We start from the raw sequence: 72,089 nt of genomic DNA, 5'->3' as shown, positions 1-72,089 counted from the left end.
TAAACTGGGACGGCAGAATGGCGGGATGTGCGTCAATGACGTCTGTAAACGATGTGCGCGGCCTGGTAATAGGAAGACTGGCAAGATGGTGAGAGGGAACCCGGGAAATGTGCCGGAAATGTGCCCTCAGTGCGTCAACTGTTAAGTAGGTAGGGATTGGATGCTCCTGGGCGATAAGTACAGATGCGGCCGTAGAGGCACATTTTGGCAATCCTAGGCAAGTCCGGAGAGCTTGAGCTTGAGCGCTCTGCAGACTTCGTATGTTTGTTTTTCGAATATTTCCAAGTACAGGGAGGCTGTAGCGAAGAAATCCCATGAATAAGGCGTTGTAGAGCTGCATCATCGACCGCACCGACGCTCCCCACGACTTTCCCCCAAGAAAGGCGAGAACGTGAGAAATCGCTGTCAGTCTCTTTTTCATGTATGAGATATGAGGGGTCCATGATAGATTTCGGTCGATGATTACTCCCAGAAACCGATGGCTCTTTACGTAGGGTATTGCTGTGCCGTTTATGCATACGGTATAAGGAGACATGTTCTTTCGTGTAAAGGCAACCAGCGAGCACTTTTCGGTTGAAATCTGTAGGCCTTGCTGGCGAAGGTAGGCAGCAAGAATACTTGACGCCTTTTGAAGTCTCGCTCGAACTTGTGGGCGCGTAACTCCAGATGCCCAGATACAGATGTCATCCGCATATATTGAGAGTTGCGCCGACTGTGGTAGTATATCGACAAGCCCGACAAGTGTAAGGTTGAACAGCGTTGGGCTGAGCACTCCACCCTGCGGGACTCCACGGGAAGTGAAATGAGAAGATATTGGGCCTTCCTCTGTCTGCACAAAGAGAGATCTGTTGGATAAATAACTACGTATCCAGCAAAATACGCGGCCACCAAGCTCGGCAGTTTCCAGAGCGTCCAAAATAACCTGGTGGGTTACATTGTCGTATGCGCCCTTTACATCCAGGAACAACGCCGCGGTCAAGCGCTTCAAATGTTTTTGGCGCTGGACGGATGACACTAGGTCGACCACGCTGTCGATTGAGGAGCGTCCACGTCGAAACCCGGACATTATATCCGGATATATGCGGTAGCGCTCCAGGTACCACTCAATGCGTGTAAGTACCATCCTTTCCAGTACTTTGCCAACACAACTAGCCAGCGCAATTGGACGGTATGATGTCAGGTCAAGAGGCGATTTCCCTGGTTTCAGGAGCGGAACTAGACGACTGGACTTCCAATCGTCTGGGACTGTGCCCTCATTCCAAGATTTGTTGTAATGCTCCAGAAGGACACGCCTAGCTTCTTGTCCAAGGTTTGCAAGTGCAGTGTATGGCACACCGTCGGGTCCCGGCGATGATGATCGTCTGCAACAAGCCAGCGCAGAATCAAGTTCCTCCACGGAGAAGGGAAGGTCCATCCGAGAATCCCGAGAAGCAGGAACATCGCTGCAATGCAGCGTCGCAGATGGGGAAGATGGTCCTGCTACCCTAGCGCAGAAATCCTCAGCTACCTCGACCTCGCCACGTCGTTGGAAGAGTGAAAGAGACTTGAAAGGGTGCAGCTGGTGTGGGGATGTTCGAAGGCCACGAACTACATTCCAGATGCGTGACAACGGTTTCCGTGGATCAAGCGTTTCACAGAATGACCTCCAACGTTGTGCCTGTACTGCTTGAATTCTGCGCTGAATTTTCTTTTGCATGCGCCTCGCATCTCTGAGGTCAAGGCTCGACTTGTGCGTCGATACCTACGCTCGGCCCTACGCCGCAGTGATCGCAGGCGCTGCAATTCCATATCGAATTCCGTGTACTTTTTAATTGGGGTGAATAACCGTGTCGCGTTCTCCATGGCCTCCTTAACTTTCCCTTCAAAACTTGCGGATGAACCTTCTCTTGATGCATCTTCCATAAGTGCTTGAAACACTGACCAATCGATGCGTCGCGTGCGTGTGGCAGAGGTGCATGTGGAAAGGCCAGTAATGGTCAGATATGTAGGGATATGGTCACTGCTGCGGGTTTCAATATCCGAAAACCACCGTACATCGCTGATAAGGCATCGAGAAAGGAACGCCAAGTCAAGGCAGCTGCTGTAAGTTGTCCCTCGAATATAAGTTGGGGAGCCGTCATTTAAACACTGAAGATCATGGTCAGAAGCGAAGGACACAAGTTTCCGTCCCCTAATGTTCATTCTAACGCCTCCCCACATGGTGTGGTGAGCGTTAAAGTCACCCATGACGATCCAAGGGCCGGGTGTAAGCGCGATCAGGTCACTCAGTCGTGCGGCGTCAAATCGACTTGATGGAGACAAATACGCACCCACAAGCGTAAACGTGAGATTACGTTTCTTCACTGTTAGACAAACGTACTGGTTGTCGCTATTAGGGGGAGCTGGATGAAGCACATATGTAAGTTCACGCCGAATGTAGATGATGACTTTACTGTTCCCTCGGTGCGTGGGAGATGCAAACGCCTCGTAACCTGACAGTCGCAATATCTTCGGCACATTAGGCTCACAAATGATAAGGATGGGGAAATTTTTTACGTAAACATACTGCCGAATATCTGAAATTCGGGGCTGAAGTCCGCGGGCATTCCATTGAAAAATAGAGGCTTGCCTCAGCTGCTTTTGAAATGTTAATGCTGGGGGAGCCACTGTTCCTGCTACTGTAACGCCGCTAGGACTGGTGTTAGCGCGTCTAGTACTTGCAGCGCATTCTGTGCCGCTGGCGTATGCAGGCCTGCCAGCACAGCGCGGATGGCACTCAGGATGGACTTCAGCATTGCCATAACCTTTAGTTCTTGGCCATGGCTGAGATCTTGGCCTTTTTCCGGATCAACAGTAGGCGCCGAACTTGGAGATGGCATTGACTTTCTTGACCCAGTGGATGTGGGAGGTTTCGGGAGTGACGGCCAGGTAACGGCCGATGCAGCAAGTCCGGCCTCATCAACTGTCGGGCTCCCTTGGTGTAATACGGCAGGCGGAGGAGGAGGACAAGATGCAGCAGTGCTAGAGACCTCTCTGTCAAAAGTGACGGCTTTCTTAGAGGACCTTCGACGACGCGACCGACGTCGTCGCACCTTAGCAGCGGCCTCTCTGTGCGTGGAATGGTCTCGAACCATTTGTTTCAACACTGCTCGTTCATTCTTGAGGCGTGGGCAGTCTTTCGAAGAGGAATCGTGAGGGCCACGGCAGTTGGCACACTTCAGGGTAGTCGCGCGGCAAACGTCGCCGCAATGTGCATCAGAGCATCTAGAGCACACAATGTTGTTCTTGCAGACGCCACTCACGTGTCCGATCTTCATGCACTTTCTACATTGCAGTGGCTTGGGCACGAAAGGTCGAACTGGGTGGCGAAAATGCCCAACTTTCACATACGACGGTATGCAGTCGCCCTGGAATGTGAGCTTGATGCACTGAGATCTTCCAAGGCGCTGAACTGCCATTATAGAGATGCTGTTGGACGCTGGCTTGATTAAAATAGGCAAATCAGCGTCAGCGATGGAAATGTCGACGTTGTAAATGACGCCTGCTGTAGTGCCGCTGTCTTGGAGGACATGGGAGTGTACGCTGATGTCGCCGAGTTTGGTAACGGCGGACAGACTTTGCAGTGCGCTGCGCTCCGTGACATCAATGGCGATAATGTTCTTGTAAGGGTTGACTCGCACGTCTTCAATCCCCCCAGGCACGAGGCCCTCAAGGAACATAGACGTGGCTTGCCTGTTCAGGTGGTTGAGGTTTCCGGTTGGCGTTTCAGGCACAAACAAGATGGTATGCGTCGGGGGATCTCGCGTCTTGATGACTGTAGACGTGCTTGATGAGGACGACTCCTCACGTGGGCGCAGTCTTCGCTTGGCCTTCTTGCTGAGGACTGGTACGAACCCGTCGTCCGTCGAAGAGTCTTCACTGGCCGCCGAGTACACCTCGGTAGCCTGGCTACTTGCGTCACTGAGATGGTAGAGATGCTTCCTCTGGGCGGCCGCTGCTGACCCGCAGGGTTCCAAGGGAGGCCCATGAGCCTCCACTTCCATCGCCGTATGTGAAAGGGAGCGGCGCCTCCCTGGTTATAGCACAAATTGCAAAAAAAACTGCAGAGGCGTGAAGGCAACGTTCTAGTAAGAACAACTTCTTTTCAGGGCCCTGAAGGTCTATGAAGAAGCTAGTACCATCTTCAGGGCGGCCTCTATGACACTCCACAAGTGGGCGTCCAACAACCAGGCATTGAACGAACGGTTTGCGACGGATGATTGTCAAGCAAGACACTTGGGATACCTCCCAGGGGTACTTAAGGTGTTAGGACTGACGTGGAATCCCAGCACAGATAACCTCACCTTCGCCCCACAGTCTATCGAGCTACCTGAGCCAGGAACAAGTACTAAAAGGTCTGTTCTGAAGACTACAGAAAGACTGTATGACCCACTTGGATGGCTAGCTCCATTCAAAAGGCTTTATTCCAAGAGCTGTGGAAAAAAAACGTGGAATGGGATGACATCCTACCAGAGGATCTGGACGCAAAATGGATGCGGTGGTGCGAGGAACTAACCGAATTGAAAAGAGTTCAAGTGCAGCGCTGTTACAAAGCAGGCACAGTCGAACCTGCCAACAAAACAGTACTGCACGTATTTGCTGACGCCAGCCCAGTAGCATACGGGCCAGTGGCCTACATCTGCGTAACAGATGCGGATGGCATCGCAACTTCGAGTACCCTCATTAGCAAGTCGAGGATCGCCCCGATTAAGCAACTGACTCTTCCGAGACTCGAATTGATGGCGTGTCTCTTAGCGGCCAGACTGAGTCGATACATCCAGAAAAGCCTAAAGGAACCACCACAAGTGACACATTTCTGGACCGACTCGGCAATCGCATTGCATTGGATCACGGGAGAGCCCTCACCATGGAAACAGTTCGTGAGGAATCGAGTAACTGAAATTCAGCGTCTTACCGACACCTCAGCATGGAGACATTGTCCCGGGTCCGAGAATCCGGCAGATCTCATGACCAGGGGAGTTACAGCAGATCAGCTTGTTGAGAGTTCCACCTGGTGGGAAGGAACGCCCTGGATGAAGGCGACTGAAAACAACTGGCCATGCTTCTCTCAACCAAGGAACATTCCGACAGTGGACGAAGAAAAGAGAATTGTGGAAGTTCTTCATACAACAAGCACCATTGAAGTTCCAAAGCTGTTAGACCCAGATCGATACAGCAGTGCAACAAAACTCTTCCGAGTGACAGCTTGGATATTACGATATGTCAACAAGCTGCGACATCTGAGCACTAACAAAGAAACACTGACGGCAGTTGAACTGGATGATGCCAAGAATTACTGGATACGACAAGCTCAGCGAGAAGACCTGAAGAGGGAAATTGAGTGTGCGAAGAAAGGAGATCGCTTTCCAGCAGACTCGCCCTTGAGGGACACTCCGGTGTTTGTTAATAACGACGGTATTCTCCGTATAAGCGGCAGACTTCAACAGAGTGGCAAGCCGTACAACGAACGCCATCCAATTGTACTGTCGAGGCGACATCACCTAGCCGAATTGCTCGTGCGTCAAGCTCATCTCCAAGTACTACACGGGGGAGCACGGGATACTTTGGTACAGTTGAGAGAGAAGTATCATGTTGTACGAGCCCGCCAGCTGGTAAAAGGAATCATCAAAGGATGCATAACGTGTCAACGCTACAATGCACGTCCAGCATCGGAAGTGACTGCACCGCTTCCACATGATCGAGTGACCCAGGCTCAACCCTTTGAGGTCACAGGGGTGGACTTTGCAGGGCCCCTTCTGGTGAAGGGAGAAAACTCGCTGTACAAGTCCTATATCACGCTGTTCACCTGTGCCGTGACACGGGCAGTTCACTTAGAGCTTGCGAGGGACATGACAGCGGAGTCGGTCTTGATGACCCTCAGACGTGTCATCTCGAGAAGAGGTGTACCCAGAGTCATCTGCAGTGACAACGCGCTTTCCTTCAAGAAAGCCAACAGAGATTTTTCATACCTCTGGAGCTCTATCCGGAAACCAGAGGTTATTGACTACTTTGCAAAGACACGAATCGAATGGAAGTTCATAGTAGAGCGCGCCCCATGGTGGGGTGGCTTTTATGAGCGACTCGTCGGATCAACCAAACTTGCACTCAAGAAAGTTATCGCTGCCAAGTTTCTGTCCTTCGACGAGCTAGCAACGACCTTGGCCGAAATTGAAGCTGTCTTGAACTTAAGACCACTAACTGACGTATGTGACGGATCGGAAGAACCGGAACCTCTTTGCCCTTCCTTCTTCTTGACAGGAAGACGCCTCACGTCCCTGCCTAGCGTGGGAAAAAACGAAGATGACCAAATCCACATATCCCTTCAGAGACTGTGGACCCGACGCCAGCAGACCACAGAAGCTTTCTGGCGTAGGTGGACCAGAGAGTATCTTGAGGAGCTGCGAAATGTGCAGAGTCAGAACGAACGTCAAGGAAAAGCGATCAAGGAAGGTGACTTGATTCTTCTTCGTGACAGTCTTCAACCACGGCAGCAGTGGAAAACCGCAAGGATTGATAAACTGTTTCCTGGAAGAGACGGGAAGGTGCGATCGTGCCTTCTGAGACTACCTGGAGGATCAACCCTCAAGAGACCAATCCAACTCGTGTATCCTCTTGAGTTAACGTAAAAGGAAAAAATGACTGAAGTCATTTTCGGGGGGGAATGTGTTGCGAAACAGAAACCGAAACAAGACCGTCCCAAGTCGGAAGGCAAGACAAGCCAAGCAAGCTGGGAAAGGGAAACAAAGGAGCCCCCCTTGGGGCGCCAGTCGTGTCATGTAACCTGAAATAAACGGATGTCGTTTGTACTCGCTGAACGAAGTTGTCTATTTTTAACGAACGCGACAATCAAAGCACCGCGACATCACACACAACACGAAAGTCACCAATCGCGTGTGCTCATGCATGACGTCGAACATCAGTTTCTTGACTGCTTCCCTTTGGAGGTACTTACGTTCGTCACACTTACAAAACTAGGAATCAAAATTAAGTTATGGCTTGCGACCGCTTTGTAGAGGTTGAAGGAGACGAAGGTTGTAAGAAACCACATTTTAAGCGGGCAGTCAGGTATTAACTTCTGCTCTCCACTATATAAGCCCAGCTTACCTCAAATGTACCGATGCAAAGAGCGTTCCATTTAAAATGAAGTGGTGGCCGATGTCACCAGGACAGACTGATGGAAGGTATGAGCATCCCATTTGGAACAGGGTGGTGGCAGTAGTCACAGCTATCGTTTTGTTTAATTTATTTAACTGTATAATAAATCGGTCTATAAATTCGCCATTTCCTTTCAATACAATTTTGAATTCTGCACTACTAACCTTATCTCACCTCTCTGCTTTTGAGCCACCAATCTTCCAAACGCTTTTTGCTAACTTCCACAGCAGATTTATTTACATTACCATTGTTATCTCTAAACCCTAGGGCCTCAGGAAGAGTGACTGTGCCTGCATCGACATCGGGATGGATACCATCACATTCGAGTACGAGGTGTTCAATTGTTTCTAGAGAAGCACTTGTGTCACCTTCTTAGTTATATTTCTTTTTGCAGCTGTGTGTTTTAAGACATCCTGGCCTAGCTTCAAAGAGTAGGGCACTGCCTCTTGAGCTATCATTAGACGATTTTTTCCTGATCTGCCTTTTCCAATTTTGATATAGCTCTACACTCTGCTTCTCTTCCATTGAACTAATCCAGTTTTTACCGTATGCGCTTTTTACCTGTCCTTTAAAGCTCTTTACTTCTCCGTCCTTGTGTCCTGCATACTTACTGGCTAGTTTCCTGGTCTTTTTCCGCCATTTTGAGTCGACGCTCTTTATGTATAAGTTTATCGCCCAATTTCCTCGGGCTTTCTTCTTATAATATTTTACTCTCAGCTTCCCGTGCTTCGAACGATGACCAGCCCGTATTCCCCGGTACTGCCTCGTTTGTGGTTTTGCCGTGGGCACCTAGTGCTAATCTTCCAACAAATCTTTGACTTATTTCTAATCTCGAACTTCTGCCCTTGGGCGCAAAACCACATTCCCGAAATTCGTAAGCCCTGGCAGTATTATTATTCTTTGACAAATACCTCTCAGTACTTAATATTTGTTTTACCCCGATAATGCCCGATGTTTCATTATCCCAGACTCTTCGCTATTTTGCCCTAAAAGACTGACTCGACAACAACTAGCGCAATCTATCCGGCGATAGCAGCGGACACAACGAAACTCAACGGAGATACTTTCACCTGTAATTTGTCAGAGAACACTACAGTTCGCGACACGCGGCACGACCAGGTGGATGGGATGACCTACTACCTCATCGCTGGAAAATCTAATTAGTAAATGTGGTTATTGCCCTCTGACCGACTAGTTCAGTGGCCATAGCAAAATAATGGCGTGTACCAAGCACCCAATATACCTGGCCTAATTTTGGATGTTCGAGTCATGCGCCACGTGATGGCAGCCGCGCGAACTTCTTGTCCAGATTTAGCTTGCCAACGTTTTCAGTAGCTTTAAAGTGCGGCCGTTTTTTAGCATATTTTGAGTTGATAGTGACTTCTATGAGTCCTTATCTCCACAACAACAACCACACTTCAAAATATGGAACGGAACCGTTTTAAAACTACCAAAAAAAGTACAGAAGCTTGGTTTGTGGCCAAGGAGTATACTTCATGTGATGCAGTGATGACATCACATACTTCAGCTGAAAACAATGAGTCCATTCATGACATGCCCGCAACAACCGAAGACTCAAAATTTAGTTACCGTAGCGAGGAACGGGTATTGAGTACGGATAATGTTTTTGACATCAAAAATTCAAGTATTGCCTGCAGAGCTCATCTTAACTGAGGTCACGAGAATGGTGACCTTTAAAATCAATTTGTGCCTGAATAAAGTGCCGCATGGCTCAAAAACTTTGTGGAAGTAATTAGGAACTAGAGAAAAACCTGTAGTCTAATTTTCATTAGACTATGGTAGCCTCAAAAAACTGCCAGTTTATCTTGAGCAGTTTATCTGAGACTGGAAAAGATTTCACTGCTAGCTCCTAGCTATGGACAATCACAGTACCAAATTTTGGTACATGACCTCATGTGTAGTGCAACTGGACGAGACGGACACAGCACGGTGAGCAACGACCGCCTTTTTTCTCCTCAGAGGAAAGTTCGCATGGTTACCATTGTAACTTCTTGTCACAGAGAGGGTGTAAAGCGAGGATTACTTCCGATGCTTCGATATGACCCACATGCATAGATCACAACCTCCTTGAACAGGGCGGCATTTTACACCAATAAGATATGGTGAAAATGCCGCAACGTTCCATGGAAACACACATAATGCAATAGAAACTTTTTATTATAATATTTTCCACTTCAAAAACGCACATGAGACTGTCCAACCTACACTTTTGCAGAGAACAATAAAAAAATGTTGTAAGAAAAGTACAAAGAATAAATGCGTTAAACATTGATGCTCCAGTATTTTTCTTTTCCTTCATGTATATTGGACTGATTTTGCTCCTGATAACCCAATGCAAGACAGGAAAACGGTGTATGTACAGTACAAGAGATACTGTGCAAGTCAAACAAGCATGTGTAAATGGCAAGGATCTAATGGACCAGACCAAACTTTAGTGGGTTATAAAATGCTTGAAGAACATGTCAAGGCACACAGGTAGAGCTAAAGGCTGTCTGAAAAAACGGCACTTATGACCTGCATAGTGAAAACTGGAAGGCAAAGTTTAGTTTGTTTTATTAAAAGCACTGAGCAAGTTAAGTCATGAGCCTAAGCTTGGTCCAGGCATTAGATTCAGAGTAAAGGAGACAACAATGCTGAAAATTCGTAACTGTCAGAAACAATGAACTTGAAAAAGCGTAAAAATTGTGAACACCCGTGGTACATGGTTTTTGCATTGTTTCCCACAATACAGAGAAAAACGGTTTCCGGACATATAACAGCAAACCGGCACATCAAACGGGAATGCCTTAAGGAGTCTTTGGCAGTGGGCTGTCAATGGAATGTCATTGGTAACGCTATATATAAAACACCACAAAGTAGAACGAAACAATAACACATTGTTGCTTTCTGAACAAGGCATCAACTCGATGGCTAAGAACAGCTTCAAACCACATGGAAGAGAACAACGGTGGGTTGTACAACGGGCTTTCGTCGATGCAACAATGCAACAAACTTTGAACATTAGTAAGAAGCAAAATGCCCAGAACACGGCACAACTTGTGCGGATATGTACGAACTACACAACTTGACAAAAAAAAAACCATGGTTCATCACAGACGAGTAATGTGTGGGTGATAACGATACAATATGCAAATGACCACTGAAAGGTCATAAATGCGTCAGCAAAACGAGTATGCAATGTTCATGGTCCAGAAGAAAAATCTCACAAAACACTCCGCTCTGTTTATGTCTCTTCTTGCTTTTTCAGAATCAAACCTGAACTTGGTATGCCACAAAGAATGTGTTAACCTATCTTATGCGAAACCAGCTGTACAAACTGTTTCATTTAAATAAGACCGTGGTTAAGAGCATCTTAGTGGCAAGAAAAATACCCCAGTGCAGCTGGTGAGATAGGGAGCTCTCATTTAAAAACATTGGTTATATTTTCCTTAATGAAAGGAAGACATTGGAAGACTGCTGGTCGGCCCGCAAACGAGACTTTTCAGACTCTGTTCTGCAAAGCAATGAAGTCAAGCTTTAAAATGCTTGATTCTGTAAGCCTGAGTACACTTGTGTTATCACGCACAGGTTGCGCGATGGATGAAAACAAACGTGGTCTACGATAAGGTGGCAAAACACTAAAAAAAATGTGTTCATGAGGTGATAAGCACAGGTTGGTGATTTATGTACATGTCAAGGTGCATCACTGGGGTGCCACTCTGTGGCGAAAACGAAAAGCTTTGGGGTGTTCATTTATGTTTTCTGTGTGTGTGCTGGGTATATATTTATATATATATATATATATATATATATATATATATATATATATATATATATATATATATATATATATATATACGGAATTTGTGTGATGCACAAAAGTGGGTTTGGATGGGGACTAGACACACCTGAACCATTTATACTTTTGGTGCAGTGCTAACTCAATAAATTACAGTACAGCTTAAAAACACAAAACGCTTTGGAGAAGTTACAGTGTGTAAACAAAGAGATCACGAACAATATATATTAAGACAAAGTTTCAGCAAAAGCTTAGTGACCCGGCAGGTGGTCTTCATGTAGGAAGTAGTCTACACTACAATATATATATATAGATATGAAACTGTTTCAAAGTCGGCATTACACTGTGATCTCTTGGATGGAATGCTTCTATGAGGGACTATCTCCTTCTCAGTTCTCTAGAATAGTGAGATAAAAATATATAGCACCGGTTTTAAGAGTAAATTACAGACTTTCAAATACATCACGTTGTCGAGAACATTTGCTAATTGTATAAAGTCCCGTACCTGGAGTTTTCCAAAAGGGGGCGAGAAAATAATGTTCTCTGTATTTCCTTGAGATCAGATATCAAAGCCCTGCTTTCCAGGAAAGAAATAATTCTTTTTCCTCTTTATGGAAAAAGGACAAACAACAAACCGCTTGCAAAAAGAGGGAAAAAAAAACATGGACTAGTCAGTAAGCACTGTTGGTTGTACGGATAAGCATCAATAACTTAGTTGCGCTACATTACATACTTATTGTGATTATGCGGGGCCTGGGTCACAGTGTCACTTTGGTTTTGGTTTTGCCAGGTAAGAAATTACAACCACACATCTACATATACACGCCAGAACTGAAATACTACACACGTCACATAAAACAAACGACTGCTTTTTATGTTTTAAGCTTTAACGCATTTTACATACGTCAGCGTCAACTTTTTTTGCTGTTTTTCTGTTGAAACATTCACTAAGTTGAAAACTCTAGCTCGTAAAAGCATTATGCTGAGCACCGTCAAATGCGAACGTACAAATACGAGGGAATTAAAACTCTTATTATATTATATGTGCATACAAAAATACTTTTTCTCACCAGGCAAACTTTGCGCAAAAGATGAACGGTTGCGTGCAAGTGGAGTGCATGCCGCAGCAAGAACATGCAAATACAACAGCCTCCAACTCACCACTGTCAAACAAGTAGACAAGCAACACGAAACAAATACGCGTCACAATGAAAAGAACAACCATGGAACCCTGTGGATTGTGCAGCTAAGCCGAATACAGCATGGCTTATAAATCCAAATAGTGCAAATGTCCCGAATGCCCACCATGCTTCAAGTTTCAGTAACCGAATGTAAAACTAAACATTACCTAATTTTACCTTTCCAGAACGTTACCATATTTACTAATGTAATTAAAACCAGAATTTTGCCCAAAAAGAAAAGTTTCTAATTTTGAGGGCACATCATGCGGTAAGAAAATTAACAATGTAATCAAGAGATTTTCCAAAATCACTCTGCCTTCATAAATAAGGCATGTTTGTTAGCAGAAAATATAGTACTTCCAGTCGAAAAACAGACTGCGGCATATAATGTTTTCTTATTTTCAGAACAAAGTTACTGCGAATGTATAGGGCATAAAACTCCCGAACGCCCATCATGCTTAAAGTTTCAATAACCGGATGTAAAACAAGACATTAGGGAATTTTGTCTTTCGAGCAGGTTACCATATTTACTCATATAATTAATACCCATATTTTTCCCACAGAGAAATGTCGCTAATATCCAGGGCACATAAAGCGGTAAGAAAATTAACAATGTAATAAAGAAATTTTCCAAAATTCCTTTGCATTTACAAAGAACGTATGTTTGTTAGCCAGAAAATATAGTACTTCCAGTTGAGAAACAAACTGCGTCACATAACGTTTTCTTTTTTGTTTCAGAACAAAGTTTCCCGTAGGGGAGCTGACAAACCACATTGTACACAAAGTACTTGTACGACAAAGCACTTGGAAAGACACTGTAGAGTGCGGTGCAAAACTGCACCATGTCAAGAACATAGTTGTCACAGAGGACGCAACACAGAGAACAAAGAAAACATGGACAAACAGACAGTGTGTGCACAACAGACTAACAGGGCAGAGAGACTATCTTCTAGAAGTTGATGTCTTGAACGTCTGTCGGCGTGTTTGGTTGACTGGAGGGTGAGGAGGGCTCGACAATGGGGGATGCCATCAGGGAGTTGCTTTTGCTGGTCATGTACGATGTCACTGAGGCGACACTCTTACAGAGGGCTTGCTGCTGAAAGGCGGCCACGCTGGACGCCATCAGGGTTTCGATTTCCAGGACGCAGCGCCGGATATCAGTCTGTTGGGTATATCGAGAAAACGGGCACAAAAATGTCAATTAGGCTGCAAAACAATCGCACTAGAAAGATATAGAGTTTCCTCCTCAGTACAATGTTGCAAATTCAGGTCTCAACGAAGTGAAGAACATTTACTAAAGGATGCATGGCTAGCTGGGACAATTTTGCCGGTATAAATCAGGAACTTTTATGAGTCCTTTTTATGTTTGCAAAAGAAAACCAAGAATCAGCTATACAAACAGATATGCTAAAGATGTAGAGTTCGTCAAGGCTCGAACACTTTTTGTTGCTTATGCACGACTTTATCACAATCTCAATCGAACGAGCATTACGTGATCAGGGTTTGAATTCTGAAACACGTCTAACAATGACCCATGTAAGACCTAACGTGAGAAATATGAGAGAAGCCAACAGCCACAGAAACCAAGGGGCACAGGGGATTTTTAATTAATTTTTTTATTTTGTGGTGTTGATCAATTTATATTACTGAATATGTTATCGCTTAAAGCTAATTGATTAGAAAAGCAGAAGAAAAACAACCACATGCCACCAGTGGGATCCGAACCCACGACCTCCGAATTACGCGTCCGGTGCTCTACCGCTGAGCTACGGCGACGGCTGTCAAACCTTCTGCTTTCGGGGGTATTTATGTTTACAAATAACCTAACCTTGGGAGTGTTCACCAGTGCCATCCACGTTCTTAAGTGGCTGTTGGCTTCTCTCATATTTATAACGAGCCCCTCATTCCCCTTTCCTTGTCTGCTTAACGTGAGAAAGACATTGAGTGCCTCACAAGAATGCCTGATCTGCATGATCCTGATGATCCTGATGATCCTGCATGATCCTGATGCCTGATCTGCTCAGGGGGCGAAAATCTTGAAGAACTTCAATGTGCCTAGCGCTTTCGACATGACCAGGCCTATACGGCAACGGTGATTTTTCTTTTGCACAATATGGAAAATATTCTGGACCTCTACAAATGACCACATTATGCCGTATTCTATGCACTACAGTTTTTTCCTCTTCTCTTTCTCAATCTATGATATAGACACTCCACTATAGAAGAGGAATTCTCAAGTGGAGCGTGCTCAGCCTCTTTTTTTTTTCATTTCCCTGAGATAGTCACAAAAGATGGTTAGCACTTACAGTATGCCTCGATATAAATGACTGAGGATTGCAAGTAGGGCTGTGCACATTGCGCCATTCCCCATAACTATGCCGTAAATAACCGAACTCTGTCTGCCAAGTTGACAACACAGCTTGCTTTCAAGCTACTTGCTTGCAGTTTTTTCGCCTCAAGTCCTTTACTCTTTCAGTGAAACGACATTATATTTTGCAAGTGTTCTTTAATTCAATCAACCATGCAGTATTTGTGCCAATACACTCGACACAGACCACCTGGATATGCAGTGTCCCATAAGTCAGACTGACAGTGCCATACGCGGCTCACTCACCGTCCTGACGTTGGTGATCCTCTCGAGCGAGGAGAGCAGCTGATCCTGCGCACTCGTTGTGTGCAACGGTCCGCTGAGTCCGTGGACGGCGGCGGCAACGCTGGAAGTGGCCAGGAGGGCGGGGCTATAGCTGACGAAGTTGTATTCTGCGAAAAAGACAGGAAAATATGACCAAAATTCAGGTTAAATCGCACTTTGAGAAGAATCTGCAGTAACACAGTTGTCAGGCATGCATCCCCACAAAGCAAGACCGATTTTAGATGTTCATCCACACACATCACCGCCAGCATTGTCACTGGCCCGGCTACGTCTTGTACTGGATGACGGCCTTAGCAGAGATGTCTAATTAGCGTTGTCTGAGCCATCCCAGGAGCAACATGTCCAAGCAAAATCCCCTAATCTCATCTCTCGACCCCCTGCCCCTGACACTCTGCAGTCCCTTAATGAATTCTCCCTTTCTTTGTAATCACTCTGCTACCCGACCATCGGCATACGATACAAAACACAACATCCTTCACAAATGCCACCCGAAAATTGAGATGCTGATGCGTAGCGCACCGATTTCCGACCTACGACTAAGAGGCTGGTAACACCCCAAGCGCCAGCGGCAACATCGTTTGCGCCGCGGTATATTTTAATTATGCATCGTTAATTTTTCACTGCATTCAAACACATGCCACTCATGCAGATAAGCAGGACTCGAATCTCTTCTCTAAATAATAGAAGTTTCTTCGCAGTTCCACTACACACACGGCAGCGACTCACAAGTCGTCAATGACCTTCCTGGGAAAGACGCCAGCGGTCAACGTGCGAAACAGGACATCAGCCCCAGGGAAGGAAGCGGGGGGGATTGCGTTTCGACATTCCTGAGCGGTTTAAAGGTCTTCCGTTAGGGGGAGCCCTTGAAGAAAACGCATCCCGGCCTTTCGTTTGAATGAAGTTAGTCGCAAGGAAGTCGAAGGAGGGCGACACCGCCAACGAGGAGCAGGGACACCAGGGAGCAAAAAGAGGAAGCGCAGAGAGCGACTGAGAAGAGGAAGGAAGTGTACTTCCGGTCGTCCGCCCAAGCCGCCGTCGGGCAGACCAACAGTAAATATCGATGAGAAAAGCATCTACAGACCCGTTTGCTTATACTTTCTGTTTCTTTCCTGTCGTTTTTTCCCTTCCTATGCCCCCCCACCCCCCCCCCCCCCCCCCCCCCCGGGGGCTCTGGCCATTTCTTTTTTTTTTCGTTGCCACTCAGACGGAACAGTATGCCGTGGCATCCAGACAGCCAAGCACACAGGAGACGCCGATGGAATAACAACAAAGAGTTCAGGCAGGCAGCTCGCAGTACAAAAAAGGAAGAGGAAAAGGAGGGTATACACTCATTAACCGGATAACCGCGTGTAATAAAAAACAGCGCCGCAATGCGGCGTTACGTGAAAGGGAAGGCGGTGTGTCGAGTAATGGCCGGCAACAACGGTCCGGACACTGTAGCTATCAATACGAATCAAATACGGCACACACAAGGCGATTCATTCTGAAAGGTGGTTTACGGGCACTGTCACGCGTCCTGAACTGCCGCGGAAAGCGACGGACCTCTTTCGTTTCATGCGGCTAACAGCGAACAGTAACAGGCATAAAGTGGCCAGAAGTTTACATTAACCGAATTGTCTTTAACTGAAGTATGTGTCGTCGTTTTTAGAAACAAACTGTGGCGTGAACAACAAAATACAGAGATAGAAACAAGATTACGGAAAGCTCGCGGACGTCAGAAAAAAAAAAAAAAACCTTTCGACCAAATTTATTTGCGAAGTCCCGTTTTTTTTTTTTCTCGCTTGTATGCAACGCCTCGCCCTCCTTAAGATGGGTTGGGTCAGGGGAGCGCCTGTTCTTTGAGAAAAGGTTTTCCGCGAACGCAACCTTTTCTTGGTCGTGTGTGCCTGCCTTGGGGCGCGGGGAGGAAGGACTCTTTGAGAGCGGGCCGAAGCAGACAGACGAAGCCCGGAGGGGGATGGAAAAGCCGGCGCTTACGAGAAGTCATGTGACCCTCCACACCCGAATTCCTCGGTTGTGACACGTACAGCGCTGTAGCTTTTGGTCCAGCAGTGCGGAATGCTTTGCTAATAAATCAGAGGAGTGAAGTAAATGGCCACTTGTGGAACATAATCGCATTAGCTGACCTTGATAAGGATAACGAAACTTCGCAAATCACCGCTGAAATACGCGTTATTGAGAAAGGGAGTCCATCTCCACTCTAGATTAGTGTAAACAGCAATGAGAGCATGTCCTGTCATGCCGAACCCAGACCAATATTCGCGGTTTCTGCGTGGAAGACACAAAGCGAAACACATCTTTCGTAGAAGCAATCCGTCGACTTCCTCTCCGTAGCGGCAGTCAGTACAAAACGTAGCTCGTTTGCACCGCTTGAGAAATAAAAATAACGCGCAACGCATTTCACCCAGCTAAACGCTGCAATCTCGGACTTAGTACACGTGCGCGGACTAATCCCGCCAGAGCACACGAGCAGAAGGAGGCCGGTATCTCCTGCGCCCCCCCCCCCCCCCCCCCTCCTCCTCCTACCACCATCTTTTTTTCGCCTCCGAGACTGCAACCGACGTCTCTGCATACCTGCCCGCAGCCGCCCTTTAAACGGTAGCACCGAGGTAAAAAACAAACAAAACAAAAAATAAAACCAAAACACACCTTCGCTCGTCCTTCCCCTCTAACCGCCGCCAAGAAGCGGCGACCGAGCAACCAGTTCTACGACGCGCGGCCGCGAAAGCGAGGCAGGGGGTCCCGACCTTTTTCTTCTCCCCGACTAACCTTCTCCTTGAAAGGAGCGCCTCTCCAGCGAAAGATAGAAAGAAGAAGAAAACGAAGAGACACAGAACAACAGGCGAAGCGAGAGAGAAAGAAAGAGGAAGAAGAAAGAACGGCGTCGGCCCCACCCATTTAAAGGTCCCCGCCGCGACCACCTGTCCTGGTTTCGCCTCGAGGGAGAGCAGCTGAAAGCAAGCCGGCGCCATTTTTAAAGTTTCCGGCCGTATGTTCCGGAAGCGCTGGATATCCCCTCCTCCTCCGCCGGTCCGCGCGGAGCGTCACCGTGCGTTTAGCGTCGCTGTAGGGACGCCGTCGCTGCGTATACACGCGCTGATGTGGGGCAGCTGGATTGCACGCTGAATGCCTCCGGCGAACGACGACGCCGCGAGGTTCGGACACGTGTAGAGTGCGCACGTTTTGACGTCACGTCCGGTTGTCGGCTTAATTACAGCCGCCTAGTTGGACCGACCAGCGACCCCCATTTGACTCGTCCTTTCGAGTTGAGGCCCGAATTCAGATCTCTAGTACAGTCAAGGATTATCAGTACTATATGCATCAACTGAAATGCGAACGGGTAAATTCAAACCCTAAACATAAATTTTAAAGGCAGGTAAAGGACGATAAATGGTACGGTGTGATATAGTATGGTATGGTATGGCATGGTTGGGGTGCTAGAACTGGGAATGAAATATGAGAGAGGTCACAGGGAAACGACCCGGGCTAATTTTGACTGGCCACTTTAGAAGATACGATTAATTATGAAGTCACACTTAACAAAGGAGCCTTTCAGTCTTCGAAAAAAAAAAAAAAACTTCATATTTTGCTCTTCGCACATGATGGTTTATGGATTATCGCAGTTTAACGTCCCAAAGCTACTCAGAATATCCCCGTTCGTGTTTCACGGGACATCTGATATTACGTGGATAACAAACGATTCAAGGTAAACGGCGCTGGAACTAGTCGCCTTTGTCGAATTGCTCACGACTGCCAGCTTGATTGACTGGCATCGCTGCAATCAATCAAATAATCAATCAGTCAATCTCTCTCACGTTTTCCAGAAAGCCCAAATTCATCGCCGATATGATGTACTTCCTGCAACGCTACCTTGTATCCGGAATATGCACTAGACTCAGCTCGACAAAAACCACCGAATGCCGGGGTGAACAACACGAAAAAAAAACACGGATATTGCGCAAGAGCGAGCAAAACAGCCAGAAAACGTACGAAGCTGCCCGCGAGCCGCAATCCGTGCTCTGTCCAGCTCGAAAACGCATTACCCTATAACCTTCCTCCCGTTAGCACAGGATTACGCCCCACCTCCACTCAATGCTCCCACCCCATACTAGCTACTCCACAGGGCTTATACCATAACCGTGTCGGCTAATGACCATCGCCGATGAAACGCGAAAAAAAATGAGTCAGCGGAACTTCCGCGGAGCTCAAGAACGGCCCCTTCCAATGGATGCCGCCACGCCAGCAGCGAATTGCCGGGCGTAGCCACTGATTTAGCTGTTCCTTTCTCTTTCTTTTGTCTTCACCTATCCTGCGCGGCTCCGTAAGGGCTGGACACCCTCCATCCCGAAGGGTACTACTGCTGGCCGGACGCTGGCCGCTCCAGTGAAAGACGGAATACCGTAGAAAGAAGAGATAAAGAAAAAAAACAGGGTGGGAGAGGGGAAAGCGGGTTCCACAAAAGAGCGCGCCATCTGTCGCGAAGGCTCCGCGGCAGCAGCAGCAATCACGCAACCATGGCAATCGTAAACGTGTATCCGACTCGCATCTGTGTTTTTTCCCCTCTGCCATGCTATATACCCCACCCGTACCCCATGCTCCGTCCGCACTAATGCAGGGGTTCTCGTTAACTCTACGCCGGCCACGGGCCGAGCTGGGAGGGACGTCCATTATACGGTCCCTTCTTTACCGTTAGTTTCTTTTTTTACTTGCGTGTTACTGAGGTTGTCGATTCGTAATGACCACGGAGGGATGATGTACGGCGCAGTGTTTAAGTGAATAATAACTGTTTCAGCCCCAAAGGCGACCACCCCGCACCATTTAGGGCGATAACTGTTGCTAGAGCGGCGCAACCTACATGCGTGAAACGCTGCAGGGAAAGGCCGATAATCACCTCTGAGACGCGTTCCAGGATTTAATGCTTGTTTATTGATTAAGGCAGAAATTAGCGATAAACGATAATAATAATGGGTCATGATGAAACGGAAGACAAAATGACAGGTTTATTTACAGAATGTGCGGGGCGTTTAAAGTTGCAAAGCTGTACGCGAGATACGAGCGACGTCGTGGTGGTGAGGGGGGGTCTCTGGATTAATTTAGACTACATGGGGTCCTTCCTTAAATGTTAACTGGTGTCGCACAGCACATAAGCGCGCATGAATTTCGCCTCCATCGTAATGCGGCCGCCGCGACCGGTATCCGAGCCCGCGACCTTCCGGTTCAGCAGCCGTATAATCCCATCTGCTCATCCACTGAGCCATCGCGGCGAACAAGCTGTAGTTGTTATCCAAGCCGCTCCATGCTTAGTCTTCACTGAGGGTAGACTTCTCACGATCCGTTCGTTGAGTTTTTTTTCAGGTGCTATACAATGCATACTGCGAACGCAAATAGATTATATAGCTACTAACCGCGAGACGAACCCCTACTGAGCGCCCGTTATCCACTGTCCTGACAATTTGTCAAGTACGCATTGGGGACATCCGCTCGCCACGTTCCCCACCGGAACGAACTCACCCGGTTAGCCAAAGCGGGCAAACAGTTGACGCATTACGCAACTCGCAGCGAAAGGAAATCATACCAAACAATTCTGTACAAAAACGTTTTTGAGCGGGAAACCATTTAAGAAAATTTCGTATAATCCAACATTTCACTATAACAGTCAATATATCCACAGATCCCCCTAAGGCAGCCTAGCATTTTGCTTTCCATTAACGTTTTTGCTATCATCAAAAGCATTCCCCATTGATTTTGTATGGGAGTCTGAACTGTTGATGAAATCGATGGAAACACTTTAAAAGAAATACTTTGCTACATATCAGAAGAATGGACCATTACATTCAATATTTCCAAACAGCATCTTACAGTTTTGTAATATTTAAAATTTTTGTGCAAGAATGTTGGACATTAATTCTCCACCGAACCGTTTTCGTCGACAATAAGAATGCTGTTCACAAGTCCAGCTCGTGCTTTAGCCGTCTTGTCCCCGCCACAACCGGAATTCTTGCACACGTTCTTCACTATGTAAGCACTGCCTAGTTTTTGCGCACAAAAGCAAACAAAAAAGAGAAACAACAAGACGCGCGTAATTTTCGGGCGCAACGTTCCCCATGCCCATATGCCACCACACCGGACTCCATAGCATCCGCACCTTTTCCTTTCTCTAGCGCACCCAACAACTGATACCGCAGACCAGAAAAAAAAAAAAAAAAAAAAGGTCGCACAGGCGGCGTCTTCTCTTCCGAATGCCGCATCTGTCTCCGCTAAACAATTCCACCGCTTCTTTCAAATCCGCCTGTCCATCTCACCCGTTCCTTCGCAGGGATCCCTACTACCTCGAGACGCAGCCGAGGAACAACTGCATAAGTAACAACCAACGGCCGATACGAAACTCAAGATGCCAGCCGGCCTTAGAGCGAACCGAACGGAGTCCCTTTGCGCTTCCCAACAACGCGAACCCAGCGTGCACTCCGCAAAAAAGAAGGCTCTGTGTTTCAAAGAGGCGCGGGCCTTTTGATTTCCACGCGCCTCGCAAGCCTCCAAAGAAGGCAGAAACGAAAAAAAGAAAGAAAGAAGAAGAACGAACGAAGAGGCAAGAAAGAGAAGAAGCGGCTCGTACCAATGCAAGTGTTTCGCGCGCTCGGCTAAGCCTGACATATCGTTTTGCTCAATGCGGCCTGGGAGGCGCAGTTGAAGAAACCATACGCGTCGGGCGTTCGCCTTCGCCAAACGGGCAAATAAAAACCCAAACGGGATGTCCAGGAACAAACGAAAGCGCGAGCCCCGGCTCGAAACGTAGCTATTGTTCGCGCCTCCAAGCCGGCGATGCGTGCGCAAGGTGCGAGACCCGAGCCGAGCCGGGGCCGAGTCAGGCCGAATCCGCGAGTACGACGCGGGTGTACGGAGCCCTTCTCTCGGTCGCTCTTTTAACAATAACAAAGCGAGCCACAATGGGGATATCTCGCAAATCCCTCTCTCGCGCTCTGGCATTCCACCGGCCGGGTCGGTCTGTTCCTTTCACCATTGAATTCGGCCCTCCGATCGTTGCTACTGCCTGCCGGCTGGGTGCGATTCAGAGGACGCGCGGTCCAAGAAGCCAGGCGTCGACGCCAAAGGAAGGGTCAGTTCATGGGAAACTATGGCCGGTATGTTCCCGGAGTTCTTTTTTCCGACGTAGCTCGGCATTCTCCATTTGTAAGCTGCGCTCTTTCTCCCTCCCACCTCTTCCTCAAGCCTTCGTTTCATTCTACGTTGTCGCGCGCCGCGTCCTGCTTTCTTTTCGGCACCGTATTGCATGAGTACGTGGCTTAGGTGTCGGTCGCAGACCGTTTTGGGGTTCGTCGACACCGTTCGCGAGCGTCGAGGCGCACCACTACGCATTCCAAATGCCACATTTATATGAGGCCCCCTGGCTTTCCCCTTCTTTCACTTTCAAGCTGTTTTCTTTTTTTTTTACGTTCACTAATGAAAGGCAGGCGCTGGGAAGGGGCTGAATGAACGGACGGACATTCAAATGTGAGTGCAGGCTAATTTTTCAACCATTCACGCGATGTCTTCCCAGTCCTGGACCACTAGTCCCCCCTTCTGGAAACTCCTGGTAAGCGAGCCTTTCCTTCAGTCGGATTCCAGGCGCGCCAATTTTCGGGGCTTCGCTCATAGGCGTTGGTCGGTGCAAAGTCTTCAAGAACACTCCTCGTCGAACCATTGTAGTAGTACGGGGGGGGGGGGGGGGGGGGGGGGGGACATACAGTGACAGAACAGAACGGAGCCGGCGAACGCCAAGCAGTGGAAACGAAGTCGATGACGCGGTTTCAGGCCTGAGATTTCTCATGTTCTACACCCTATTGTGTAGAAGACTAATCGTACGGCTTCCTCACGACGCTATGAATTGAAGATGGGTGCGAACAAGTTGACGCCCGAGCCCATACTCGTTCAAAGAACCACGAGTTGGAGGGAAACACTGGAGCTATGCATGCAGGAAAGGAGAACAGGCGCGCCTGAGCACTTCACGTTCGTTTCTCCACCGTCCCTTCGCACATTCGGAACTGGTTGAGGGATAGAAACACGGCCACTTTTTTCGTAGACAAAAGCGACTTTGGGAATGCGATGAATCGGATGTCGCACGTTCCAGCAGAGTCGCCGGTTGCACAATAAGCCGCAGCTATGTATTCCAATGGGAATTGTCGAAATCGCGCATTTGTCGACCAAACCTGCCGAGACAAAAGGAAAAGCACAACGGACGTGAGCGGGGAGCAATCGACAACCGGTACTTCCCCCCCCCCCCCCCCCCCCCCACCCTTAGTTTAGATCTGGAGCGTGTGGACTTCGAGTCGAGTGCGTTTGTCTTTCCGGTTTGCAAACCCCTCGAAGGTGGGACGTGCTTAGGAGAACAAGGCCCGAATCCACGTCCGCCAATTCGAGAAACAAAGTTTTTTTTTTTTTTTTCAATCTTTCTATTTTTCGTCCCCTTGGCGCCTCGATGCAATGCGAGTTCAAGGTGTGGAACCCACAGACCGAATAGAGACAACTGAAGCATTGTTTGAGGCTTAGGTACGAGTGGTATGTGGTAAGCCTTGGAGCGGATTCCGACCGAAACGTGCTTTGAGTGTGTCGAGTGGTAAGATCGTTGACTTCGGAAAAAGTCAGGCAAGGAAGAACCGGTACACGCCATCTTGGAAGAATTCCCCGAGTCGAACATCCGGCTTCCCCAGTGGCCCTGTTGCATATTGTTAGCGGTGGTTGCTTGAGGTATGAAGCTATTTCTAGCATATATATATATATATATATATATATATATATATATATATATATATATATATATAATAGTTTACCAATCAATTTTGATTGCGTTAGACATCTTGTTTTGGGCGCTGAGGGGTGCAGATGCGTTTCTCACGTAAAAGAAACATGATTACGTGAGACACAATGATTAACCAAGGTAGGCAATCGCCTCTTTTCAACTACTTCCACGATGATACAGGTTTACCACAGGTCACGTTTACACACAAGGTTGTACAACAATAAACAAAAGTGACAAAATCGTAACGACGCCTTAGAAAGCAATATTTGCATACAAAATGTATCAGGTTTGGTATCTTTTATATTATTTCTCACAACAATAAGAAGACACACTCTATGCCCCGACGATGTGACCCCGTAACAAACACATCCATTCAACGGAGATTATTCAGATCGACTTCTAAACCTTCCCACTCTGCATCATTGTCTGGTTTCTGTACCTTTTTCTTTCCTTATTTTTTTTAAGCAGCGTCTTCAGCATCGCAAAAACGCATCACGAACTCAAGTTGAGAGCACAAATACCCTTTCTTTTTGTCGCTCTTATTCTCGCGTTCACAACGAAGGGATGGTTGTGAGAAAGCCCTCATAAATTGTTGCCCGATACCCAAGGCGGAAGAAAGCGACAGAACGGCAATAGCAACAAAGACACATTGTTTCTTCAGGAAGCTCCTGGTCTCTATTTTTTTTCTCTACAAAGGTTCTCTTTTTTTCTTCATCCCATCGCGCGGCTCCATCGGTGTAGTGAAAAAAAAAATAAAGGTATAAGAAAAAAAATGGGGCGACGCATAAAGGCGTGTCGCCGTAAGGTTAACGCTGCATCATCAACAAAAGCCGAGCCAAGCCCCGTGAAACCCTTCTATGCAGCTATAAGTGGGCGCCATATGGAGGTCCATCCTTTAGCCACAAAAACTCATCCCCGGAGTATAAATGCCTTTTGACCCCACAGTCGCAAAAGGCCATTAATCGCATCGGGACTTTTTATTGCTTGTTTTAACGTGCCACTTTTTTTTTCCATACCTCATCTATCCGTAGAAGAGTTAAAAAAATTACAATGAGAAGGAAGGCATTGGTGGTACAAAAAAAGATATGAATATCGGCTACACCAGATAAAATAAAAACGCAACATCATTCGGCGGACATGATTTATGTAGTATCGTGCGCTAGTAAACATTGCAAGCTCGGCGCGCTGTGGTAACACAATGCTGACGAAAAGATGGCAAGGATTCGAGCAGTGTCGTGCTCTCTCGGTTATTGCGCTGTTATCGCGTGCAGCCGTGTGAAAACATGATTGCTCTCTCGATACGCTCTCACCGAAGAGGTAGGCTGGTTGGTTTGTACAGGGATATCACGCTACGAAAAAGGATTCGAGAGGGATTTTTTTTTTTGTCCTCACCTACAGTGCTGATATCGAACGTAGTATATCACTTTAGGTACGACGAAGTTCACGCCCGTTCTCCACTTGTTCCTACCACAAAGGATCTGCGATTCTACGCTGAAGTGAGTCTGCTAGAAACCGTTCTTCATAGAACGTTGATTTCTGCGGCAGTTTTGGCATCTTTCAATTTCAGCTTTGTCTCTACCATGCAACGAAAAGTGTGTCCACGGAAACAAAAGTGAAGAAGGATGAAACGGAGAAACATTTTTTTTCCTTTAATTGATAATTTCAACTTGAATTCCTCTGAATTTTTAACCTAAGTTAAATCATTAGCTTGGCAAACAAAGATAAACCATTAGCTTGCACCGATTTACCTTCTTCTGGCTCCCCTCTCTGAACCCAGGCCAATCCCCCGTCTTGGGTATGTGCCATGCCACTAAGGCTGCAACAGCAACGTGCAATCATGGAACCGGCGAGCAGTTTGAGATTAAGCGCACAGGAAGCCACAGTAAGCGACGCCATAATACGAAAGTGTAGCTTGCGCCGGTGTGTACGCTAACCGAACTCAATTTACTTTCATCTGGGCTCACCGAACTGGTTCAAAGCGAGGCGATTATCACACGTGCAAGCAAAGGCGTACGAGCACTGCATGCAACTAACGCATTGCTTCACTGAAGAAGAACGTTGGAAAGATCATCGCACAAGCATAAGTAAGCCTACGTTAAGAAACAGCACAGAAAAGCTACGAACAAGTTATGCGATTCGCGAACTGGATGCAAGCGCAAACAGCAGCACTCGAGAACGTCCCGGCCTCAGCCAAGGGTTATCGTTTAGAAATTCTGCGCGGCTGTATTCGTGGAACCTAATCCCACAGTCAGCAAAAACCACTTTCGTAACCATGGATAACACTCACACAATTGCGAACGGTTCATAACACACACGCCATACTCGCATACACCATTCAAGTACCCACGCAACACAGGGCATCGGTCCAATATTGAAAATGTGTTGGCAAAGGCTAACCAGCCTCCCCACTGTGTTCCCAATATAGGCAACGCCACTCTCTGAAAGTTCCAATGATGGCCCAACATTTCCTATGTGTTCCCAATACTGGCAGAACCGCTATATGACGGTTCTAATAATTACAAAAAAAAAAGCAGAAATCGGCACTCGCCTCAACTGAAGCGTATCGAGAACAACCTGCGCAGAACCCTTTTAGTAAACGGGAGACGCATGCGGACAAGGCCTGCAAGTAAGTATGACGATTCTATACACGCCTTGTATTAAAAAACCAGAATTAATGATTTCGGCCATAGAGTTACGCAAATTGGCCTTAACTCGGTTTCTTTCCTGTTATAAGTTCATTTAGTTGATTTCGAACCAGATTTTCTTTCTGGTGTGTAGTAGGAACGCAAGTGGGCGGAACAGTGGTTGCAGTGAGGCTCGAGACTGCATTATAAACACCGCAGGTATAGGTGTGCATTTACAGCCTGTGCTGTTCGGGACAATTCAAGCAGCAGCCGGGCAGCACGGTTAGTGGCGAATTTCGCCTGACGAAGATGGAGCGGCGGGACCCCACTGGGAACGATATGCTGTGAGCCAAAAGCAAACAAAATGAAAATATGCTTTTTTTATTTCGTTATTTTCTTTTAATCATTGGCGAAAGCGCCGCAGCCGTGTCTGGATTGGGCGCAGCAAGCCATGCGAATCCGCAGCGGAAAGCCATACGGACAACTTTTCTCTTTTTTTACTTTATTGAAAGCCACCCGGACAACGCACCGTGACTTTCCGCTTGCGCGACTTAATTGACGCAACAGCTGAGAGCGGCTTAGCCTTCGTTGTACCACCGGCGAAGCGCCCAGAGATAAGCGCCGAGTACGGCCCGTTGCCTAGCAACCGCTGCTAAGCGACGTCATGGCGGAATAACCTCTAATTAATAGATTTTTCACTACCCAAGCCGACAAAGTATATGCCGAATTGGCGAGCTCTGTGTATCAAATCGCCGACAAAGTGTATGCCGCATTGGCGAGCTCTGTGCATGAAATAAGATAACGTGGACTTCCTTAGCCTGCTTTTGAATCCACCAATCGAACCCGCGACCAACTAATCCTTGCAGAAAACCGTAACGATTGAGGTATACCGTAACGAGAACCGCGCTTCTCTGAAAGCTAGCTGGAAAGAGGAAACTTTTAACTTAATTCGGTATCCTATGAAATTGTTTGATCAGCAACTATTGAAAAACCACATAAACCGAAACTATAATCACTATATAAGGGATGGTCACATAATTAAACCAACTCCACCTCTCCGTAACATCCCCAAGAGTATATACCAACGTTAACAGCAGAACTTTGACAGCCGCATGTCGCAAGCAGCCCGGATAATCGGCCCAATATTGGAAATGGATGGTTTCTAGGACCGACATCTGCCTATACATTTCCAGTATTAAGGCGGAAGCCTTTAATGGTTCATACTGTCGTCCGTTGGCAGAGGGTGTCACACCTTTGGCAGCGTGTTAACTCGGGAACTAAAAAAGATAGGAGAAAACGAATGGTTGCTTCATATATAGGAAGAAAAAATGAACCCAGAAGGCACGTTTGACCACTGTAGAGTATTTAGTAAATTAATTATAGTCAATAATGTCAAAATTGCGCCGAAATAAAGCAGACGTCGATGTAGCCACGGGAACGGTGTGACGTCACATCCACCGGAAGTCGTAACGGCATAGTGAAAATTGTCACAGAGTGGTCGAAAAAACGCAGGATTTGTTTCCCATTAGATGGTGAAATGTGTAAGTAAGCGTAATTACCACTTAAGATCCCCGAAAGATGTATAATTTGGGTATATCCACGGGAACGGTGTGACGTCACATCCACCGGAAGTCGTCACGGCATCCTTTCGCCTCTCAACACTTTATTCGCCAAAGTGTCGTCGCAATTTCTGGACCGATAACCTGTCCTGCTTGGGGTATTTGCGTATCGTCCAAGAAGCGTTCTGTAAACGGCGTCGGTTGCGTGTGGCGAGTTCGTTGTGACAGCATCCCAACTTCGAGAATTCTGTATTCAAAACGATACCGGGACTGCGTCTGCATCCAGTGGCAACTCGCAGAAACACGAAAATCTCTAGCGGGCAGTCGCGAGTCGTAAAACAACGGTTCCCAATGAACAGGCACCTGCCCCCGCCCCCTCGGCTCAAGGGCCAACGGGGCCTAATACGAGGAGGCGATTTATTACTTCACGTGTAGTGCATGCGAGGCAGGACACAGTCCCCCCGATCAGCTGCGTCCGGAAACAGGCTGGCGAGATGATGAACACTCACGCGACAGCTGGGGAGGGAGGACAACAGGGGGCGGCGGCTACAGGTGGACAGAGTGGTGACGACGCCATGCTAGGGGGGGTCATCAACCGTTGTCTGGCCCGCGCTGCTACTGCCAGATGCGAAGAGTGCGCTCTGCTTTCAATATATATATATATATATATATATATATATATATATATATATATATATATATATATATATATATAGCGCCTCAAGGGTTTCATATCAGGTCACTGCAGGTTTCCGTTCCGAAGAATGGCGGTGGAGCCATATCTCGGAAAACGCCTCTCCATCATGCGCATTGTTCGTACGTGCAGTCTATGCGAGACTGTGTCAAGGAGAAGGTATTCCCTGGCCACGCTATGCAAGCGAAACCGGAACAATCCTTTCTTTGCGAAGCAACCCTGCCACAGGTGCACAAGTGGGGTTCGTGACACAGTTTTGTGTATATCATTTCATCGTTTTCTTGCGTTGCGCAGCGCTGTTTCGTGCCATAATGCCGCTATGGGTCAGATACAGAGATAACTTGTTCAGCGACTAATCAGTATTACATAATGACAGAGTTCTTTCTAACGCAACGTCAGGAGCAAGCCTTGGACTGAGTTCCTCGAATGCAGTGATGTCGATTTCGAGACTTCCGCAAACAAATGGACGCTCTTCGATACACTGAGCGGTATTCCGTCGAACGTAACAGCAAATGAATCATTGAAGGGCGCCTGAATATAACTTTCCTGATGACAGGTAGGAACATCGCATCAAATAGTCTTCTTGATCGTATCTTGAACAGCTGAATGGTACATGTTCAAAAAATCGCGGACGCCTACCAGGTGACTTAAAAGGATGACGTTTGGGCTCACAGCACGCGGGCTATGCTTAAAAGGAATTGTTCTATGCTACTATAATCGGATACAACTCAAAACCTAAGCGGCTTTTCTCCGTCAGAGGACCCCTCTTCCAGCCAATGGCGTCGGCTGATTCTCAGAAGCCTGCTATATAGTGTGACTATGCATGGTGTTGTAGATGAAAGTCTTCTCCCTGCATCGCCACGCCACTGCTTGTATTGTCACGCTATACAGAATGCTTATGAGAATCAGCCGACGCCATTGGCTGGGAGAGGGGTCCTCTGACGGAGAAAAGCCGCTGCCTTCTTGAGTTGTATCCGACTGCAATGCTATATCCATTATAGAAAAGAACGAGAACGTTTGCCGAAAAAGCGAAGTGCACCTTGCCGTCAGTTCGCACGTGTCCGTCGCTCCAGCGAAATAAACCTGTAAACGACGACAACCCGCACCACTAGCGCTGTCCAATTACACCTGCGAGTTTAGGATACTGCGTCAACGGCGGGACGCGCCCGCATCAGCAACGGCCCGCAGACGACAGTCCAGTCGTCTGCTTGTCGTCTGCTTCGCGGAACGAATGGAGACATACTGCTAGACAGACGATTTCTCACCGCCTCCCGCAGCGCCCTCTCACCACCACGCCGACGTAGAGACCGACCACTCTATTACGATGATGGGGGCAAAAGTTTTGAAGAGCTCATGCGTGAGGCATATGAATACCTGCTGCGACCGCGGTTTGGCCTTGACACGGAGTATAGCCATACAGACGGAGCGCACTGCCCCTATGCAAGCAGCCCAGATGGCGCGGCCATCGCCTTCCTAGCGATGGATTCACTGAGGCGATTCAATTGCAGACGACAAAAGTCAGACAAGAAAAAAAAACGAACAGAGAGGTTCACCGCTGAATTGCGAACATCCTGCATATGTACACATGGCATTAAATGTACTACACCTACAATCAAAAGAAAACATTCGACAGAAGTCTGTCTGGTTGGGAAATTTAATGTTAGGAGAAGGTAAGTGACGCCAACCAAGTAAAATACAGGAAAAACACGACGTTTCGGGACCGGCTCGGCCCCTTCTTCACGGTGTGACTACGGGCGAGCGCAGCTTGGCTTTTTAAGCCCCTGTGTGGAGGACCTGCGGGTCAATGGCCGCATCCCATGGACGTAGGATGAGGGGAGAGTCCCCAGGGAACGATTAACATTCTCTCGTGTTTGCTGTATGTGCCACGACTCGAGTAGAAGCCTCCTGCGTGGGTTAGCTTCCGGACCTACAATGTCCGAAAGGTAGGGTTCTTTTTGCGCTGATGACCCAGTGACCCCAGAAAGAATCTTCTGGAGAGATCATCGCTCGCTGATGAGTTGTTGGTGACAAACCACAGCGATGGGTCAGGAAAGAATCAGCGAAACACGAATACGCCAATATGAGAGTAAAAAGGAAGTGCGCGCTACAGGACAGCTTATTCCCTTTTGATTCCTTTCTGCTTAGAGTGATATGTCTCTAGGATCTTTCAATATTGTTCGTATATATAGCCCTGTTTTTGATCTATGTATTGTTTTCTTCACTGTCCCACCCCCTCTGTAATGCGAAAGCCCTGAGGGTAAAATAAATGAAATGAAATGAAATGAAATATGCCCAAGTCTACGACATCTTACATCGCAGTATCTTCTCAACACCAAGCAGAGCACGCTAAACGTATTCTGCAGATTATCCTCTCTCTTGTCTTTATAGTATATCTATACAGAGCTCATACCTAAGCTCGACCGACCCACGGAGTTCTTTCTCTGTTGCGCGCGAAGCTGGCATGGGTGAGATGCGGCTTCGAATCCTTGTCTTCAGTTACACCCGTGTCCATGTAAAAGCGCCATAGAGATTCGTCCATGGACTTTGAGGAGGCATTTCTATACAAATCTGACGAATCTGAGAACTCTGTCGGTTCTTAACCGCCGTCGTAAAATTGGCCAAGAATGACGAGAAGAAAAAAAAACGAATAAGCACCCAAGACCAAAATTCACTTTGAGATGGACGTGGAAATGAAAACCCTCTTGAATGCTAGCAGGTGTCCATAACTGGAAGGAAAGTTCAACACACATATGCACGAACGCACCCAGATTCAGGGTAAAACGAAGGCAGCGACAACAAATACACTTCTCTTTTTCGATCGCCACAACTTAACCAACCCTCCAACGGTCATAGACGAACCAGGCTCGTCTAAGCCGACTGCCATTTCTGGCGCATGACGAGTCCAGCTCGTCGCGTGTTTCTGGCACTCTGCGCAAGTGAGGGTCGTCCAAAGCACGTATTTCTTTTTTGGTTTGCCGCCAGATGGCATCATTAGTGATAATGACCTTTTCGGTAACATTTTAGAAGAAAAAAAGTGACCGTGAGGCGGTTAAAACAGAGAACGCGGCCTGGTCACGGCGAACAACAAACCGGCTAGTTACGAGAGTACAATTAAACCGCACATCCGTGCGTACATACTACACACGAAATTGTGCGAAGCTGTTGACCGCGAAAAAAAACAAACGAACTTCCTTCGCAGAAACGCAAGTGGCCCCAGGGTGCGGCTACAAATGTAGACCAGAATGAATCGTTTCGGCTACAAAATGGCGTCGTTAAGAAACATAGGGCGCTATTATATACACATTTGCCGAAAAGAAGCGCGCGCAAAGGGAGGAACAAACGATCTCGGTCGAGAAAAAACAAAGCAAAAAAGTAAACACTGTCTGGTCGGCATCGCCTGCCGCGTGTAAATAAATCCACGAATCCCACTTATCGTCTGCCTCTCTTCGACGCAGACGAAAAATGCGTTCGCAATGGAGCGGGGCTTTCGTCTGCTTTATTACATATATACGAACTGCACTTTTCGTCTGCTGCGAGTACGAGCAGACGAAAAAATCTTCTCGCAAGGAATCATAAAGACGAGAAGAAGAAAAAAACATGGCGGACGCCAGACCATCTGGCGTTGCGCTATAGTCCACGCTAAAGCGTTTGTCTCTCCAAAGAGTGTGGCGGCGCCGAGGCGCCTTTTTCATTTTCCTATTTTTTTTTTTAACAGCGCAAGCGCAAATAGGAGCAGCAGGCACTGGGAATTCGTCTGCTGCTGGAACTCGCATTGTCCGTCTGCTACTAGAAAGAGAGCGCGGCGAGCGAGCCCGCAGCCGTCCCCTAATTTGCATACGACGCTCGCGAGGAAAGGGCCCAGGTAGAAGGGGCAGAAGGGTGGGGAGATATGAAGAGGATGGTCCCCAACTCGATCCCTAGAATTAAAAAAAAAGGGGGGAAGGGGAGGAGGACGAAAAGAACGCGGAAAGGACAAAGACCCGAATGACAGCCATAATCTGTGAGCGTTCGCATCGAAAGGCCCCCCCAAGCTGTATATGTATACGCCAGAAATAATCCTGCCGCAGTTCCAGAAGTATTTTACATTTGTCTTGAAACACCACGGGGTTTCGCTCCGGCTCAAACCCGCAAACTCTTTCAGCTGTAGTGATAATGAACTGCAGAGCTTCGTGCTGTCTAAGGTGCGTGGATAACGGTATAGAATCGAACCCACGACCTCTATGAACAGAAGAGGCAGGTCTAAGTTTCGCAAATCCTCTGAGGTTACGCTCCAGTAAGAAAGACTAAATCACAATCTTACCGACAAGACTGCTGTTCATTCGCATTCGGCAATGCATAACATCAACCGCTGTGTATTTAGAAATACAACTTACTACAATATCATAACACAAAAGAAGGCCACAGAGAATGCAAAATAACCAAGTAAGGTTTAACTTTGCGCTAGCAGTTGAATGAAAAATACCCTCAAAGAATACATTTATTTCTTTTATTTATTTGGAGCATTCTTCCAGACACAAACGGTCTAGGATAACAGGTCTAAAGCCTGACGAGGGCCCTGTAACCCATACATTGCTCAGACATGCACAAAGGATTACAACATTATACAAGTGCTAACGCAATAATAAAAGAAAGAAAAAAAATCATCCATTAAAGAGTAGGTTTAGTTGGTTTTCAAAACATGTATGCTTAATGCTTTCTATTGGACAGTATGTACGTTCTGAAGGCATTTTTGAAGCTTTTAAATGCTCTACATTGCTGCGATATGTCAAGAAAAGATGGGTGTGTATTTAGAAAATTACAGATTGAATACAACAGTGTTTGTGTACCATAGCATAGTATATATAAAAAAACTAATAACGGTGCTCGAGTGCGTTGCACAAAGCACGATATACCATCGTTTAAATGACCCAGTGCCGACGCCTCGAACAAAAAAAAAATTTTGAATAAAGAAAGAAGACATTAAAGCGTTGTTGATGAAAACGGTGACTGAGACCACAATGGACGTATGCAGCACAAGGCAGCAATTTAACAGCACTTGAAGCTATCAGCTTTGCTTTTCAAGAAACGCATCTGCGCGCAAAAAAAAAAGGCATACACAGATAAATGAACGGGGTACGCGACACACGTGACGTAAAAAAAAAAGACACAAAGGAGCCTCCTGCAAACCACGCATGCGCACTAGAGCGTGCCTCTACACTTCCCGTACAACCTAGGCGTACTCCCCGATGAGGGGAAAACCGGAGGGGGGGGCTCACTTTTGCGGTACATCTGCCGCAGGTTTCTTCTTCCTTAACAGAAGGCTCCCTTTTATTTCCGCCACCACCTTCCCGACATGCTCCGCGATAGAGGTCAGAGCGATACGCGAGCGGCGACGGCCGCCCTCTCCCCCTCCTTGCATCATTCCTCCATACGCGCGTATATAGACACCTCTGCCCCTTCTTTTCTCCCCCTCTCTACCACCTCCCTCATAACTCTATACAACAATACGCAGCGCTCGCACCGCCCTCTCCCGTTCGCTTCTGGCAGACGACGACAAAAGCAGCAGACGTACCGCCGTCAGTCAGGCGCGCAGTTCGGGCCGCTGTTGTCGCAAAAAGCCAAGCAAAGACAGCGGTGTGTTATTCACCGCCAAAAGTGGACGACTAGGGGAGAACGGAGGGGGGAAAAGGTTTGTGCGTGTTACGGACCTTCTCCGGCGGGGGGTGCCTGCTGGTTCTAAACAAGGCGGCCGGCTGGATTAAATGACGTCATGCGTGACGCCACGTGCCGAGCGACACGCGCCTGTTGTCACGACACGCTATAGCAGCAGGCCGCTGCTGTCATGGCCGCAGACACTTCCTCTCTTTTACTTTTTTGTTTTGTCGTCTGCCCGCATTTGTTGTTGTTTTTGCTGCGTCGTCTGCACCAGCACGATGGCAGACGACAGCATAGGTGTGCGAAGTTCGTCTGCAAACTGGCCCGCATTGTCTCGTTCGCAGCGTTCTGCGTCGTCTGTTAGTTGTTTTTCTGAGCGCTTCGCTCATGATTGGTCAAATAGCCACTGAATCCCGTTTCTTGTAGGAATAGTCTTTACGTAGAGCGCATGCGCAGTCAGCGACATCGATTTCCCCTTTAGGATTTGCCGCATCGAAGCTCGATCTTGCATGATATACTTGCATCTGGTCTGCGAAACTTGCACAAGCCACGGATACACAAAACTGCGTACACATCGACCGTGTACAGCGGGATGTGATACATACCAAGCTGTTCCGAATAGCTAAACTCTAACCTGTTTAAAAAGAGGGAAACTACCGCGAATGAAAACAAAAATTCTCAGTAAACTCGAATGGCATCGTTCGCGCACAGTTTACATTCAACCAATAAACAACCAAACTCTAACCTGGTTAAAAGGGGGAAAACTTGAGTCACCTGAATGTAAAAAATTGCTCAGTAAATGGAAATGGTATCGTAAGCGCATAGTTTACATTCACGCAATAAACAAATAAACTCTAGCCTGATTAAAACGAAGGAAAACTTGAGTCACCTGAATGAAAAAAAAAAAATGGGTCAGTAAACGCGAATGGTATCGTTAGTGCGTAGTTACATTCAAGCATACTGAAGAAACGTGTCAACTACCTAAAAGCGAGAAGAAATTACTTCGTCAAGGAAGTGTCAGAAGAGGTCGTTTACAAACCAAGTGACCGCTTATCACCTCTGACAACCCAACCAACTTCCTCACTCGAACAAGCTGGACGCGGGCCAGTGCAGTTCGACGCCCTCTCTCCAAACCATCGCTGGCAAGCTCGATCGAGCTCGCTCCTGTCTATATTTACGACCCCTCCCTCCTCACATATCCCTGCCTCGCACCTTGGCCCCGCGATCTGTCCGGCGTAAGATTACCATCTGCTCGGTCCCGCTATTAAGAGCCTCCAGTTCGCGGAGAGAAACGCACCGAAGGTGAAAGGAGGATGCATACGTATAAGCCGAGAAGGGGGGGGGGGGAGAGACAGAGAGAGAGAGAGAGAGTACGACACAGCGGAGATCCAGGTGTGTTAGCCAAGTACGCGGCCGAAGCGGGGCTCGACACAGGAGAGGAGCTCGGGCAAGGTGAAACAATAAACATAACTGGCCCCAAAAAAAGAGAATAAGCGGTCAGCGTAGCCGAAAGCAAATTTCGAGCGTGAAAGCTTGACAGGGAACTCTTAACAAGCGCTTCCAGCTGACAAACTAGACGCACGAGAAAGTACACAGAGTTACAAGACAGTGGGGGCGGTGGGAAGCGATCGGCGAGGGGTAAGCTGGATAAAGGCTTGAGCGTAAACGCCGCTCTGCGGGGGTTCTTTTTGCTAGACAGCGGATTACGGTGCAGAGGCGACCGGAGGTATAGACAGCGGAGGGGGTACGGGCGTTAAGAAGACCAATGGGTGGCTCGGATGTCCGGCGTAGTTCCCAACTCAGCGGGACCTAGTGTGTGGAAAGAGCTTTGCGGAATAGGTGCCCCCTGACAGAGGGGGGCGCTGACCGCCCGCTGGTAAAGCGGTGGGGTAGTTTGAACGGACCCAACGGGGGATGCGGTCAGACGGACGCGGGGCGACGACCACTCGCGACGGTACTTAACTAGGACGCCGCTGGGAGTTCGGTGGCAGAACGAGTACTCCAGCGAGGCAGACGAAAAGGTTGGTGCTACTACGCATGGAAGTGTTTAGTACTTGCACCTCCTTACGGCGTCTATAAGACCGTTGGACAGAAGCCTTGCTATAATCATAGGAATGAAGATAAACGCAGATAACATATAGAAACGCTACGCCGTTCCCACAACTGCAGAACTTTTAGCTTCAGCTCGCCTAAACAGCACAATTACTGGGTTTACTAGAAAAAAACTATTCATTTATGTGAGCCGACAGACATCTAGAAATCGTGTGAGAGTGACATCTTCATGTTTTACGAAATGGGACTTGGATTGGAAGTAGAGTTAGTTGCTGGGCTAGTTGGTATTCACGAATTAAGTTCGTAGTAAACAGCGCAAAGGCACAAGGCCCGTCCTTCTCCCTTTCTTTCTTTGGCCTCGAGCCTCTGCGCTGTTTATTATGAACTTAATTGGTTTGGAGAAGCATTTCGGAGTGGAACTTCCTACTGAGACTGTCCGGGGAACAATCCGCTACTTCTGCAACACTCGTCATAATGGAACGCCAGAGACTTTCACCTTCACTACAGCGAGCTTCCCTGATCTCCGTCCTGCCCTGACAAACCCACGACCGGACTTTTTCCTACCCCTTCGAGGTTAAAGATCAAACGGACCTGTCAACAGCTCCTTCCCTCGACCAATGACCTCAAAGTAGTAGAAGAGTTACATTCGGTTTCCACTTCGTCTGCCCGGCTCCTCACTTTAACCCCTTCTTCCGCAGCAGACCGTGAAGCCCTGTCCCCCCAATACCGTCAATGAAGCATGGACCGGGGTAACGCAGGCGCCGCACGCAGGTGGCGCTGACTACCACGCGGATTCGAACAGGGGGAAGGTGGGTAAGGGGAGGAGGGGGGGGGGGGGAGCGGAATGGCGATTCAAAGCCTTCGTTATCTCTCCACTTCGTGCTCCCCGCCGTGTCGCTTGAACAACCACAGACCGAAATACAACCCCCCCCCCCCCCCCCCCCCCACCCCCTAGCTCCCGCTATTAACAGCATGCCTCTTGGTGCATTTGTTTACCGACGCTCGGGGTCGGGTCCGGACACCGGTTCCTGCCCGGTGTTCAGGCGGCCGCCCCCGGATGCCGACGGAAGAGGTGTTCGAGTGACGGCTTTTGCTGATAAGGAACGCCAGCCGTTATCACAACAGCCAAATGGCGATAGACATCTGACGCACACACGGCCGCTTCTGTATGCTCCTAAAGGAGCAGTCAATGCTGGTATCGATTGGGGCGCAAATGAGGGATTTCTGCCCCATTACGGCTCTCTTGACGTGCCATCAGTGGTCGTGGAACTCGGCTGCTGACCCGAAAGACGAGGGTTCGACCCCGGCCGTTGAATTCCTTTGTAGGCGAAATTCTAGGTGTCCGCGTACTGTGCGATGTCAGTGCACGTTAAAGAACCCCAGGTGGTCGAAATTTCCGGAGCCCTCCACTACGGCGTCCCTCAGAGCCTGAGTCGCTTTGGGACGTTAAACCATAATAAGCCAATAAACCAAACACCAACCCACGGGGCTACTTTCTTCTTTCACCAGGGCCGTCGCGGACGCCTTTCACAGTTTTAGGCAATACTGCTAAGCGCACACTGTTAATGACAAAGTGCACCGATTTGGCGGGATGATTCGGGCTGAAATTTGGCGAATTAATTCGCTGTAACATGAGCTAGCGGGTGAAATATAATAGCGTAACCGCGTCCGCGCTTTCACGTGTTTGAAAAGATGGGCACGCCAACGGCGACGGAACGAGGAAGACGAAGAGACGGCGGAAGGTAAACAACAACAACAATAACAAAGTGCGACCTTGGGGCAACAACAACGAATGGCGAATAGCAGGGCGCGTTGATATACGCTGACGACGTCTCGGAAATCAGCGCTGCAGGCGATAAGAGGACGAATAAAAAAAAAAACGAGAAGACGGGCGCTGGCTTCGAATTCATTGCGAATTGAGGAGGCTACCCTGAAGTGTTTGTCACGGTATCTTGATGTTGATAATTATAACAATAATTGGATAACAATGATACCACAGAAAAGAATAAAAAAGCAAGCAGCAGTCGAAACGAATTTAGCTCAAAACACCTAAATACTGACAGTGATTGCATTCCTGCAATTAAACTCAATAAAGGAAGCGAAAGACTCTAAATACCGACCACCCACACGCGTTGTCATCCTAAGCTCTTTCTCACATTCAAAATTTATCTGCAACCAAAGCTTTCCTAAACATGGCACGTTTAGCCCCGTTCCCTCTTTCAGTCGCCGATCTCACAGTATTTTTTCAGTTTATTTAAATCAACAAATCTTAATTACAATTATTTATTTACTTACTGTTATTGTTATTGTTGTGTTTATTATCTACTTTATATTTCTAATTTTCTTTTTTCATGTTTTTTTTTACATTTTGAGCACCTATCAGTCGCCGTTTGTGTCTTGGCCAATCCCCCGCAGTGGGTACGCGCCATCATTTTGAGGCCAACAGCAACAACAACCCGCGTTGCGTCATCTCAATGGCACATCACACGCACAGCGAACATCTGGCCGAGCGTACAAGTGGATAACGGCGGGCGAAAATACAAATCCACACAAAGAAAGACAATACCAAAGGCAGCCCTAGCCCACCCCACAAAACCTGCCAACCAGCCACCCAGCGGCAATCGGAAGTTGCAAAGCCAGTCGACCTGACGACTGCGTCAGCCGACGGCACCCAACACCTCCACCACCACCAACTTTAAAACTAAACCCCAAAAAGCCGCGGTCTTCATCGCCATCGACGGTGGCAGCTGTAAATAATCTCAACAGTCGACGCGTGCCGAACACATGGAGTAGGAACGGAAAGGGGGGGTTCTATCCAGCACGTAACACACGCAGTAGCAGCAGCAGCGGCAGCCTCCGAGATAACTGTACACGTCCCGTCCCAGCTATTCGGGGAGTCCGGGAGCAAAAAAAGAGAAAGAAATCGATTAGCGCACGCACCGCTATGTGCAGCACCGACTGAGGCAAAAGCGAGGGGGGGGGGGGGGGGGGGGGGGGGTTCGCACCTGGATACCTGCACTGATGAGTGCCTGCGCACGAGGCTATGGGAAAAAGCCTTCCGTATCCGAAGCGAGCCGAAGCCCGGTAGCGAGGCGAGCCGATAAGAAAAAAAAAGTAAGAAGAAAGTACACAGGAAAGCCGATAACAACAAAAAATAAGCAGCCACAGTATACCTCCTGGGAAAACAATAAGAGCGAGAAAAAGGTCCTGGAAAACAGCAGAAAAAGGATCGAATCGGAAGCCCGTGTACTTCGCAGTCGACGTAAGCCAAGCCAAGGCAACTAAGAGAAGACAAGAAAGCATCTGGAACAATCCCCCCCTTCCAAGAAAAAAAAACAACAACAGCGAAATAAAATAATTACCAATCCATAAAAACTTGAGCAAAGGAAAGCAATCGCAGGGGGGAGTTAACAAGCGGTTTTGGCGTGCGTGACGTGGTGTTATTTATTTCTTTATTTCCTGCTGACGGGCGCCGCAGTACAGTAGCCAGAGCTTACGGTAGCCGGCCGGCAATGTGCAAGTTCCACAGGGAGGTAGGTAGATAGGTAATGCCCATTGCGGTCGCCGCCTACTGTAATCAAAGCCTCCCCGCTAAGTTTCGCCCCCCCCCCCCCCCTGACAGACCGGTTCGCCCACCTCTCTCGCTGCTAACTGCGTACGCGTAAGAACTACGGTACGGTTTATTTTATTTTTACTTCTAATAGATAAACGCTGCACGCTCAGAAAGAAAAGACTAGGCACGTGCAAGCTATTTCTTTCACGGAGGGGCGAACAATAGCAGAAGCGTCGGATCGCGGACACCCCCCCCCCCCCCCCCCCCCTCTTTTCTCTTTTCCGCGGCGAAAAATCAATAAGCGCGCGTACCCTCCGGAAAGGGAGCGCAGATGAAGAGAGATCGACAACAGGCAGCCCGAGAGGGACCGGAAACAGCTGGGTCCGGGCGCGCGCCTCGAGATATAGAGGGGTGTTCTAACCCCCCGTCACCATGAGCGCCTGGGGCGCCCCCTAGCTGGTCCCGTTTGCAGTAGCGAGGACCTCCCCTTTTGAATATCACTACCGCGCATACTCCCGGAGTTCCGATAGAAGCGCAACCTTCGCCTAATAGCTCTGCCTTGACAATCCTAACTACCTTAACCTTGGGAAAGGGACACGCACGAAAAGGGCCACTGGAGGGGCGCTAGTGCTGCTTTGAAGATGGCGACCGTCGCAGACGACTTCCAGAAGATAATAACGCAAGGTTTAACGCCAGGCATGGCTTTCTGACCGGACAGGGCTAGCACTGATGCTGCAGTAATGGTGACTTAATCATAATTCAAAAGCATGACTAATAACAGAGGAACCAAGCAAGGAGCTAAACTCCCGTTTTTCCTTCGACTTGCTTGCAGAAATAATCGCCATAGACAACTTTACGGCCGAGCGGATAAAGCCTAAATTGAACGTCTAAAAATCACGCCAGACTGTACCAAACGGTATCCAAGTACTACCGTAGAACACGACGAAAGTTCGCTTATAGCTCCTTCTGCAGTTCTGTCCTCGCCTTCAAAGAGACGAATATATGAATCCCATCGCAGGGCGAAAAATACCTTTCACAAACCCCGAGGTAAAGCGCGACAATGACTAGCGATTAAAGACATAGAGACCGTAGCAGACGGCTAGGCACTACGCGCAGCAGACGACGGGAAACCGAGCGAGCAGACGACGCAACAAAACCTCGTGAAACAGCAGACGACGCCGACGGGCGAAGCGAGAAGGCCACGAGGGAGCGTACGACGGAAGGCCACACCGCGGCCAACACAAGCCCGGCCCGCCTTTCTTCTATAAAACAGAGAAGTAAAAACTTTTTCCGCAATGCAAGAGCGGCGACCGGAGGGCAACACAAAAGACGCGGGGGCCCCCAAAGCGTCGCCGCTGCGCACGCGTGTGGCGCGTGCCGGCTGGCCCAAAGCCCATTGTTGGAACCGGAGAGGAGGAAGAACAGAGAAGGGGGGGGGGGGGGGGGGGCAGAAGCGGTCGTAAGGGGGAACTACTTCGATGCGTCCAGGTGTTCTATCTGTCCACGGAGGTGAGGAGGATGTCGCGCCATTGTCCGCAGCGCCGCCAAGCGGCATAAGCGTGCACACAGGCAGGCATATACTGTACTACTATACTTTACACACACATGCGCGTACGGAAAGGGGGGGGGGGGGGGAGGCAAGGTAGTGTAGGCAGCGAATTCGCGTGGCAGGCGGAGAAGACAAGCAGCGCTAGGTACAGAAGACAGGCTTCAAATTGTGAGGGGGACATCGTAAGCGGGCGAGGATGTTAGGTCAGGGAGGAACGAGCTTCTTTGAAGAGAAGGAGCGGTGTGATACCACCCGCGATCCCCTTGTATAGGCAGGAAAGATGGAATGACGCACACGCTCTGCGCTTGCGAAGGTCGAGATGAAAGACGACGTTCTGGGGAAGAATGAAGGGAAGAAAGTGAAATAATAAGAAGAAAACAGACTTCTCGAAAAGCTTACGCAAACTGCACTTCCTGCCGCGGGTCCAAACACGGGAGAGAGAGAGATTACTGAAGCGTGTCAGGGCGAAGAAGCCGCAAGCCAAGCCGAAAGCCACCCAACGCTAACACCGCAATCTGGCTGCGTTGGACCAGACCACAGTTTAAAAAAAAAGAAAATGAATAACACCACGCAAGAAGTAACTACGCCACCACAGTCGGCGCTAACCTGAGTCCAGATGGAACGGTGATTCAGAAGCATCCTCTCCGCCTCCTGCCAAAAAAATCCCGTTTTTCCTCTCTTCCAAAAAAAGAACTCCTCTAGACGGCTGGCATCCGCTCTTGATGTGGTTCGGGCGTCGTCTTTAAAGGGACGGTTCTGGGTTGAATCCTTAAAGGGACCGCTGTTGTCGGGAGAAACCGGTTTCGGGCAGGTGATGGTTCCGGGAGAGGGGGTCGGATAGCCGGGCACAGAGCATGGCGTGCCAAGGGGAAGAAAGGAAGAAGTTTCGGAGCCATTGTTGGAAGGCGTCGCGTCTCGTCGGGCCCACAATGGAAGACTCGATAGGCACACGCCGAACGTCAAGGGGTAGACAGAAGAAACCTTCTGTCTCGAACTTTACCAGCCATGCAGTTTCGTTACGCGTATAAGTAGCGGCTCAAAGGCCCGTCGGGCTTTCCCCGTCTCCCCTGCGGCTTGCTCTGTATCTAGCTTTCTTTACAGATTAGCAAGCAACACCTGGTCAAACAGCTCGCGTGCCTAAACCCCTCAGACAGCTTGGCACGCGTGGACGCCACCATCTCTCTTTTTTTTCTTTATTATTGATTTCAAGACCCTCCGCGGAGGTTGAACGGCTGTGACGTCCCGTTAGACAGCGAGAGAAGGTTGCGGGTTCGATGCCAGACCGGCCGCGCCACCGCGTACCAACACAGGAAAAAGGCAAAAGACACCCGTGTAGCTAAGAGTTCGGTTCTCGTGAAAACAACCATGCCTGGCGACAGTAAGTCACGCGTTCTTCACTACTGCGAGACTTGTGGCTTACAATATCTTAAAAAACAGCGCTAAAAACAAGGACTGAAAGAACGGGACACACACGCACACTGTGCTCGTTCTTTCAGTCCTCGTCTTTTAGCGCTAGTTTTGTTGCGCAAGCAACACTACGCGAGTCGCCGAGCCATTTCGCGGAGCTGACGAAAGGCCATACTGCGCATGCGCGAGGAGCAGTGACGTCACACGGCGCACAGCTGGCGCGTCGTCTCCGTCGCTGCGCGGGTGACTCAGAGGTACCGCCGCCGCGGTCGCCACTTGCGCTGCGCAGTAGCGGCGCATAGCTAGCGTGCCGCCGCCGCCGCCGCGCGCTCTCAATCGCCTCTCTCTCTCTCTCTCCTCATTGCTTTCGCAATCCTCCAGGTTTAACCAAAGCTAAACCACTGCCATTTTTTTTTTTCAAGATATGCTCAACCAACTCGCCCAACAAGCCACTCTGCTTTGCAATATCTTCCTATCTTCTATTTCCTATCTTCCTATTTTTCAGGGACCAAACAGCGACTTGAGCACATAACTATTCGCTGAATTAATAATTATTTAGTTACTATAGTCAAATACAACTTAAGTCTGCAGTGAAGCTCCGCCCACATTCAGCCTCCGCGCACAGAATTCCTCCACGACGATAAAGTAGTCCGCTGCTTAAACGTGTCTTGTTACCTAAACAAAAAGCTTATCTCAAGAAAAAAAATTACCAGCTCTAGCTGATTTAGTTTACTGTTCCGTTTGGCCAGCGGAGTAAACCAAAACCTCGCAGACCGCGGCCCAGCGTTAGCAAGTGCTGTTTTTTTTTTAAGTTGTATCCTACTATAATCAAATTGTCGGTCTACAAACAAACCTGCAAGGAAGTCGGGTGTCCCTAAACAGACTGCCATCCACCTCCAGTGTCCCACTCACTCATTTTTTTTTTAAGACTTAGAATGAATTGCTACAGAGCAGTAGAAGGACCGCGGGTGTCGCAATGCGGTCCGACGTATATAAGTGGGGGACCGGTGAACAATACCCAGCGCGGCGTGGCGCCGGCTCACTTCGGCCGCTACCAGTTCAATGATCCCTTCCCGGCACATGCGGCAGTCACGAAGGGACTTCCCCACTCCCTCGCGGCCTGTGAGGACATCGAACCCCTCGATCGTACCAGGCGCAGAAAGCTGTCTGGTAAAAACTAAATTTTCTCCTGTAACTCTGCAAATGTTCGCTGACCTTTAAATATATGTAAGATTCAGATATCAGAGTGACGGAAACAGATATAACCCGACTCCAGATATTTCACGTCTCTGCTACCATTCGGAAATAAGGTTCTGTATTGAGTAGTGAAAAAAAAAAAAAGCTCCGACAGTTGTGTGCTATGACAATCTGAGTTGGGTTAAACCGTGGGTTAAACTTTATGAGTAGTAATGGTATCTGTAAATTTGCGCTGCTTTAGTTATTTTGTACCCTGATATTGTGACCTGCGACATTATGTTTCTAGCCATCATGTACTACTCTCTTTAATCTGTTTGATCTCGCCAGTTGTCTTTTATTGTTTTCAGATCATATTTCTTTCATGCCTTCTTTCTATTTTAGTTGCATGTAACTGCTCCTATTCGTTCCTAATTTCTATTTTTGCCGTTTTCGATGCGCACCAGAACAAAGGAGCAAACAGTTCCCAGGCACCACCACTCTCATTAGTTGCGCTTTCTTAACACCAAATACTTCAATAAAACTTGGGTTGGACCTAGTTGGTACATGATGTTGTGAAGGTATTGGATGCGCAATCAAAGGACGAACCACGAAGAAAGACAGAGAGACACACACAAGCGCACTAACAACTGTTTATTTCTTCCTTGGAACGCTTATTTATACACCTGGCCACGCATGCTCAAATGCAATCTTTAACCACAATAGTCAAGCCAAGGGCTGTTAACGCAGACGCGATCGCAAAAAGTTGATTTCGGCTACGTACAGAGCCACGGACGTGTCACTGATACAGTCTACAGCGTTTTCCTTTATGTGGAAAGCTTCCAAAGCCAGCCGCGCTTGTTCATTTTTGCTTTTTCCTAGTATCACGGTCTCGTCAAGTCGCGGTGTGCAATTGCGGCAAGAACTAAGATGGGACACAAGGTGTGCCCCTTTGTCTGTGTTGTTCCTAACTTTATTCGCATGCTCCCTGAGTCGCTCGTTTATGCACCGCCCTGTCTGCCCGATGTAGGTCTTACCACATGAAAGAGGGAAGGAGTATACCACCCCGGTGGCGCAAGGGATGTAGGTAGACCCGTGCCTAATTAGGCATCCACTCCTTCTATCACCGCACGTGCGGGCGCACAGCTTCGCCAGTTTATTCGGCGCAGAAAACGCCAAAGGGACACCATGCCTGCCTGCAACTCTCTTGAGGTGATGAGACACCTTATGCAGATATGGCACCACCACAGGCCTGAACGCTTCGCGTTCACTCGTCCCTCTCATACTTGGCGTACCGGTCTTCATCTTTCGTATCAGGGCCTCGGCAACCGCCGTCAAGAGCGATATAGGGAAACCTGCTGCCGAAAGCCGGCGGATCTGATTGTCAAAACTTGCCTGCAGTTGATGCACACACGACTTTTTGAGAGCCGATTCCATGCAAAGGGAAGCAATGCCTCTTTTCACAATTTTGGAATGCTCTGATTTGTACGGCAAAAGTTCCTTTTTTGCACGAGGTTGGTAAGACCAACATACATGCCGCACGCAGAACTCTAGTTTGAGGTCCAGGAACTGCAGAACACTCCTGTGGGGTAACTCATGTGTAAAACCAAGACCTTGTCCGTGTTGCTTAAAAACTTCTAAAACTTCATCAATGGCATCCTGGCTGGAATAGTCACGCGCTAAAAACACTAAAAAATCGTCAACGTACCTATATGATTGCGCATCCAATACCTTCATAACACCAAATAGTCAGTATGGGAGTAAAAAAGGGAGTAAAGCTGTCCTCTAGCATCTAGGGTATGTTGCCCGCAAGTCGGCGTAATTGTCATCTCTAAAAGTACGAAATAGTTATGGCCTGCAACGCAAACAGACTCCCCTCTTCAAAACACGCGAAGTTTTACTAGTTCCGAATATTTTAACCGAGGTTATAACCTGCTCTATTTTCTAATCTCAGTGGCTACGGCGGCACATTTAAAACCTTCCTCCCATTGCTAACTGCATAAAGTTACTGCTTTGCAGTGGAAACATGCCTGCAATTCCAACAGTACGCGTTCCGTGTAATTAGTGATCGAAATCTGCTCCGGGACTTGGGTAGCGTTCCCTGCCCCTAAAATTGCGACGACACTTTGGCAACTAAAGTGTTGAGAGGCGAAAGCCGAGGACACTATGCAGTGACGACTTCCGGTGGATGCGACGTCACACCATTCCCGTGGCTATATCTATACCTAAATTATACATCTGCCGGGTATCATAAGTGTTAATTACGCTTAATTACACATTTTTACACCTAATTTGACACAAATCCGTCGTTTTTCCGACCATTCTGTGGCAATTTTCACTACGCCGTGACGACTTCCGGCGGATGTGACGTCACACCGTTGCCGTCGTTATCGACATCCGCGCTATTTCCACGCAGTTTCTACATTTTGGCCTATAATTAATTAAGTAATTACTCTACAACCATCAAACTTGCCTTCTGGGTTCATTTTTTGCCTCCTCTACCTGAAGCGACCATTGGTTTTCTTCTATCTTTTTTAGTTCCCGAGTTAGACGCGCGTGACACGCTTTGTTAACGGACGAACGGCAGTATGAGCCATTAAAGGCTGTCGCCTTAAAACGGAATGCGCTAAAGGAGAACTTACTCCCTTTAAACTCCCATACAGACTATAATTCTTGCTTAGAGTGCACGGCCCAGAGAAGCCGAGCGTCCCACAGTTTCCTCGTCCAAGTGACGAGGGTATCGCGCGCAGTAAATCACATCGAACGATGCCATCCCTCCACGCGGCGTTCGCTGAGACGTTATCGCTGTCGCGACCAGTGAAGAAAATACCGGATGCCGCGTTTACGTATGGCGAGATAGCGGTCGCGAAGGCGAGACGGGTGCTCCTCCTTGAATGGACTCGGCGCGTCGCATACACTATACCCGATACGAGAGCGGTGTACAAGTATACAGTCACACTTGTCCAGTTGAACGCCGCGGAGAGAACCTCGAAGAAGCAGGGAGAGTTGCTTAGGAAATACGGCCGCCAAAGGAACGAGGTGCGGCGTTGCAGCAGGTCGGGACAACGACCAAACTATAGCAAAGTTGCTGAGGCCAGCAATACCCTGAGGGGACCACTCTTAAGTGATAGCGGCGGGCTTAAGAGGCGGTTAAGAGGTCTTGGCGTTGCAGCTCTTTCGGCAGACAAAACGCTGACGGGGCTTACGAGGAACCCAGGCTGTCCGTGACGGCACTAAGCGGAACACTCGCGACAGAGGTGCACACAGGGAAGCACCAGTTACGAAAACTGCAACCAACGAAACGTTACCGTACACTCGTAGGTCTACCACTGGGCTGAGGATATGACGCTGATTGCTACGGTTCTTGCAAACCCTTGGAAATTTAACGCAATACTGCTGACTATACTAGAAGTAAAGTCTCTATCCGAAGTTCTCAGGTCACTAGGTTTCCTGCTAGGTAATGTAGCCAATCAAGGCGACGTAAAATGTCAAGACGTGCGTAGGAAAGTTCCCTCGCCCTCTAATTTTGACTACGTCCTGGATGATATGCCGCCCGTGATAAAGGCCCCGAAAGAAATCTTTACGGCCGTAAGTCGTTCAAAAAAGGATGGCATGCCATGAAATCACAGCCGTCACTGGATACAATGGGACATATATGAACATGTGAGTGTATGCTTTAACGTCCCGAAATGACACATCGCCTATGAGGAACGCCCTAATGGAGGGCTCTGGATTAATTTAAATCACCTGGGCTTCTTTATCCTGCGCTGACATCGCACAGATCACATGCTTTTTTCGCATTTCGCTTCCCCCCCCCCCACCTCCAAAAAAAACACAAAAAAACGGAGCGGTTTCAGAACTCTACAGTCCTTACATAGCGAACGTTAGTCCTTGGGAAGGCAAATTGTCGCTGATGCTGATTTGCAATTAAAACGAGTAATGGCTGTGGAGAACACTGTTCACAAGCCACTGTCCTCTGCAGCCCGTTCAGCACTTTTCTTGCTTGGAGTGTGATGACACCTATGAGCAATCGCAGGCGTCAGAGAAGAGGGGACTCACCAGTGGCACAGAGGGAGATGAAGGTGTTCGCGTGCCTCCGCACGGTGTCGCCGTCGTCGGCGAGGCCCAGCATGGCCACCAGATGGTCGACGAAGTCGTTGGCCACCACAGAGGCCACATCCCAGCCGAGCTTGTCCAGAACCTGGAGCTCCCACTCCTGTGAAACAGGGACAAGACAGAGGAATATGGGTTAACGGGGCGCACCGCGGACCCTCCTACAGGACGAAGAATAGCGCCCATAGCTAGGACATTACGCAATGGCGTCTCGCAGGCACTTCCGAGATCTTTACAAATCAAGGATTCGTTTTGCAACTGAAGAGTTCCTAGAGATTTCGGAACTAAACCATTTTCCCCGTCACTTAACATGACGAGATACACTTTCTCCCTGAGAAGCACTTGTTCCTGGAGGGCTGTGACCCGTTCATGACTCAAGAGAACTTATCGCCAAGGACCTGCGTTCAAGAGACCTGCACCCATACCACTGATTGGTTTCTGTTGCACGTACCCGTGGAGCTGCATGGATTCCACCAAGAACTGCAAGTTCTGAGCGCACGTCAAGGACCAGTTGCTCTGCTAACCCTAGGTTTGGCCGGCTCTACCGCTAACAGCACTCCATACCCACGTTAAAATCAGTAGGCTATGGCCTTCTAACCAACGCGTTACACATACAAATGTATACGAACCCCGCAGCCATCGTCCTTTGAAAAAGAAACAAAAGTGAAACGCATCAGCGACGGTAAATGAATTACCACAGGTGCGATCAAAGCCACGCCGCTTTCCCTGGCAACCTGCCAAGGCCTCAAAAAGCCCAGAGGCACATGTTCCGCCCATTCCCCCGCGTTGTTCCCTTTAATCTCGGGTCATTTACTCGCCGTCACATCGGCGGAGGGGGTTGCCCGCCGGTCCGCCATACGGTCGAACGGATGTGGGCTGCCGACGCCCGGTATACCTCGCTGCAACATCTGGAGTCGAAGCTGTCTTCGACCCCGCTATCTTGACCCCTTCCCTCACGGGCAAAAGCATGCGCCTGCAGGACTCTCGCCATTAATATGCGGGACCTATAGCGGCACCTAGCGGCGGATGGCCGACCTTCAACGCGGTCGTAACCTCACTTCACGCGTCGTTTGCTCCAACCCGAGAACAGCTAGAAGGCCCGCAAGATAAAAAGGGGGAAAGGGGTGTGAGCGGCGCACGGTGTAGGCAGGTTAGGATCCGACGCTTTCCCACTGCGCGAACCCCCGACCCACCTGACAGGACAAAGGTGCACCTTGCATCGGCCCCAGCCCGCAGTTATACTCAGTCGCGATGCGATCGATACAGCATACAAGAGGACGTGGGTTATAGATACGAAGTGAAAAAAACAAACAAAAACGAAACAAGATATCGAAAGGAGGAGTCGAGGTCGGTGAATCCATCGACTTGGAGGTAGAGACGCGATTTAAAGGGACCCGTGTGTCACGTGGTTTGGGGTTAAAGGGTCGAGGAGGATTCTGCGCCGCCATCCTCCACGCCGATGTCTAAGGACTCCGATTATCGAACGCAGCAGAGAAGAAGAAGCCACGCACGCAACAACGGACACCCTTACAAGAAAGGGGGGCGGAGGGGGTACCGATGAAAGCCGTAGCTCTCATTCAGCAGCGACCGATTCACCTGAGACCCCTCCCTGCAGCCTCTACGCATCCCCAGCGTACCTGCGTCGATTCACCTGAGACCCCTCCCTCCCTACATCCAGCCCAGCGTTCCTGCCTCGACTCCAAGAATCTCCCACAAAGCGAAGCCATTCTCGGGAGATTCATGTACAATAGATATGTGACACAAACACACACAAACGAAGAGACAGCGCGTAATACAGCACGGCGTGTTTCGTTCGCATCTTAGTGGCATGTGCGCCCGTGCCTTGCGATGACAACAGGGAGGCGCTGTCGGCGCTGCTACACGCGGTTAAATAGTATAAGCAGACAGAGGGCGTTCTGAAGATACGGGGAAGGGGGGTGTGTTAGGAGACACAGCCAAACCAAACCGAGTCAAGCAAACGCGGGTGAGGAGGTGCGAACAGATGGCACGCTACGGGTAAAGGAGTGAAGGTGAAGCGATAGAAAGAAAGAAAGAAGAGGAGAAGAAAGAGAGTGAATGATGGACAAAGAAAATAGAAACACGAAGAAGAGTGAAAGGAGGGGGGAAAAAAATGCGGGTTGATCAGGTCGCGCACGCATCGAGAGGTTGCCAACACAAACGACGCCGCAACCTGTCGAAGGACGGGCAAGTGCAAGGGGCAACCCGCAAGGTGGTGATATACGTCGCTTGTGTTCGTTGTTTCTTTTTTTTGTTTCTGTAAATTTTTTTCCCTACCCTCTTCCCTACTTGGCCGCGATGTTCACAGAGCAGCCGAATTTTTGTTTGTTTAAAATCACCCCCTTCGTAAAGGTTGTGTGTGCGCCCTTCCTATGTCACATTATGAGGGGTGTAGCACGGGCCTTTAAACAGCCCCCGTCAGGGCAATATTTTTTTTATGCACGGACGTACACGGGTTTTGCACACATATGCAAATAAGAAGGGTTATTAAAAAATGGGCAGGTTGTATACAGCCATCGCCAAACATCGACACAGCCTATTCAAAGAGAAGGAAAAAAAAATGTAATGTCGAGGTCCATGCCCTAAAGTACACAAAGAAACAATAGCGGAAAATTCGTGGGAGCCTAGTCCGTCTGTCGTGGCTTCGGCAAGAAACGTTCAATTTTTTTCGCTCACTATGTTTTTTTTTTTTCACCTCCGATTCAAACATTAAATGGATCCTACAGGAAGTTCGGACGTCTCTTCGGATCCAATCTGCCGATAGGTGGAACGCCAAACAATGCGATTCAAGAAACTAACTTGTGTAACGATTATTCGTAGATTCAAGACTGCAATGATCTATGCCATATGCTATTATATTACGTTTTCTGCACACGTTGTGCACAATTCCTCACTCTTATGCACAATAAACGGTCAGACCTGGACGCACACTTGATTATGTAAGCCAGTAAATGAATTAAAGGCGAATGAAATATTTCAGAACGCAAATCGTCACAGCTTTGGCATTCGCAAGATGAGCCCAATGTCTTGGAATCCAGTCCCTGGCCGTAGCGGCCGTACTGCGATACATGTGACATTGAGAAACACGTTCGTATTTTGTGCGATCTACTCCAGGCGTTAGAAATTATTCTTTCGGTGTCTTCCACTATGGCGTGGAAGCATGATGGACGAAGAAAAGCCGGGTCAAGGTTGGCTTCCACAATACCATACCATACCATACCATACCATACCATACCATACCATACCATACCATACCATACCATACCATACCATACCGCACCATACCATACCATACACCATACAGTTAGTGCTATGTTTCGAGCGGTTTTGTGACATTCTTATCCTTTCTATCCATGTCAAGACAGAATAATCATGTCGGACGGACAAAGAAAAGCCAGGTTAAGGTCGGCTTCCCCGCAAATCGCGCGCGACCTCCGTCGAAGTGGAGAGGAGGCGCGCGACTCCCAGGCGCCGCCGACACGTCGCTGCTGCCACGAATCGCTGTCGTAAGCGGCGCAGAAACAAGGCGATCATATCGCGCGGCTGACTTCGACGGAATGCGGCTCTCGAGACAAAAGCTGCCGCTGCGTTTGCCTCGCGCGAGATAGAAGACGTCTTGTTTACGCGCCCATTGAGAATGATCATCTCAAGATCGTCTTCACTTCGACGCTTCTGAGCGAGAGAGGGACGAGTACTGATGCCCGAAGATGCAGCATTCTAACTTTTTTTTTAGTGTCTGGTCACCTATTTTTTCCCAGCATTTCCCGGTGTCCATACAGTCTTCCGCGCACCCATTCATTTTTGTTAAAACGTCCGTACGCACAGGTGTACACCTGCGAAAGGCTCAATATAGTCCTGCCGTGTACACCTGCGCTTATCCTGTGCTGACAACAGAAGTGGCGAAACGGGCAAACAATCCTCATACTGTTAGCACTGTATAAGGGACTCATCATCATCATCATCAGCCTTAAGGAGCTCAAGAAATGGTATAAATACAGAAAGTTAGCCTTCCTGCATTTTGTAACAACCAAAAATGTTCTCTCAGGTCATTCCGTTTGAATGACCATTCCAATAAGAGCACGGTCCGAGAGATCCGCAACGTCCGCCTATTGCGAACTGTTCGTTCCGAAAAACTCGCAACAACGAAGACGCGTTTTTTCCCCTTCTAAGCAAAGTATTCTCATAACCGTACGCGTTCTCCAACTGAGCTCGCCTCGCCAAGTAATGCGATTTTAGACACTCGAGTACAACGACATTTCAACAGAGAACACGAAGCGCATAACAATAGCGCTGCCTATACGCAGCTTGTTAAACCGTTAAAACCCATTAAAGTGTTAAAACCCAGCAACCAGTTGCTGAAAACACTTTAAAACACTCTAAACAAAGAACACATCATTCGATTGCAACGCGGCAAGGAACCGGCGAACATCCATTCAACATGGAATCTCTCTCCTGTTACCTAACCACACCACGTCATCATTAGAGCCTCGTGCGGGTCAACGACTCCGTGAAATCGACGTGAGGCGCCGCGTCGTTAATGGATGCCCGCACAACGGGGCAAAGTGACGCCAACTCAGCCCCCCGTACGCGACAGGACGGCAGTCCGAAGATGGCGATAGGCGACGATAGCGCTAGAAATGGCGCGGCTATAGCGCTGACGTCACGGGAGAAAGGGAACGGCTATGACCGCGGCGCCAGGCAGCTGCCGAGCGCGGCGCACTTTTGCAATTCTAAGATTTGACGCTTGCAGTGAACTTCGCCGGTATTACACGTTTACCCAGGACGTCGGACGTCAGCGGATCCCATACGCGATTGCCGAAGTGGGGGGTAAACCGGCAAGCCCCACTCCCCCTGCCTACAGGGAGCACGCATATATCGGACAAGTAAAAATGCGTCACGAATGCCACGAAAGATCACATCGTCGCGGCGCTGACCTAATTAGGAGATTCGTTTCGCACACGCTATTCGCAACCAGCGCCATTAACCAAAAATGTCATAAGAGGAATTTATCGCCTCATTTATGCCCGGCATTATCATCATCAGCCTGACTACACCCACTGCAGGGCAAAGGCCTCTCCCATGTCTCTCCAATTAACCCTGTCCTTCGCCAGTTGCGGCCACTGTATCCCCGCAAACCTCTTAAACTCATCCGCCCACACAACTTTCTGCCGGCCCCTGCTACATTTGCCTTTTCTTGGAATCCACTCCGTTACCCTTAAGGACCACCGGTTATCTTGCCTTCGCATTACATGCCCTGCCCAAGCCCATTTCTGCCTCTTGATTTCAACTAGGATGTCATTAACCCGCGTTTGTCCCCTCACCCACTCCGCCCTCTTCAGATCTCTTAACGTTACACCTATCATTTTTCTTTCCATAGCTCGCTGAGTTGTCCTTAACTTAAGCTCACTAACTTCATGTCACTAGAGGAATTTATCACCTCGTTTATGCCCCGCGTCAAGTACGTGTAGAATAGAAAGTGAACGTTCCAGAGAGGCCAGCTAGACGAAAAAGTCGACGTTCTCAGTCAGCCTCTGTCAGCCAGTATCCAACGCTGTACACCGCTGGCCGAATTGCATTTGGAGTCACAAGAAACCAGCATAGATAACGTTTAATACTGTTGCTCAGTGCCTGATACTGTGAGCAAGTCGCATTCCCTCACGTGTCATTTTTTTTTGTTTATCAAATCTCGACTGCTGTTTTCAAATGCATTGACGACACTGGCCACAAGAGATGGTGACATTTGCAGCCTGCTACGGCGTTGAGCAAGGTAGTCTATTGCTGCTCTGTGCGGTGTGAATTCCATGCCACGCCGCAACTCAACAGCTGACTGTCCGTGTTGCTCGCCGTTCCCCCGCCCCGCGCCCAGAATAGCGCACAGCTCAAGAAAGCGGTTCTCTACTGTATACCTAGCAAGTAGAAGAAATAGCACATTCAAGAATGCTGGGCACAGCTGTGAATCACCAAGGAATATCAGAAGCAGATTCAAGAATGCTGGGCACAGCTGTGAATCACCAAGGAATATCAGAAGCAGATTCAAGAATGCTGGGCACAGCTGCTGAAGCACCACGGAATATCAGAAGCAGATTCAAGAATGCTGGGCACAGCTGCTGAAGCACCAAGGAATATCAGAAGCAGATTCAAGAATGCTGGGCACAGCTGTGAATCACCAAGGAATATCAGAAGCACATTCAAGAATGCTGGGCACAGCTGTGAATCACCAAGGAATATCAGAAGCAGATTCAAGAATGCTGGGCACAGCTGCTGAAGCACCACGGAATATCAGAAGCAAGCAGTCCAGTCAAAAGACAGTGGTACTGACAGGGAGCTGAGGAACCTCTTAAAAAATAGAGGCTTACAGAAAGGCTACCACAGAGTAGCGCTAGATTCAGCGAGAGCTGCTTGTGCTGGTAAGCTGAATACTCTTTATTCGCTATTGTCTTCTCGAAAGAATGCAGTTCATGGCGCTGTGCTGTCACGTACGTGACGTTACTGCGCCCGGACCAATCAGCACGGCGCAGCGCATATTGCGCCACGCTGATTGGGGAGCATGCAGTAACGTCAGGAATGACGTCACTCCATGGTAACCAATCAACCTGGCGCGGTGCTACGTCAGCGCCGCAAAACTGAAAAACATGCTCTACAGTTGTCGCTCTGAAATGAATGAATGAATGAATGAATCCTTTATTGCAAGGGAGGGATGACACCAGGCCGCTGCTCGGTAATTAGGAGGGATGGGGGTGGACATTCAATCGGTTGTCTTCACAGCCTTCACAATACGCGTTGTAAATCAGTCGACCTATCTTACACTACTCGAAGCAGGCCACACCACCCCTGTACGCAGCGATGGCCTGTTGTGCTACGGTGCTAGATCGTATCAGCTGTGCTAAGGAGCTAATTTCGTCATGTGGTGCGTCCTAAATTTCGTGCGTCCCTCGCGAGAAAGATGGGCAAGCCCATATAAGGTGTTACAGATCCACTCTCCAGCATTCCTGGCAGTGGATGCACCTGATGGACACAAGTGTTTCGCGCCTGGCAAGAGACCACTTGTGAAGTACGCGCGGGGAGTACTCTCCGTTTGCAATGACTTTGTTTAAGAAGATCTCCCCCAGTGCCATGCATCGGCGCTGGCGTACCTACTGCCTGCTTTTAGGTTTTTGTTAACGTACTTCGTAAGTGCTCTGCCGGGGGAGACGTCACTGAACAGCTTTCGGTAGGGATTTCGATGTACGGGTTTCGGCAGGAAGTTGACGTGATAAGGAGATCAAAGGATCAGAAAAGGAATTAGGCTGTGAAGCCAGTCTAGGCTCTGTCCTGAACACACATTCCCGACGAGAAGAATACTTTGTCACCAAGAACGCCTCTTCCGAGGGCAGGTAAAGTCGACTCAGATCATCCGCTGCCCGGATGTCAAACTCCCAGAAGCCGACTGAAACGAAGGCGGCTCGCTGCCAGCTGCAGAACCACGTCACTCCTCAGTGCAATGCGCTTGACATTGCACAGTGACAGAGGGACGACACTCTGACGCCTTACACAGGACAAAAAAAAAACAGCCAACGTAGTCAACACGCGACACGCTTGAAGAGCAGCTCTTGCTTTCCAGAGGACTGACTGACAAGGATATTCCAAGAGTCCTCAGCTGGGCGAAATGAAAGCTTCCAGAAAAGTCAACCATCGGCGACACTGTGGCTTCCGCCCTTTTCTTTAAAAAAATGAAAAGAGAAAGACGACCTAACAAATGGGGATGTCAAAGCCCACTTAACTCAGACGTTTCGACTGACACTGCCTCGAGCAGCAGTGACAACGGCGCATGTGCGGAGACATCCTCGTCGCCAAGTACCAACCACACCCAGCTGCAGCTCAGGTTGACGAGGCAGCATTTGCCAGCCGCAAACAAGGAAGAAACTCGCTCGAAGATAGAGGAGAGAGCCCAGAATGTACGAAAAACAAAAAAAAAGCGCGCGCAGTTTCCAACAGGAACAACAGCATCGCACACCTTCTGGAACCAACTCCAGGACAGCGCATTGCGCGGGGCTGATTCATCGACCGCATTTGTTTCCCCACTGGGCGGCTCAATCTCGTCACGGTTGGAGGATTCCGCACAGTCCTCTAGAGGACAGCCTTTCTCAACGCCACAGGGGCAGAGAGACAGACCAGGACTGAGGACGTCAACTCCGGCGCGGACTGTCAGCTGTCACGGCAGACACCTTCACTGCGCGGTCCTGCTTCGCTGTTAAAAGTCACGTGACTCTCCGGAAGCTCGGCAGGGGAGGAGAATGAGGTGAGGAAGAGATGCCAGCCGCAGTCGAAGCCGTAGCATCCATGCAATCCACTAAGAGGCAACAACTGCTCGCGCCTGGTGCTTCCAGAGAGAGAGGGAGAGAGAAAGCAAGAGCTGGAGACACAAGGGGAAATAAGCAGATCTTCCATCAACGAGGGTAAGGCACAATGCGGCATTGTGCGTTGGCCACACAGCATCACCTAGCGCGAACTTATAAGGTCTCTACGGCCACTGTCGAGGGAAAGGAAAAAAGTAAACTCAAAGACAAATGGCGGGAGAGACACATTCGGCGCTGGGGGACTGGAGGCCGAGAGGGGAGGCCATTGTGCGCTACGGTCTGTCTAGCTCGCACCCATGAAGTCGTCGCTGTGGCGCCAGTCGTCGTCATGGCACGGCTCCGCGGCAGCTGGTAGGCTGCGTTGAGCAGGAAAACACAGTCTATGCCGCGAACTTCGGGCGGGGATCTTGACATTGCAGGTAATGACCTTGCACGGCGCGCGGGCTGCCGTAGACAGAGACGGAGTTTCCTGGTCCGATGATCAATAGGAGTGCAGTGTTTACTAAAGCGCTGCTTTATTTCCATATCCGGGGACGGACAAAACGGGATTAAATGCGGCGTTTGCTGCTATATCTACAAGTGTTTAGGGACTAACTGTTGCCCGTGACATCTGTGGGACTATAACCTCAGATGGTGTAATGGTTGGTCTTATAAGGGCCTGCCGGTTGTGGTAGACACGGAAGACCCAAAGGAATAACCACTGTGCTGTTCATGCCTGTTTATAGCTTAGCGTTTGCTGCTATATCTACAAGTGTTTAGGGACTAACTGTTGCCGGTGACATCTGTGGGACTAACTCAGATGGTGTAATGGTTGGTCTTATAAGGGCCTGATGGTTGCGGTAGACCCGAAAGACCCAAAGGAATAACCACTGTGCTATTCATACCTCTTTATGGCTTTCAGTGTACGGTACAGTCGTGTACAGTTTAAAAGGGAACATCTCTGTACGAGTCCATCAGATTCTTTCCTATAAGCGATCTTGTATTCACTTTCCGATGACCACTGGCGGTAGTCGATCAAAAGCATGTTGACAGAGCGCAGCTTCTTGACGTTCGAAGAAGGGAAGCGGACAGTGAAGAGTACGGTACAGTCAAGTCCCGTATAAGAGGGAACGCTCGTGTACCATTCAAGCTGGGATTTCATCCCATGAATGAGCTCGCATTAACTTGCCCGCATTAACGTGTCCGCTGTCGTTAAGCCCCGTAAACCAAACCGAATAAAACAGGGGCCAAGAAGCCGTGGTGCGCGGACTACAAGACCCACCGAGCTTGTGGTTCAATGAACCGAGTATCTCCCAGAAACGCTCCCGCCTTAACATTAGTACCGTTTTTTTTCTGTTTTCTGAACAGGTTACGAGAGTAGATGCCTCTGAAGGTTCCCTCCAGGCTACCATTCCGGGAGTACCGCAGTCTAGCATCTTCCAGCCCCTCTACCTTATCTGAGAACTCATCCCATCCTCCGACGGGAAACGTCTGCTCCACACCCCGGAGCATTGAAGACAGATGTGCCCGCGGCGAAAAACATGTCGTGCAGGAGACTTCGGCTAAAGGGATCCTGGCCACGTGACCAGACGCCCTCTAGCGGGACAATTACGGAACTGAGCGAACAACGCATGCGCGTGTCATGAAGTCCAACACTTAGAAGACCAAAAAGAAAAAAAGAAGACACTACAAGAAGCGAGCCGCAGGGATGAAACAAGGTTCTCTGAGGCCACGCATCCCAACCTGGCCCACTCGAGCAGGTGATTTGAATAATCGGTCGTGCTAATGGTGCGCTGCGCGCGAGGAACCGTAGTCACGAATGTGCCTTTCCGTGTCGTATTTTCGGCCTGTTAGCGGTGAATCCCGTTTTAGCGGATTCACTTGGAAAAAGAAGAAAAAAAAAACAAAAGAAACGCCGGATGTTGGCTCGATAGCGATCTGCGCTAAGCCTAACGGTGGCGGTCGGTGATAAGATGTTAGGGCGGAAGAGGGGGTCATTTGTCAGAATGGCCGTAGGACAGAAATCGAAAAAAAAAGAAAGAATGTATCGCTCGAAAATCGCTGGCTGGACATGTTACGGAGCGGATACGTGGGCGGGAAAGCAATTCCTCCTGCACGATAGGGAAACGACGGCTAATGTGGTGAAATTTTTCGCAATTGCGGGCGGCGGCGGTTAGCTGACGAAAGGGCATTGACCTCGGAGTCAGTGAATAGTTCTGAGAGCTGAGGAGATAATAAATGAGGAGAATAAACGCAGACGATGCCGAGCAGACGAAAACAGCGCACAAGTAAAAAATGCTTACAGACAAAAAAAAAAGAGTCACAGAATATTCCAGCAGAACACGACCACTAACACGACAAAAGTAGCGAACATAAAATTACAAACACAGAATGTACAGCGCAGAATAAGTATACAAACGCAGAACGGTCCGCAGACGAGAACAAGCACCGAAACGGTACTCCAGACGGAACGAACAAGGTCAGAAAAAGGTAGCAGACGGGCGCTGGGCGAGCAGACGAAAAGCAAAAACGCGGCGAGGGACAAAAGCTCCAGACGTGTCTGCAGCAAGCGGCAGCCATAACAACGCCCAGCCAGACAGAGAACTGTCCAGACCGGACGGTGAGGGGGGGGGGGGGAGCAGACCCTCCTGACGTCAACAAGCCCTCAACACCGCACCGTCCCTCCCATTCACACACAGGTCGGCCACCGTAGCGGGACTTCCAGACGGTCCACCATACTCCACACAACAAAACAAGCATTTAAAAGAAAAAAATAAATAAACGAGGGGCAACCCTTCTAACGGAGGAGCGAAAGTGTCAGAATGTGCCCCTCGTTCATCCTGGACAGAAGAATAAAAGGTGAGGTCCAGTCTGCGCCTGGCTTTGGTCTGACGCGCCGTCCCCTCTTCCCCCCTCTCCGTCTCTTCCATTGACCTCTGCACCCTGCTGGGCGGCGTCACGATCTCTCTTCGCCTCCTGCTACTAGAGGGCCTGTGCTGTCTTGTCGCCATTCAGTCTTGACACTCTCTCCGATTTCACTTCCCAGCGGGCGGACACGGTCCCTCCACCTCCGATTCGGAGCATCGGCTCGGGATAAGGGTTTCCCCGCCGTCGCTTTCTCTCGCTTGACCGAACGCCCTCTCTGGAGTCAGGCTCGCGCACGCGACCGCTATTCGAACCCCTCCTCCGCGCGCACCGCCGCTTCTTCGCCCGCTGACCTTAGCATCCCCGCTGACCGGGGTCAAAGGTCATTCGCGGTAGGGACCGCTATTGGAATCGTCGAACCCCACGGAGAACAGGGGAAAGCCCGCTCCGGGAGGTAGGGGAAAAGGGTTGGTAGTCGTGTCCGGATGCTGCGTTAAGGTACAAAACGGCTCTGATTACCAGATAGTACGCAGATCCAAAGCAAGGAAACAAATTTGGAGGCTTAAGAGTTCGGGTACTTTTCGAGGATATTGAACCCGGGGGACCACCGCAGGTTCAGAGGCAACTGGAGCCGATGAAAGTACACGCTCTATAGACTGTTGCCCGAGGAATGCTTTCGGGCTTTTGCAGAAAGCCTTTGCGCACTATTCTAATCATCTAGTTGAATCACAATATGTAGATTGTTACCCCGTACGGCGTGTTAAAGAAGAAACGTCTAGCACTTTCGTCGACGCGGAAACGCTCTCGCGCTCGCTCTTCGCGCCTTGCAGCATCGGGATAAATGAAAAACGTGCGCACGCACTGATTTAAAAACTCTCGGTGAAAATTGCGAGGACACTGGCAAGTAAAGTGTCGTGAGACGACTTCCGGTGGATGTGACGTCACACCGTTTCCGTGACCATATCGACGTGCGCGCTATTTCGACATTTTTGCATATAATTAATTAACTAATTAATCTACAGTCATCAAACTTGGCTTCTAGGTTATTTTTTTCCTCCTCTATCTGAAGCAACCATTGGCTTTCTTCTGTCCTTTTTAGTTCCGAAGTTAAACGCGTTTGACACGCTTTGTTAAAGGACGACAGTATGAGCCATTAAAGGCTTTTCGCCTTAAAATTTTTCTACAGCGTTTCCAACAAAACCGTTGGGGAATACAGCACCTCAGAGCAAGCTTTCCATTGCGGAGAAAAAAAAAACTGGGCCCTTAAAATTTATTCTTCTGCCCCTCATTACGTTTCGAAATATTCCGAGCTTCGACACAATACTTTTCAAATGGACATCCGCTTGTCTGGCAAAAATTCGTCCCGGCTGCTCCCACGGGTTCGGAGATGCTCTTACGCTTCAAATTCCTCTGCGCATCGAGACAGCGGCGTTGAGATGGCCGTCCGCTGCCTGGGAAAGCTCATCGCGGCCATCCACTCGGGCCACAGCGGCTAGGTATCGCGCGTCGGCGGCGGTGCTCTGTGTGATGCGGACGCGGCAGTGGTTGTTTACAGCGAGCGACGGCGCCTGTATACCCGCGGTTCTGAAGAGACTTCTCGTCTTCCCATGCGCGGAACCCTCTGCGCGAACGCAGCTTCGGCATTCCGTTCCCACGGAGAGCTGCGCAGTGCCCGTGTCTGACCTTCACCACCACTCGGGTCTCCTAGCGGGCTCGTCAACACTGCTGCAGGAACAGAGGAGCGCACCTAGTGGTTGTGAGAGGTGGCCCTTTCTGGGATACCTCAAACTCCCTCCCTATTGTGCAACAATAATAAAGTTTTTCAGACAGACAGGAACAGCCTGGACAGCATTTTGCCGGAAGTGGCAAGAGTGCGTCGGAGACGTCTTGGTAGGCGGTTTCCCGAAGACTGGGCACGTCACCCAGACAACAGTGATTGGACTTAAGTGAACTAAATTCCCCAACTAGGGACCTGGGGCCAGGAGACCAACTATAAAAAGAGTCGCAGTGCTCATAATTATTTTCAGTACCGAAATATATTTGATCATCATGTTAATATCTCTGTTAAGTTTGGTTGGTTTGGTTTATGGGGTTTAACGTCCCAAAGCGACTAAGGCTATGAGAGACGCCGTAGTGGAGGTCTCCGGATATTTCGACCACCTGGGGTTCTTTAATGTGCACTGACATTGCACAGTACACGGGCCTCTAGAATTTCTCCCCCAAAGAACAGGCAATCGGCCCAATATTGGTCCTTTGTAGGACTAGTTTTGCCAATACATTAGCAATATTGGCCCTTCGTAGGACTAGTATAGCCAATACATTAGCAATATTGGCCCTTTGTAGGAGTAGTGTTGCCAATACATTACCAATATTAGCCCCTTTTGCCAATACATTAGCACTATTGGCCCTTTGTAGGACTAGTTTTGCCAATACATTACCAATATTGGCCCTTTTGCCAATGCATTACCAATATTGACCCTTTGTAGGCCTAGTTTGGCCAACAAATTACCAATATTAAGCCCATTACCCGTGTTGCTTAGGAGACCTCTGCTTCGGCGTCCACCGTGATGTCCGAGTGCCTGCAGCCCGACTTCAGACTCGGCTCTTCGCTACCCGTTGAGCCCGCTATCGGGGCAGACGCAACACCCTGTAACCAGGTCTGCCCTCAGGGAACCTATGCCGCCCATCGTAAAGCCGCGCCCAGTGGAGAGAGAGACACAACCAGAGAAGACAAGAGGAGGAAGGGGGACGCACCTGTATCTCCTGGTGGGTGACCGAGTCGTCGGTGAAGTAGACCAGGGCGTCGACGGACAGCGCCCTCGTCTGGCGCATCTTGGAGGCCAGCAGGAGGCAGACGCAGCCCAGCAGCTGCAGCTGCGTCTTGCGGACCGCCGCCAGGGACAGGTACCGGTCCAGCAGGTTCATGGCAGTGGGGAAGACGCAGTCCTCGCAGCCCTGGTCTTCGCACACCTGGGGACGACAGAGAGACCACACGTGAAGGAGGTGTCTCTACAGTCAAGACAAGAATACGATTATATGGGAGTAAGCTGCCCAATAGGACACATTATACCATTTATAAAAGGGATTACACTATTTTTAGTCCCTTTTGTTTAGAGCGTAAGGTGTAAAGAAAGAGGGGGGGGGGTAAATGTGGAGAATGATGATGACGAAAGAGGGTTCAGCTTAAGTCAAGGACAACGCAACGAGCTATGGAAAGAAAAATGATAGCTGTAACGTTAAGAGACCGGAAGAGGGCGGAGTGGGTCAGGGAACAAACGCGGGTTGATGACATCCAAGTCGAAATCAAGAGGAAGGGATGGGCTTGGGCAGGGCATGCAGTGCGAAGGCAAGATAACCGCTGGTCCTTGAGGGTAATGGAGTGGATTCCAAGAGAAAGCAAACGTAGCAGGGGACGGCAGAAAGTTAGGTGGGCGGATTAGATTAAGAAGTTTGCGGGGATACGACGGCCGCAACTGCCGAAGGACGGGGTTGATTGGAGAGACATGGGAGAGGCCTTTGCCCTGCAGTGGGCGTAGTCAGGCTGATGATAATGTCCTGAGGCTTAAAATGGGACATACCCTTGCCAATCCTCCGCCGTGGGTATGTGCCATTAAGCCTGAGGACAACACCATCATCATCATCTTGGACGGTGTATGATGTACGGCATATTTCTGTTTGAATCATGGGCGTGGTGGCAGCTAATGCCTTTTGTGATGATCCGTTTCATTTTTAGACTCTAGCAGCTTTTGAGAAAAGAGAGATGCAGGCAAAGCCTGAGATAAGAGGTTAAGGCAAACAGGAAGATAGGCTTGGTTTGGTTTATTGGGGTTTAACGTCCCAAGGCGACTCGGGCTATGAGGGACGCCGTAGTGAAGGGCTCCGGAAATTTCGACCACCTGCGGTTTTTTATCGTGCACTGACAGACAGATACACACATGTAGAAATAAGGATACTTGTCAGGTTCCCACAGCTTCACTTGCCCAAAGATTACGAGTTATTTACCGGCACCTCGCATAATCTTTCTCATAATCATTCACCGATCCTCTAACCTCCTCTTAATCATTTCTGCCGCGAGCAAATCTTTCCCGGTACAGTTTCAAGACCCTAACAAACCCACCCAACGACAGAACTCTTTCGGTTTGCGCTTCGCTTTACGCCAGCTCCTCCACTGTGCTGCTATAGTTTCAAGGGACGGGACAAAGACGCCATTGCAGCCTGATGTTCTTGCCAGAGATACTAATTCAGGAAGCTACACGCGGAACCTGGTGAAGGAAAAATGAACTAATATGCGGATAAATACCGATCCACCCCCGGAATGAGAGCGATATTCTGCCCAGCGGTGGCGGTCAGTGGTGGGTTTCAACGACAGCGTTTAATTAAATCTATCTGCCGTATCGAGCGAACCGGGTCGGATTGGCGCTTCGGATTAGGCAGACTTCATAAGCTCGAGATAAGCTAAGTCGACATTTCTACAGGGAACGCACTATAACCTTCAGTACTAAGTTCCAGCCCCAAGATGCAGAAAACAGTCAGAAACAAACTGCCCATCGGTGCCGACCTCGTCTGGCTTCAGCGAAATGCCGTCGGCGTTCTAGTACATAAAAAAAAAAAACTAATAAAACCAAAAAGTGCCCCGAACGCTCATGAATTAAAACTCACCCACGGCGCTACGTTAGCGACACAAAAAGGTCACCCTTGCCGTGATAAAGGGTGCATTTTTCGGTGAACGACCGGCTGAATAATTTCTTTCTTGATTTCTTAATGTTTGTCATGCAGGTCCTTAAGTATCCTTGCTTTTTAATAAGGCTAAAGAACAGTGAAACAAAAAAAAAAGCCCGGAATGCTAAAACGGAAGTTCCTAACAGGGCACAGAAGTCCTGCGTTTCATACGAATTCCTTTCAGAAGAACGCGTATGAATTTGGAATTTTTCACGCGCTTCACAAAGCGAGCAGTATATGCCAACACATGTCCGATATTCTCGGAAAAAATTAAAAAAAAAGAAAATTGTAAGAGATTCGTATGGAAATACTGAAGGTGATGGCCCATTCTTGTAATATGTAGCAAAACCTTGCTTTTAAAGTACTTCCACCGATCGCATCGAACAGTTAAGTCTGCCATAGACAACCAATGGCGATGGCAAAATCGTAAATGGAAAAAAAAAAAAATGCAAGACTGGCGTCGGGTAGTCTGAGGATATATTGATTGTTATGTTATGTGAAAAAAATAGCGTTGACAAACGGTTTCCCTTTCAAAAAAAAGCTTTTGTCCAGAATTTTCGGGCATGATGTCGGATATTCACCAATATACAGTGAGCTACACTGACACTTGTTCTATCGAACTTCGCAGGAGGACGTCACATACTTTTAACGCCCACAAATGAATCCACACACTAAGCTATACCGAGCCCCCGACAACTCCTGGATAACGTGGACGACAGGTTTTTGATGTAGCGGGCGACACATACCGTGAATTCTCATTTATAACACGCACGTCAACTTTCGCCCCCGCTGTCGTTAAACCATCGTATATTCACCTCGGCCGAACAGCGAAAGTTCAGGACAATTAAGCGCGTTCCAACTAGGCCTCAGGACAATTAAGAGCATTCCAACTAGGCCTAACCATTTCACCGAAACTAACAAAGACACCCACCAAAAACTACAGCAAGAAAAGCAACGGCTGACGCGCGCGTCACAAGCACCTTTTCGACAAAGTGATAACTTGTTACTGAGCGGAGACGGCCACTGAGAATCGGTGTGCAGCGGTTCGCGGCAGCAGTCGCGCCAGCAACAGCGACCGTGAGATTGATTTCTAAAGCAAAAATAATAAGGTCACAAACAGACGGAGCGGCTTTCACGGGAGGAATTTCGCGACGACTTTCTTTCGTTTGGCGGCGAAAGTTGCAATAATAAAAATAAAAAAGGAACCCGATGAAATGGCAACGACTGACATGCGTAGCGCTCGCGTCATGAAGCGGCCTTGCACAGTCCGTAGGGGAAGAGAAAAATGCCACAAGATGTCACAAGTCGCGCTATGAAAGTAGCACGTCATTAAAAAAAAAAGAAAGAAAAAGGACGGATGACGCTTCTCTATATAGTTTGCCGGAGTAGTTTTTAATAACCTTTACAGTAACATTCTTTCCGTGTGACGACTCTTGAAATTTCCTTTCAAACGCGACACCAACTTGGAAAAGCGGTCTTCCGATAACAGCTCATTTCCTGACAGACAGACAATGAGAACAGATGCGAGAGCTAATTGGCGAAAAAAAAAATGTTATAAAGCGCATGCTATTTCATGATCTTTTGTGTGTCTATAAAAGGCGCGACATTGAAAGTTACATACGAACCAACGACCACGAAACATGGCGCGGACGAAAACCTTTGGGAAGAGCTCTTTGATCATACCAGCTCGCCAACTCAGCTTCAAAATGTGACCAGTTCCAATGGTGACTTTGCGGATCTTCACAGGTTAGTGCGCCATCTAGAAGGGGCCAATAAAACCAATCGCTGTTTGACGGCATTATCTTCCGCAGAGCTGAGATAATTTTTGCTTGTTTTAACTCTTAGTTCATATCTCGGACTTAGATGTAAAGTATATTTTTTTTTTGCTCCATCTGTTTGACTTAGTTTGTTCCCACGCGCTAGTGAGTTTATCAACAATATCTGAGTTCAGAATTCCAACGCAGTTTACTTTAATGACCACGGGCGTCGCACCAATCGGCTAACCTCCAAATTTTGGCCCAATCAGATGGCCGGATTAACTATATGGGAAGTTTCGCCGCTAGTAAAATCAATAACTATGGCTAATGCACGAGCTGCAGATAGCTTATCCCCGCAAACCGTCCCAAGGTCAACGTCTAATGTGACTGCTTACCCGCACCCGACTTCGCTCGGTATGACCATTTCCCCGGAGTAATGGCTTGAACAGATGTCGCTTCGAATTGGAGAGCAAGCGAGCGAACGGATTGAAAATCGAATGCAATCCCAGAGATATCGCAGCCGAATCAATTGAAATGCCTGTCGTCCTCGACAGTAAGCCCAAATTCGCGGCGCGGACTCAGCACCTACGGCGTTCTGCAACTGCCCATCGCAATTAAGGTCACGGGTTCGACACTTGATACCGTTATAGACCCCCTTCCACCACGAGATTCTTGCGCACACCGGAACATCGCATTGTAATATTAAACCAACTGGCAGTACAGTCCCCTCCGGCATTTTCGAAAGGGGTGCAAGGGGTGCTTAGAAAGGAACAAGTTAATAAAATGCCTCAAAAGACACTTAATAAATACATGGCAGTAGAGACCTAGAAAAGGTTTGTTAACGGCGCTTTCAAGAAAACGAGATTTGGAACACAGTTAAAGCTACATTCATCTCCTAAATATCGGCTCGTACTTTACCCCGGATGCAAATGAAGAGTTAGAAAGCATGTCTGGTAGTCGTGCTTTCCGTTTTCGTGCATCGGTCCACACTAAGCAGACCTCAAGGAGGTCCCGTCGGGGTGACTGTGCGGTCGAACTGGGGAACCGAAGGTCGTGGGTTCGACTTCATAACGACAGCACACGTAAAAGAACCCCACGTGGTCAAAATACGGCGCCCCTTAAAGCGCAAGTATCAGTTCTACACGTCAAGCACCATGCACCAACTTACGGGAAGCTTAGCCTCGACTGCATTCACTGACGCCTGCAGACTTAAGGTCAAATAAGTTTTTTAAACCGTCCTACATATTCACGAGAAAAGAGACACAGAGCATTTCCAGTGCGACGAAGCTTATTAGCATGTTAACGAGCGCTAACAGCGCGTTCCCACGCGACATGCTTGTCAAGCTGTTGACACAGAAACCGCGATAGAGAATTGTCAACTATAGTAAGCCGGATGTCGTCTTTGCATACATAAGTTATGATAATGGGCAACTCAAAGCTTAGTCGTGACGCAATGAAGAGGTTCGATGCCACTAAATAGTGGAACGGCCTCCTATGACGGTGCCGCCAAAACGTCGCTTCTCGAAAACCAACAGTGTTCGCAACAAATGAACTTCCCCTCGCCCAGCAGCTAACGGTGAAGACCATCAGAGCGGCTGCACTGATACCGGCGCCGAGACGAGAGAAACAACAAAAAACAAAAAAAAAGCAGAACAATGTTTTGACGAGAAACCTGCCGCGGAGCAGAAGATACGATGTGAAACGGTCATTTTGACATTCATAAACTCGAGCACGAGGGCTGACTTGAATATCGATGCGCCTTTTATCACCCACGGGTCGCGCCTAGCAAGCCTCCATATTACTCCGATGGGTTTCCATTCAAAAACGCTAAACCGACCATAGAGCTGCAACCTAAAGAGGGCTTAGGACACTGCCATGCGATATCAAACCAGTCCAAACCGTTGAGCAATTAGAGAAACTCCAGGGCTGCTCAAGTGCATGTCGGTTCGACAACCCACTACATAAAACAAATAACACTTTTCGGGCTCTCTTTCACAAATAAGCGCTCTGGGTCAATCAAAAAAGGCTGAGAGAGAAACCCGACGTTAGTAACATTGTCGGAAAAAAACATTGGCTAAGACTCGGTTAACAATTATTCGTCTTCCAGGTTTCATACCTCGTCGTGCAAAATTTGCACAAGAGTACGGCCAGCGCAATTCGTAAAATGTCTCTAACATCCACTGTGACTTGCACGCCAATGAACTAAGTTCCTAATTAAGCTCAAAATTCCGTTTTGTCATGCCAGGTGACGAAACGGCTCGAGTTATAGGGCGAGCCGAAAACGTTCGAATGCGCCTTTTCGTCCTTCTTTAGTAGGTGAAGGAGCGGTACGACTTTAACTACCCGCACTTGTCCGTTCGTCTGTAAAGCGCGACGCTCCTTGAAACAAACACACAACTCACCTCTGACATCCACATGGCGACCGTCTTCCTCATGGACGAAAGCACCTCGGTCTGGACCCGCTTGCAGTAGTCGCAGGTTACCGTGTAGCGCGCCTGAAGCGCCAAAAGCTTCGCCATTACTGAGTCCGTTCCCACAATGGCAGAGTCGAAAGCAGCTCGGGGTACCACAGGCCCGAACTGCGGAGGCGCCTCCATACACATCAGTTCCATTCCGACTATCGCCGCTTCTTCGGCGCTCGTCTGCTGGCAGTCGTTAATCGTCGTGGGAGCCAGGGTGGCGGTAATCCGGTAAGCGGCACAAGACAAACACCGGGTGGATTAATAGGGTGGGATTTGAACACACCACCAGGGCCGCGAAGACACGCCGGACGGCAACAAAACGAGAGCGACTACGGCAACGACCGCAGACGACAGCTCGCGGGAGTCGTCTGCGAGAGAGCGCAGAGTTTCTCCGCGCGGCAGCCAACTTTTAGCGGCGGCGCTGCCGTCGCCCTCTCTCTCAGCGCTCCCCCGTTGGTCGGATGCTCGGAGAGGAGACGCCGTTAAACCGGGCAGACGGCGGTAGCGGAGCGTTAAGTTAAGTAAAATAAAAAAAGAGTAAAATGGACAAGAAATGGCCGCACGAGAAACGGAGACAGTGAAACAGCGAGCAGGGAGAATGTCTCGCCATTTTGACGTTTCGCGGTTTTAACACGACTGCGAGCCCCTTCGTTGCCGAACTTTACGTGAGTGAGGGCTTTGAAAAGCGCTAGATTTGTACTCGTATAGCTGACGGCTTTTAGACTAGTTCGCGGGCGATTGTTTCAGCGCTTATGAATTTTGACCTGGTAGGCAGCTAGACAGCACGAGAGTGCGAATATCCGGACATATATCCAGCCTACTACTCTCTGCTGCTCAAGACAAGAGCCCAGTGCTTGGGAGACGCTGCAGTACATCTAATAAAGCGATTCGGAAAGAAAAAAACGTTAGATATCACTGCTGCACCCGCATTGGAGAAATGCGCAATCATGACGTCACACTTTATGACGTCACACAAAGATGTCGACGTAACACTTCCACACTTTTCACGTCAACAGAAACTAGGCTGCAATACAGACCAGAGCTTGGTACAAAGCCGTGGAGGGTACAAGAGCTAACTGGCTTCACATTGGTGATAGTAAACGCGTCTGTGACAAAATAGCACTCGAACGGCACACTGAACGTCGAAAAGAATAATGAAATTACTAATTGTTCGAGCCTCTGATCAAAACACAGCTTACATACCCCTCATTCAGTGCGAGCTGCGGATGATTGTACTATGCAAAGAGTAAGTTCTTTGCATTCAACATTCACAATGCTTGATCACGATGCTCTCATTAACATTCTATTCTCTCATCAAGGTTTCAATACATTTCTAATTTGCCGATACTACGCCTCTTAATTAGACCATTTCGCTAGTACGTGCTTCTTATCTCGTCAATACACATTGCTACTGTCTCACTTTCGATGGACACCTGAGTCGCCGTAAAAGAAAAGCTGAAGCATGGAATGATATAAAACACGATATTGATAGTAGTGAAAGGCACCAGGTTAATTTCGACCACGTTGGGTTCTTCAACGGGCGCTGACAACGCACGCCACAAGAGTACATTTGTCCTGTCTCATAAAATACGGTCGCCGCGGTTGGAATTCGGTCTCACCACCTCGGCGCCCGCATTAGAATGCAATAACCACTGAGCCGCCGCGGCCAAGAGTTCGCTTCTAACAATAACGACGAGTTGTATCGAGCGTTCAGAAGAAAGGCTTCATTTCGATCATGAGCACGATTCAATCAGCCTGGCGAAATAACGAAGCCCCGAACAAAATTTCCGCTATGGCGTCGCCATTAGGGACTAGCTCATGAGGCTTTCTAACGTCGAGAAACCCGCCCGCCGGACGACGCCAAGGGTGCCAGCGGAGCAAAAGCTCATCCAACGATGAAAAAACAAACTAAAATAAACAAAAATTGGTCGTAGGGGACGAGTAGGCTGAGAAAACGCCCGTGACCTTGAACACGAAGGGAAAGTAAAAAACAAACAAGCAATAGAAACGTCTCGGAGGCCCGCTGATTGGTCAGGACTGCTCACGCGATGACCAGTGGCTGTTGCTACGCGGAAACTGCCGGCGAGCTCGCGGCGTCTGCGACTAAAGCGCGCGCTTTCGGGTGGAGTTGATTTTTTTTTTTTTTTTCACGATTCGGGTCTAAAGACGTTAAACGGCGACGTAACGAAAGCCTTAAAATGTCCAGGCCATCAAATTAACGCCGCCTCTATGTATTTGAGCTGAGCTTAGTTAGTTTAACGAGTACCACAACGCTGGGATCATTGTGATACCCCGCTACAGTAGGCGAAATTAATGTGTCCATCCATGAAAAACCAATACTTGCATGGCGTTTAGCGCTAGACGTAACTACTTGTGTATACTTTCTTTTTTTTTTTGCCAAGGAAGATTTAAATGAAATCCGCTCGTCTTCAACACACGAAATAGAGCTTTCCGCGGAGGTAGCCGCCCGCCCTGTCTTTCATCGTATCTCTACTAAATCCCCTCAGTACGTGTCATTCACAGCAGCACTGAAAGTGCGGCAGAGTGGCCCGATATACCTGTTTTCACACATTCACTCATTATTTACGTGGGAATAAAGTAACCCGACACGCGAAAGAGTATTTGAATGAACGAGTAGATATCTTCAGTATGAGTTCGTCGAAGGCAAATTCTCCCGTGGGCGAAAAGAATATTGCGATAGCACCATTCCCATGCGATTACGGCACTACATAGAGCGGTCGACAGTTCCGCACCGTTGCTCTCTTCGGCGGCATATTATTGAAAATTACGTCGCGCTTAGTAGAAAATTCACTGCATGCGCAGGGCTCGGTATAAGTTTGCTGAATGATAGGCGTAGATCAGAGCCCGGTACGGTCATTGAGCATTCGATCACCGAATATAAAGCCATGACGCCTTCCAAGCGGGCAGAAGAAGCGGGAAATGACACTCGAAGACATTTCGTACATTCGTCGCCATGGGGGTTTAGCTCGCTCACATTTCGTCCCAAAAGATGCTGCCTCGATTAGTCCATGGCAGGAAGTCGATTTAATTTATTTGCACTTGTACTGCAAATCCTAGCGCACACTCAAGAATGCCAATAATCGTGTGCGTCTTCGATGAAGCTGAACTTGCATTTCATGCGCCCTTGTACTTCGTGCCCTTTTGCATTAATTGCGCTCGTTTGCCCCGGTTTACTACGCGGTGAATGTGCGTACTGATGTATACCATGAGCGGATTTACGAGCGAAGAATTGTCTCCTGTGTTCCTAAAGTGTTCCCATAGTGTCGGCGCCGAGTGACCATTTGATGAATGCTTTCACAGTTTGCCTTCGGAGGCAGTTTGGGTCTAACGACCAAAACCGTCATTCATAGAAAATGTCAAGAATGTACCACGAACAACACCATGAGATTTTAAGCACAGCCAAGTGACCCCCCCCCCCCCCCCCCCCCTCCTTTTTTTTTTTGTTGCGAAAGCAACACTAAGCGGGTCGCCGAGGAAGAAATCGGCTTGTGCAAGGCATGTAATGCGAAGGCAAGATAACCGCTGGTCCTTAAGGCTAACGGAGTGGATTCCGAGAGAAGGCAGGCGTTGCAGGGGGCGGCAGAAAGTTAGGTAGGCGGCTGAGGTTAAGAAGTTCGCGGGGATACGAGGGGTACCCAAAAGAAACCGGACTTATTTTTGTTTGAACTTATTTGTTCACATTTTCAGCACAGACCTTCAATATCCTTCAAAGTACTCTCCACTTACAATGATACGTGTGTCGAATCTTTCATTCCATTTTTCAAAACATTGTTTAAATTCATCTTTTGTGATGCTTGACAGTCCCTCCGTCGTTTTTTTCTTCACCTCAGCAACATCAGCGAAACGCTTTCCATTCACCTGTCTTTTCATTCTACGAAACAAAGAAAGTAGCAAGGGGCAAGGTCGGGTGAGTATGAAGGTTGAGGAACAGGGGTCATGCCATTTTTGGTCCGAATTTGTCGTAAAGACAGGGC

The 72,089-nt window shown here is 48.7% G+C and overlaps 1 protein-coding gene across 1 annotated transcript; it reads right to left on the bottom strand.

Moving 5' to 3' along the window:
* Positions 1 to 12,880: 12,880 nt before the first annotated feature.
* LOC149328988 (G1/S-specific cyclin-D2-like) lies at positions 12,881 to 68,610 on the bottom strand. Its single transcript, XM_089562030.1, has 5 exons — positions 68,035 to 68,610; positions 61,911 to 62,126; positions 47,905 to 48,061; positions 14,768 to 14,913; positions 12,881 to 13,315 (listed from the first exon to the last, which is right to left on the bottom strand). The coding sequence occupies exons 1-5, from the start codon at positions 68,242 to 68,244 to the stop codon at positions 13,103 to 13,105; spliced, it is 942 nt and encodes a 313-aa protein (XP_089418156.1). The 5' UTR covers positions 68,245 to 68,610; the 3' UTR covers positions 12,881 to 13,102.
* Between the last annotated feature and the right edge of the window lie 3,479 nt (positions 68,611 to 72,089).

This window comes from Amblyomma mixtum, chromosome 9, assembly GCF_055824585.1.
Source record: "Amblyomma mixtum isolate Tamu chromosome 9, ASM5582458v1, whole genome shotgun sequence".
Lineage (NCBI taxonomy): Eukaryota > Metazoa > Arthropoda > Arachnida > Ixodida > Ixodidae > Amblyomma > Amblyomma mixtum.
The sequence above is the reverse complement of the archived record's forward strand: the minus strand, read 5'-3'. Positions and strand labels throughout refer to the sequence as shown.

Bases quoted from the DNA above. Each gene is read 5' to 3' on its own strand.
- LOC149328988 (XM_089562030.1), bottom strand. From the start codon at position 68,244: ATGGAACTGATGTGTATGGAGGCGCCTCCGCAGTTCGGGCCTGTGGTA. The intron at 48,062-61,910 runs GTGCGTCCCCCT...CCTGTTTCACAG, and splicing joins TCACCCACCAGGAGATACAG to GAGTGGGAGCTCCAGGTTCT. The intron at 14,914-47,904 runs GTGAGTCCCCTC...TCTTTTTCGCAG, and splicing joins CATCTCCCTCTGTGCCACTG to AATACAACTTCGTCAGCTAT.